The 62,978-nt window shown below is 36.6% G+C and overlaps 8 protein-coding genes and 1 non-coding gene across 10 annotated transcripts; 4 read left to right on the top strand and 5 right to left on the bottom strand.

The window, feature by feature from the left end:
- The first annotated feature begins 7,561 nt into the window (after nt 1-7,561).
- LOC141658184 (small nucleolar RNA R71) lies at nt 7,562-7,668 on the top strand. Its single transcript, XR_012549085.1, has one exon. It is a non-coding gene; the product is annotated as a small nucleolar RNA R71 (small nucleolar RNA).
- A 1,104-nt stretch (nt 7,669-8,772) lies between these two features.
- On the top strand, nt 8,773-10,221 carry LOC141655260 (uncharacterized). The gene is made up of 3 exons (XM_074462347.1): nt 8,773-9,524; nt 9,636-9,913; nt 10,202-10,221. Exons 1-3 carry the CDS (start codon nt 8,773-8,775, stop codon nt 10,219-10,221), a joined length of 1,050 nt encoding a protein of 349 aa, XP_074318448.1.
- Nucleotides 10,222-17,290: 7,069 nt separating this feature from the next.
- On the bottom strand, nt 17,291-19,396 carry LOC141657306 (uncharacterized). Its single transcript, XM_074464483.1, has one exon. It carries the CDS (start codon nt 18,854-18,856, stop codon nt 17,525-17,527), a length of 1,332 nt encoding a protein of 443 aa, XP_074320584.1. The 5' UTR covers nt 18,857-19,396; the 3' UTR covers nt 17,291-17,524.
- Nucleotides 19,397-20,114: 718 nt separating this feature from the next.
- LOC141657303 (uncharacterized) lies at nt 20,115-24,443 on the bottom strand. The gene is made up of 4 exons (XM_074464481.1): nt 24,307-24,443; nt 23,710-23,880; nt 21,059-21,311; nt 20,115-20,731 (listed from the first exon to the last, which is right to left on the bottom strand). Exons 2-4 carry the CDS (start codon nt 23,876-23,878, stop codon nt 20,449-20,451), a joined length of 705 nt encoding a protein of 234 aa, XP_074320582.1. The 5' UTR covers nt 23,879-23,880; nt 24,307-24,443; the 3' UTR covers nt 20,115-20,448.
- A 3,331-nt stretch (nt 24,444-27,774) lies between these two features.
- Nucleotides 27,775-27,946, bottom strand: LOC141657304 (uncharacterized). The gene has a single exon (XM_074464482.1). It carries the CDS (start codon nt 27,944-27,946, stop codon nt 27,800-27,802), a length of 147 nt encoding a protein of 48 aa, XP_074320583.1. The 3' UTR covers nt 27,775-27,799.
- A 3,149-nt stretch (nt 27,947-31,095) lies between these two features.
- On the bottom strand, nt 31,096-31,827 carry LOC141655259 (uncharacterized). The gene is made up of 2 exons (XM_074462346.1): nt 31,431-31,827; nt 31,096-31,319 (listed from the first exon to the last, which is right to left on the bottom strand). The coding sequence occupies exons 1-2, from the start codon at nt 31,825-31,827 to the stop codon at nt 31,096-31,098; spliced, it is 621 nt and encodes a 206-aa protein (XP_074318447.1).
- Nucleotides 31,828-35,822: 3,995 nt separating this feature from the next.
- Nucleotides 35,823-42,545, top strand: LOC141657302 (pyruvate kinase 2, cytosolic-like). Of its 2 annotated transcripts, none has more exons than XM_074464479.1 (17): nt 35,823-35,957; nt 36,144-36,239; nt 37,794-37,890; nt 37,985-38,082; nt 38,392-38,547; nt 39,034-39,111; nt 39,203-39,334; nt 39,523-39,603; nt 39,778-39,846; nt 40,070-40,159; nt 40,270-40,414; nt 40,498-40,586; nt 41,161-41,256; nt 41,341-41,408; nt 41,711-41,810; nt 41,914-41,970; nt 42,094-42,545. In XM_074464479.1, the coding sequence occupies exons 2-17, from the start codon at nt 36,171-36,173 to the stop codon at nt 42,244-42,246; spliced, it is 1,578 nt and encodes a 525-aa protein (XP_074320580.1). In that variant the 5' UTR covers nt 35,823-35,957; nt 36,144-36,170; the 3' UTR covers nt 42,247-42,545. The 2 variants fall into 2 exon arrangements, with proteins under 2 accessions (XP_074320580.1, XP_074320581.1); XM_074464480.1 differs by having other exon boundaries at nt 35,827-35,845.
- Nucleotides 42,546-42,960: 415 nt separating this feature from the next.
- On the top strand, nt 42,961-43,755 carry LOC141655258 (uncharacterized). The gene has a single exon (XM_074462345.1). It carries the CDS (start codon nt 42,961-42,963, stop codon nt 43,753-43,755), a length of 795 nt encoding a protein of 264 aa, XP_074318446.1.
- Nucleotides 43,756-44,380: 625 nt separating this feature from the next.
- On the bottom strand, nt 44,381-47,264 carry LOC141657301 (two-component response regulator ORR3). Its single transcript, XM_074464478.1, has 5 exons — nt 46,801-47,264; nt 46,576-46,664; nt 46,216-46,296; nt 45,057-45,127; nt 44,381-44,948 (listed from the first exon to the last, which is right to left on the bottom strand). The coding sequence occupies exons 1-5, from the start codon at nt 46,901-46,903 to the stop codon at nt 44,603-44,605; spliced, it is 690 nt and encodes a 229-aa protein (XP_074320579.1). The 5' UTR covers nt 46,904-47,264; the 3' UTR covers nt 44,381-44,602.
- Between the last annotated feature and the right edge of the window lie 15,714 nt (nt 47,265-62,978).

Below are 62,978 nucleotides of genomic sequence, written 5' to 3'. Positions count from 1 at the left end.
ATCCATCAATTCATTGTTAGAGGTGGAAGGAGGAGCATTATAGGATTGACCTCTTTCTTGTCTCACTAGAGTGGGTTCATTAGGTATCTTTACCTAAAGGTAATAGATAAGTGGGTCTTTCAAACAGGGCACCCCCGCAGTAAGGTTTAGTGTGGACAATAGCTTTTAATTTAAAATTTCACCCAGAAGACTAATTGAGTCATTCCTACCAATTTTCCAAAACATATTAGGGTGAGAATTTCTAAACCAATACAAAGATAGAAAATATTCATAATCGAGTCCATCACCCGCCTCCCCCGTTGAATCCAAAGGTCGCAAATGGGTAGTCTCTTGGTTAAACCAGCATACCTTTGTAGCAATCCTAATCACCAACCCACCCAATACAATAGAACTAGTGGATGGGTTACATTGTTTAGTCAAATAAAGAGAAAATTGTTGATTACAGCCTTTTATAAACCTCATTTTGAAAATTACAGCCTTATATAATTTTTTTTGAAAATTACATCCAAAATATTACTTTTCTTCTAAAATTGCACCAACTTGAGGTTTTTGGTGATTTTTGATGATGTTTTTTATGATGTACCCTTTATTATTTGAGAGCCTACTTACCCAAATTTCTTACCTCTCCTTAACACAAACCAATTAATCACCCCAAACATCATAAAAACATCATAAAAATTCACCGGAAAACTCAAGTTGGTGCAATTTTAGAAGAAAAGTAATATTTTGGATGTAATTTTCAAAAAAAATTATATAAGGCTGTAATTTTCAAAATGAGGTTTATAAAAGGCTGTAATCAACAATTTTCTCTCAAATAAACTACAAAGTAGTAGGGGAGATTGATTCCCATTTCTCATCACCATCAACATTTAGAAATGCACCCAATATTTCCGCCTCCAAAATCCTCACCGAGTGAGACTCATTCCTACCCAAAAAGGTCCAACCCATGAATCGTTGTCATATACGAATGGCGGGGTAGTGAATGTATTGGTGAGATACATGATTCCAATCTTTAAAAGGGAAGTGGGAAATAGCATTCCAGGTATTTCTTGGGTTATAATGTTCGGGTGACTCAATATGCAAGCCCTCATGTTTCAAGCTAAATATCTCCACAAAAGCACCAAGGGTCATCCTATAATCTTCATTAAATAGCCGGAAACTAACACCATAAACAAAGTCCTTCTATTTTTACTTATGAAATTTAAATAAGCTCAAGAACTCAAGGGTGAGTTCGGGGAAGGTCTTATAGTTTATTGTGTATGCAAGTTTCATGTCTAGGCCTACTAACAAAGATTTGACATGTTTATCTTGACCAATACTCTTTAAAGAAGCATGATTAACGAATTTAGTAGCTTTCATACCCTTGCTCCTTAGAGAAACCCAATTTTCCCATTGTCTCTTGGTAGTGAAGATCACTCTTGGGAAAGATGGATCATGCCATTCCGGTGTTTCTTGCATTTCGACATCCTCCGCAGCATGGGAGGCCTCCGCTTCAGTCCTCCTCCTCTTTGAAGAACCTTGCCTGCTTCCCTTCTTAGGTGCTATTGAATTTCTGAAATTTAAGACAAGAAATTCAACTCAAAACAAGCATATAATCATCCAAATCAAGCATAATAGAACAAATTAGTGAATTAATTCATTCTACAAACATTAATAGAACATAATAAAACCAATTTCTAGCATAAATAAGTGACAAATCAAAAAACCCCAAATTGAGTTAGGGTTTGAGAAATTGGAATTAAAGAGGATTAAATGGATGAAACCAAAGAGAAATGGAGTAGAAACTTACTTGTTGCTGATTACTGATGAACAAACCTTTAATTCTTGATGATGGAAGTGGTATTTGGTGTGATTTTAGCTGGAAAATGAAGAAAAATGAGAGAAGTAAAGGAGTACCATCAGGTGAAGAACAAATGATAGAACTTGAAGCACATTCCCATATTTTGACAAAAAGCCAAAAAAAAATAGAGAATCACGTCCCCGATCGGGGACGCCCCACCCCGATCGGGGTTGACCAACATTATGTGTGTTGACTTCCTCATTGGATATGTTTTATTCCTTTCTCGAAAATCAAAAGTTATGACCCCGAACGGGGTTCCTTTCATGGGGAAGCGTGCTAACTCACCAAAAGGCCTTCTTATCATCTTCAATCACCTATAAATCACATTTCAAAATACCAACTAGCCTAGAAATTATTCCTAAATCTATAAAAACATTAAATTGTTCGAAAATTAAAAACAAAAACAAATAAAAATACGGGTTACCTCCCGAGAAGCACTGATTTTACGTCCTGCACGACGTAAGAAGCTTGAATGAGTTAAGCTTCCAAAGGTAGAGGATTCATGGTGACCTCCTCTACAACTACAACGATCACATTCTAATAATAGACCCTCAAACGATGGCCATTAGCTTTGAATTTTTCTCCATTGGTAGTCATTAATGTAACACCCTACGGTAATTGAAAAGGTCCAGTTATAGGCTTAAATGACTAGTGCTTAAAAGGATTAAAAGTACTACTCATATCAACAAAGTGCACTTTCTTTTATGGTCATCCATGCGAAAGAACTCCAAAGTTAAGCGTGCTTGGCTGGGAGTAGTCTTAGGATGGGTGACCTCCTGGGAAGGTTCCCGGGATGCGTATGAGTGAGGACAAAATGCGCTATAAAGGACCCGTGTTGATCTGTGGGCCATGTACACAGCCTGGTGAGCTATCATAAGTAACCGCTCCCGACCCGGTTTGGGCCGGGGTGTTACAATTACTTCAACGGAACCAAACTTATTGACATTAGTGACGATAAATGGACCGGACCACCTTGATCGAAGCTTTCCCGGAAATAGCTTAAAACGGTAATTGAACAATAGTATCTTATCACCGATCTTGAATTATTTCTTTAAAATCTTCTTGGCATGCCACCTTTTTGTCTTCTCCTTATAAAGAGGGGAACTTTCATAGGCTTGTAAGCGGAATTCATCAAGCTTATTGAGTTTCAATAATCGTTTTCTCCGCTTAACTGGCATCCATATTAAGCTCCTTGACCGCTCAATATGCCTTATGCTTCATCTCAACCGGTATATGGCAAGCTTTTCCATAGACCAACCTATATGGTGAGGTACCAATAGGTGTCTTAAATGTAGTACGGTAGGCCCATAAGGTGTCATCTAGCTTTATGCTCTACTTGGCAACCACTTTCTCAAGTATGGACTTGAGCTCACGGTTTGAAACTTCTACTTGGCCACTTGTTTGTGGATGATAGGCCAAGCCACTTCTATGGGAAACCCCATACTTTGATAACAATGCATCAAGTTGTTTCTCACCAAAGTGAGTACCACGATCACTAATGACCGCTCTAGGCACACCAAATCTTAGGAAGATTATCTTTTTGAACAATTTAATCACGGCTTGGGCATCATTGGTGGGAGTAGCAATTGCCTCTACCCATTTAGAGACATAATCAACGACGACCAATATGTAACGATTATCTCTAGATGTAGGAAATGGCCCTTGGTAATCGATACCCCACACATCAAACACCTCCACTTCTAAGATACCATTCAAAGGCATCTCGTGCCTTCTTGAAATTGAGCCCGTTCTTTGTCAAGCATCGCATGCCCTCACAAAATCTTGGCATCTTGGAACATGGTAGGCCAATAGAAACCGGATGCAACACCTTTGAAATGGTCTTGGATGGTCCATGATGACCACCATAAGGAGAAGAGTGACATCCTTCAAGCACTCCTTTCACATCCCAATGCGGGACAAATCTCCGGAATAGCCCATCGGAGCAATGTTTGAACAAATAAGGATCATCCCAAAGGAAGAACTGGGCATCATGTAAGAATTTCTTCCGTTGTTGATATGAAAGGTCGGGTGGCAACTCTTTTCCAACTAGAAAGTTGGCTATGTCGGCATACCATGGAGTATTGGCTCCCAACATCATCAAGGAGCCATCGGCGAAAGAATCATCAATAGGTATATCAATACCTCCATCTTCATACTTGAAACGGAATAAGTGATCGGCAACACATTTTCGGGCCCCTTCTTGTCACAAATCTCTAGATCAAATTCTTGTAAGAACAAGATCCATCTTATAAGCCTTGGCTTGGCCTTTTGTTTGGCTAGGATATGCTTCAAAGCGGCATGATCGGTATGAACAATGACTTTGGACCCAATCAAATAAAAGCGAAATTTGTCTAAGGCATAGACAATGACAAGTAGCTCTTTCTCCGTGATGGCATAATTGATTTGAGCCGCATCCAAGGTTTTTCTAGCATAGTATATAGCATGGATCACCTTGTCTTTTCTTTGTCCTATCACAACACCTACCGCATAGTCACTTGCGTCACACATGAGTTCGAATGGCAACAAGTTCCAATACGGTGATTGGATGATAGGTGCAGAGATCAAAACCTTCTTGATCCTATGAAAAGACTCAAGATAATCATTAGTAAATACAAATAGAGCATCTTTTAAAAGAAGCTCCGTAAGGGGTTGGCAATCTTAGAAAAATCCTTAATGAAACGGCGGTAGAATCCCGCATGGCTTAAGAAACTCCTTACACTTTTGACATTTACTGGTGGGGGTAGTTATTCAATAACTTGGACCTTAGCACGGTCCACTTCAATTCCTCTTTCGGAAACAATATGCCCAAGCACCACTCCTTCATTGACCATGAAGTGGCACTTTTCCCAATTCAACACTAAGTCAACTTCTTCACAACGCTTAAAAACTTTAGTCAAGTTAGTTAAGCATGCATCAAATGAAGAACCATAAATGGTAAAGTCATCCATAAACACCTCCATGATAGATTCAATGAAATCAGAAAAGATGCTTATCATGCAACGTTGAAAAGTAGCGGGGGCATTATAAAGACCAAAAGGCATCCTAGGATAAGCAAAGGTACCATAGGGACATGTAAACGTGGTCTCATCTTGGTCATCTGGGTGAATGGATATTTGAAAGAAACTGGAATAACCATCTAAGTAGCAAAAGTACTTGTGACATGCCAACCTTTCCAACATTTGGTCAATAAAGGGTAATGGGTAATGGTCCTTCTTATTGGCCAAATTCAACCTCCTATAGTCAATACACATGCGCCATCCCGTCACAATTCTAGTGGGAATGAGTTTATTTATCATTTTTTACTACGGTGGTTCCTCCTTTCTTAGGAACCACTTGGACCGGACTAACCCATTTAGAGTGGGAAATTACATAAATAATTCTCACATCCAACAATTTAATGACCTCCTTTTTAACCACTTCTTGCATGTTCGGATTTAAACGCCGTTGACCTTGGACAAATGGTTTATGATCTTCTTCAAGGTAAATTCTATGCATGCAAAAATCCGGGCTTATGCCCTTCAAATCATCAAGATTATAACCAATGGCTTTCTTGTGAGTTCTTAACAGATTTAGCAATGAAGTCAATTGACTCTCACTCAAATGAGCACTAACTATGACTGGACACATTTCCGACTCATCTAGAAAAGCATACTTCAAATTAGAGGGGAGGGGTTTAAGTTCGAGTTTTTATACCTCGAGATCTTGAGGAGTAGAAACCAAATCTAAAAATTGTGAGCTTTCCTCCAATGATAGCTCTTCACCATCCAAATCAACCTCCAAAGCATCCACTTCCTCACTTCTAATCTCATCATCACCTGCAAATGATTCCAATAACAAGAGTGCCTCCAAGGGATCTTTAGCCAAAGATCGAGATATAGAGTCTTTTATAACAACATCGACGATATCCAAAACGTCAATAGATTAACAAGACTCTTCAAGCATTGGACTCTTCATGGCACTATTCAAGTTATATGTGACCTTATCGTCACCAGCTTCCAAGGTTAACTTACCGTACTTGACATCAATTACCGCACCCGCAGTATGTAAAAAGGGTCTACCCAAAATGATTGGGATTTGGGCATCTTCGACCATGTCAAGAACAATAAAATCAACCGGAATGAAAAATTTACCGGAACATCCTCCAAAACTCCGAAATGGCGTTTTATAGAACGATCCGCCATTTGAAAAGTGACACTAGTACATTTCAAGACTCTCATATTTATCTTATCACAAATAGAATATGGCATCACACTCACACTAGCACCTAAATCACATAAAGATTTGTCAATAATATAGGTGTTTATGGTGCATGGAATATAAAAGCTACCGTGATCTTTTAACTTAGGAGGGGACTTATTTTGCAAAAGAGCACTGCACTCAGCGGTGAATGCTATAGTTTCAACATCATCAAAAGTCCTCTTCTTAGTTAAAATGTCTTTCATGAACTCAATGTAAGATGGAATTTGAGTGATTAATTCGGTAAAAGGAACGGTTACCTGTAAATTATTCACCACTTCCATGAACTTACCGAATTGAGTCTCCTTTTGGTATTTAGCCAATCGATGAGGGAAAGGCACTTTGACTTTTTCCGGAATTTTGACTTCAACATCTTTCTTTGGAGGAGCATCCTCCACATCTTTCACTTTTTCAATAACAATAGGCTCAACAACCTTCTTTGGAATGGTATCAACTTTCTTTGAGATAGGAGAAACCTCCATTTCAATAAGTACCTTCTCACTTTCTTTGGGCATAAGGGGCTCATCATACTTGGTACCACTCCTCAAGTTAATAGCAATAACGGCATCATGTGGTGTCTCACCTTGAGGTGGTAGTTGACCTGTTTTCCTTTGAGAGCTAGAAGTGGCTAGTTGAGCCATTTGATTCTCTAGCATCTTGGTGGCGGCATTGTGAGCTTGATCGCTCTTTTGCATTTGAGCCAACAATTCGATTTAGGTATTAGCCATTTGCTTCACCAAAGCTTCAAGTTTTCTCCCTCCTTGGTCATTTTGTTGGGAATTTGAAGATTGACCTTGGGTTGGTTTGAAGTTTTGTTGAAAGTTTTGTTGTGGTGGCCTTTGATTTTGGTTTTGGCTTTGATTTTGATTTTGATATCCCGGTGGGTAATTGAACATTTGTTGTTGTGGAATGAAGGTATTTTGTTGTTGTTGTTGAGGCACAAAATTATTTTGTGGTGGTTGGGACACAAAAGTATTTTGGGGTTGAGGATTTAGCACATTTGCACTTTTGTAAGACGAATTCGGGTGGTATTTGGTATTAGGATTGTAAGTATTTTAAAAAGTACCTGATGGAAATGAACTTTGTCTAAAACTTTAAAAAGCAGTTACCTCCTCAATGGTAGCCTGACATAGGGCAGTGTAATGTCCCGCACCTCCGCAACCTTCACAAACAAGTATTTGGCCGGTAGTGGACATGGCATTGACTTGTTGAAGAGATGAAGCCGCACTTTGGGCCTCCAATTTTTGTTGAAGCTAGGCAATTTGAGTCTTCAAGACGGATGTATCGGACGACTCATCCTTTGTCTTTAGTGGTGTACTTCAGGAATTGACATATTGCGAATCATGAATCGCCATGGATTCAATTGTGGCATAAGCAATATCGGTGTCAATTTGATCAAACCTCCCATTGTTAGCGGAATCGAGAACACGGTGAGACTCGGCACAACATCCATTGCAGAATGTAATAGCGAGAAATCAAGGATCCAGCCCATGATGTGGGCATTGTCTTTGTAATTCCTTGTATCTCTCTGAAGCTTCATAAAGGCTCTCTAGCCCTTGCTGACGAAACCCCGTGATTTGACTCCTCAAAGTTTGTGTCTTCTCTGGTGGAAAATACTTTTGATAAAAAGCAAGAGCCAAAGTATTCCAATTGGTGATCTCCATGGTGGTTCTATCAAGGCTATTGATCCATAACTTAGCCTTGTACTTCAATGAGAAAGGGAAAAGTATCTCCCTTATTTGAGATTGTGTGACTCCCGTTTGCCTAATCATTGAGAAATAGTCACAAAAGTTTTGCACATGAAAATTGTGATCCTCCAAAGGACTTCCCCCAAATTGCTTTTTCTCCACAAGGCTAATGAAAGCCGGCTTGATCTTAAAATCCGCGGCTCCAATTTGGGTAGCAGTGATACCCCTAGGAAGCATAGCCGCGGTGGGCTTGGAATGATCAGAAAGTTTCACCATCTTCTTGATTGGTGATGGTGGTGGTGGTGGAGATGATGAACTAGAACCTTCTTCTTCGTCACGGAGTTGGTAATTGGCAAACCACCGGGACTAGAATATTCGAAAAGCTCCTTGAAATAATTGAGTCAGCTACGGAAAGTTCTCTCGGGCTCCGGATCAAAAGGAAGCAATTCTCCTGTGCGAGAGGACATGGGCATAAGATAACAATCTTCAAGTAACTTGTAAGTAACGGTCTCAAGGAACAAGTGTTCCTCAAGACAAAAGAAAATAAGATAGAAGTCAACAATTCAAAATGCAACAAAACCGGCTCCCTAGCAACGGCGCCAAAATTTGATAGGCTATAGCACACCTAACCAATGTTGTCAAAATCGCGATCCGGATCGTAGGATCGTACGATCCTACGATCCAAAATACGCCCAACGTTCCGGATCGGTACTCACTAGGATCGGTCCAGGATCGTTAGGATCGGTGGGATCGCGATTATTATACGATCCTTTGGAGGAGGTGTGTCAACAGATTGCTCGCTTTTTTTACACAAGTGCTATCCTATTTAATGTTGTCAACAATCCCGAATTTCCAATAATGATTGAAAGGATTGCTAAATTTGGTATTGGATTACAACCCCCATCTTATCATGAGATTAGAGTGAAATTTTTGGACAAAGAAGTATAAAATGTGATGAAAATACTTGATGAATACAAAGAGGAATGGAAGAAAACAGGGTGTACCATAATGTCTGATGGGTGGAGTGATAGACAAAGACGTTCCATTTGTAATTTCTTAGTAAATAGTCCTAAGGGGACTGTTTTTCTATCATCTATTGACACATCTAACATTTCTAAAACTGCCGACAAAGTATTAGAGATGCTAAATGTTGTTGTAGAGAAGGTTGGTGAAGAGAACGTTGTGCAGATTGTTACAGATAATGCTGCGAACTATAAAGCAGCTGGGGAACGCTTGATGGAGAAAAGACAAAAACTATTCTGGACACCTTGTGCAGCACATTGTATTGATCAAATGTTGGAGGATCTTGATAAAAAGATTAAGAGTCATGGTGTAGCAATAACTAAAGCAAGAAAGGTAACCACTTACGTTTACTCGAGGACATTGGTCCATACTTGGATGAAAGAGTTTACAAAAGGTAGGGAGCTGATTAGACCTGTAGTTACTCGATTCGCTACTTCATATTTGATGTTAAGGTGCTTAAATGAACAAAAGGCCCCTCTCCTCGCATTTTTTGCTTCTGCTAAATGGAGAAATAGCAAATTTGGTAAATCAATTGAAGGGAAGAAAGTACAAAGGATCATCTTAGATACTAGAGGATTTTGGCCCGGAGTTGTCACATGTTTGAAAGCTGCTTTGCCATTAGTTAAAGTTCTTCATATGGTAGACTCCGATGAGAACCCTGCTATGGGATTCATTTATGAGGCGATGTCAAGAGCAAAAAATCAAATCAAAGAGAATTTTAATAGTGTTGAAAAAAAGTATGTTAGCACTTTCTATACACTACACAAAGTACACATATCTATTTTAATATTTTAGTTTAACCTTATTTACTACCTCTAACTGTTTTTTGTCTTTCTTTTATTGATTAGTTATAAGCCGATATGGGACATAGTTGATGAACGCTGGGAGGCTCAAATGCACAAGCCTCTGCATGCTATTGGCTACTTCTTAAACCCGCAATTTCAATACAGTCCAGATTTTAAATCAACCCTAGAAGTGAAAATGGGCTTATATACTTGTTTGCAAAGAATGGTGTCAGACCCCGAAGAAAGGACGCGTATAGATGTTCAAATGGATGCTTTTAAGAATGCAAAAGGTCTTTTTGGCTTGCCTACTGTTGTGGCGACCAGAAACAAAAAGACACCTGGTAAGTTATTTTCTTTGAGCATCTTACACTATATTACAAGTCACTTGGTATATAAGTTTAGCAACATTGTTTTAAATCATGTACTTAGCTGATTGGTAGGATCCATACGGAGATGAGTGTCCGGAGTTAAAAAGGTTTGCCATACGGATTCTGAGCTTGACATGTAGTTCTTCTGGTTGTGAACGAAACTGGAGCGCTTTTGAGATGGTAAATGATTTTTTTCCATTAAATATTTAATACTGCCAGTAGCTGTATGTAAGATTTTAATTCTAATAAGTTTTTTCACAGGTGCATACAAAGAAGCGTAATCGTTTACATCAACGAAAGATGAATGATTTAGTCTTCATAATGTATAATCTTAAACTGAAGCCTAGACGATGAAGAAAGTCAGAATTCAAGAATTTACATTAGAGGATTTACCTTCGGATGATGAGTGGATTACGAGAGGGAAGAACACATTCTTTCTTCTAGTGAAACATGGTTAAATGTTATTGATAGAGCACCAACAAGATATGCACGAGAAGCATCATCACACACCGAGAATGAGAACATAGATGAAGATATGAATAAAGATCAATGTACGTACGCCTCTATTTGTGCTTATTTCATTGTTAGTTGTCTCATAGAAACATCTGATTTTGTTTATGTCAATCTTCCTTTATGCAAGATAACGAAGTTGAATATCTTGAAATAAGCGATGATGAAGTTGGAGCTCTTTGTTGTTGGCTCAAATGAAACAAGTCATGTTCATGATGCTGGTGATCATGAGTCCGATCTTTGATGATGAAGACGAAAATATCGAAACCGCATGTGTATTAGTGTCAATGGTTTGGAGATGAAGACGTGCAAGGTGGCAGCTTTGGATATGTTGACTAATGACTAGAATTTTATGATTTTAGTGGTATTGTAATCTAATAGGAGCCTAATACAAAACTTTGGCTATTGAAATTTAAAAGCCCTTTTGTTTTTGGTACCATTGTACTTATATAACCCATGTGTTGCACGATTGACTGTTTTATATGGTAACTATTGGATTTTAGGCCCTTTTTGGTGTTACTTTGAACAATATTGACTTAAATTCAAGAGATTTGGCCTAAGTTAACTTAATTGTGCATTAATTGTAGGATCTTACGATCCTATGATCCGATCCCACGATTCAATCCTGAGTCCCTCGATCGATCCAAAGTAGGATCTCGATCCTGACAACATTGCTAGCACCTAACAAATATACCCTAGACTTGGCTAACAAATGAATGTAGTAAAGTAGGGGTCGAATACAAGGAGATGGGAGTTGCGTAGTGAATTGCTATGAGTAGAATTCACACATGAAAATATGTAAATGTTCATGCTAAATTAGGAGTTGATAATACCGTTAATTATTTAGGTCTAATGAAAACCACCTCTCGGCCTTATTGTCAACCATAGAACGGATTCTAGTGAGCTCTCGCTATGACTAGATCGGTCTACTAAAATATGTTTAGTCTAATTCAATTTCGTGCCTCTCGACTTATAAAAGTGAATTAACAAATTTAATCAAAGATAATGATCAATTACCAAAGATTAGCAAACGATACAAGCATGTGATAGAAACGATTAGACGATATCATAACATCCTATTTCAACAATTGCAATTACTAATTATGCATGGCTTCCCTATTCCCTAGACAAAGTAAACTACTCACTCATATTAGAAACTAAACTAATAAGAAATGATATGAATAAAATGATGATAAAAGAATTATAACTAAATGAATAATTGAGAAATGAGATAATGCTAAATGATAATGACATAGAAATTAGAAACAATACTTAGCAAATTAACTATGATGAAATACGAATATGAAAATGCTATGAATAAACTTATGATAATAGTAACTTGACAATGAAAAGTAATAACAAAAACAATAAGGAAATGCTAATAATTATAAGGAAATGCTAATAACAATGGAATTAACGAATCAAAACTAGAAATGAAATTACCGTAACAAGGAAATAGAACTTGAACAAGAAAGAACACAAATGAGAAACCCAAACTTGAATGGAAAGATTGATTATAACTTGAAATGCTTAAGTAAATTGTTTATAACATAAAGGAAATGCTTAAGGAAATGTAAACTATTCTAAAAACTAAGAGTATTTGTGTGCTTAAGAGTATGAAAAGTGTAAGAAAAGATATCCCCTAATGACGGATTAAGCACCCTTTATATAGGAATAGATGGTGAAACGTAAAATTCGAAGGGGAAGGTCACCCCGATCGGGGACGCAGTAATCACGCTTAAATGCTTTTAATCCTTGATTAATTATCAAATGGCATCCAATGTTCCGTGTTAATGCTCCTAAATTCCTCGAGTTAGAGCATCATTTGGAATCCTAAGCTTGCAAGTCCACTTGATCATTTGGACTTTATTTTGGGCCTTATCTTCATTTCTTTACTTGTGCATCAACCCATGCTAATTTCTTCATGCTCGGGATTTCGTTGCTCGGAATTTTCCAAAATGCCCTTCAATGCTCAAGTCTTATTTATTTTAGCCTCGTGAACTTTAGTGCTTGCAAATTTGACGGGAAAAAGCTACCGAATGCTTTATTTCCTACAAAATACAATGAATACAAGCAAAGACACCTAGAACACGGAATTAGCTCAAAAATACACTAATAAAAGTTCAATAATCAAATGAAACCGAGCTAAAATAGGGGGTAAAATCGTTTATAAATTAGACACATCAACTGTGGTGATCCATTTGGGGATGGTGAGCAGTTGGTTTAGCAGGTAATGGTTGTGGATGTAGCTCGCGGATTATGGATGGGGTCGTGTCATCACCGTTCGTTTAGCTAGCTTCCGGTGTCACTTATATCTTAGTTCTTTTTGTTGTTTTGGATTTGTAATCGTTTTGATTTAACTTTGAGTTGTATTTCGATTAAACAGTTTTGTACTCTTAATAATTGTTCTTTGATGGTCTATTTGATATACTTTACCTCGGACAACCGAGATGGTAGCACTATGATATGCTAAGGTGGTCTTGGTAAGACACCTTGGTGTATGAGGGTGTTACAAAGTCGGTGTTCTCCAGGTAGAATTGTTCCTTAAAGAGTCGTTTAAAGTCGTCCCATGACTCCAACACCACGGTCCCTGCCTAAATCTCGGCGTATTTGGAGCGCCACCATTGTTTGGCATCATCGATCAGGTACATACTCGTTGTAGTGACTTTCAGCGTTTCGTCGAGTGCACTCACTCGGAAGAATTGTTCCATGTCGAAGAGGAAGTTATCCATTTCTTTTGAGTCTCTCGCCCCACTATACTTATGAGGTGCAAGCGGCTTCACCTTGGGAGTCCCAGCAAAATTTCCGTCTGCAGCCATTTTCATCAATGTATTACACATGTTCTCGAGCTATCCGAGTCTCTCGTGGACGTAGCCCATCTCTTCCGCGAACTCAGGTGGGATCAATGCCTCTACGGTTTCAAAGCGAGCCTAATTCCGCTTTACAGGCTCGTTTACGGCTTCAAAGCGAGCCTCGTGCCCCTTTAACGTCTCGTGTACGGCTTGGTCAGTGCTCTCCAGACTCACCACGAGTCCTTCCAAATATGAAATTTTCTCATCAAACAACTTCTCTAAGGCCGCCTCCTTGGCCCTAGTTTCTCCTTTGTTCCCTCTCGGTTCTGCGGTCTTTCCCGTCATCGTATGCAGCAGTCCGTCGTGAAGAGCGGGCTTTGATACCAAATGTCACGGTTCGGTACTTTGAGCTGGCACGTGGCGCGCACCCTTGTCTAATCTCGCGACAAGAATGCTAGCCCAGTAGTGCATTCGTAATCGGTCTCGGTTTGCATGTGTCGGGACCCTAGTCTCGATCATCAACGGTCGACACACACATGCTCGTTAGTAAGAATGAAGGCAACAGTTCATAAGAATGTAAGCAACGAGTAAATAAGAAAGCATTTAGTGGGAAGCAGATTGATTGACTAGTACCTCCCACAGAGGCAAATTTGATATTACATATCTGGTAGCATGAAACATGAATTGTGCAGAATAGCAATATGTTTTCTAAACGCATAAAAACATATCTTAAACTAAAGAGTTAACTCCAAGATTTGACACACAGGAAGTAATCTTGGAGTATTACTAGAATATAAAAACAGAAACGAAAATATATAAGTGCATACTAAATAAAAATCTAAGGGTTAGAAATGAACCGGATTGCGCGCGCAATTTCAGGGATTACGATGCTGAATTGCGAGTAAAATGCGGCTCCTTACACTCTCCCCCACCTAATATGTTAAGCTACAATATCCTCCAATGTTACACTCTCCCCACCTAATATGTTAAGCTACAATATCCTCCAATGTTACACTCTCCCCCACCTAGCTTGGAGTTGTCACATCATATTTACAAACCAATATTTGTTAAGCTATAATATCTTCCAATGTTAAGCTAATATTCGGCCAATTATTTATTCCTCACATTTAAAGTTGTAGATTCCATATTTTTCTTCGAAGCTAAATAAATAGCTTGAACAAGCCAATTTTCAATTTGAATCCTCTCCATTTCTTTCTCTCTATTTCCTCTTTAATATACTCATATTACATTAGATATCTCATTCTTATTCAATTACATTTTCCTACTCAAGTGTATTTACAGCCACCCGATCTATTTTAAATTAGATCCGGACCATTAAAAGATAATAAACCGAGTAAACCATAGTATAAGGACCTCAATTATTACATTTTGGAGGTTTAAGGACCTCAATATTATTTAGGGAGCTTTGAGGACCTATGGTAAACGTCGGTTACTCTCCGTCTGTTGTCCAAGATAGTGACATGCACACTCACACATGCTATGCCTACGTGAAACAATTCAGAAAAATAGGAAAATTACCATTGTTAATCTTAAACTTAAGCGGATTAAGTAGTATGAATAAATTACCATTGTTAAGAAAACGGATATATCCGTTTGATCTCAAGGGAAACTAACTCAATTTATATAAACTATCATACTCCATTGATTTATATTACTGTTTGTCTGTTTATTAAAATACTCTCTCCCATTTGATGAGTTCAACGAGACTCGACTTGATAGCTGATTTGACCTGAAAGTTGGCTGAGCCAAAAGATAACCCGATATTAACTCGAAAAATATCAACGATAGAAATGAAAAGTCAAAGGCGATAAAAAACAAAAATAAACCGACATTATGAACAACTTTTCTAAGGTATTTAATATTAACTAACCTTATAAGCTATAACTATTCTAAATAATGATCATAACTCAGCTTAAACTTATAAAATTATTGGAAAAAATGACCGAATAATAAATTGATGAGCCAACCAATAAGTAAAACCCGACCCAAGTCCGTCTAGATCGAACAAATTATCATAATTACCCGACCCAGAAATGAGCTTGATTATGACCCGGAGACCTGTACTCGGGCCGGGCCGGGCGGGCCGGTCTCTCCTGGTCAAACCCGGGCCAGGACAGGGGGCTTGGCCGGGCCGAGCTGGGATGTGCTTGACCCGGGTCAGGGCCCAAGGTGGGTCAATGGCGGGCCGCGCTAGCGGGCCTTGCCAATTTATTTATTTGTTTTTTTTTATTTTTGCTAAAATGGCGGACCAAGGGCGAGCTGGGCTGGAATTTTAGGACCCAAACCAGGCCCGGGCCTACGGCGGGCCAAAGCCGGACCGCGCTGGGTCAGGCTAAGTTGCATAAAATAACGGGCCAAGGCCGGCCGGGTCAGCCCGTGCTAATGGCCAATTCTAACTCGGACCGACAATGACCCCGACCCAACCAAAACTCGAACCACCTGACAAATCTATCTGAATGACCCGGCTCAATAATGACCTGAATCCAACCAAAACCCGAGCTAAAAAATGACCCAACTTACCTGACCCGTACGCAACCCGAACTGGACCCAAACGTACTCATGACCAGAGTTTGGCCCCGACAAACGAGAGTACAAACGAGGTCCTTATATATAGCTACGCATTAGTATTTTAGGTCCTCATTTCTATTTTTCTCCATATTTCAGGTCTTTAAAAAACACTTAACTCCAGTTATATACGTTAATTCATTTTATCGGAACTAATCAAAGGCCTAAATTGTGTGATTATCGGTTTCCGACTCATTTAATAAGAGGTATATTTTTGCACAAATTCTTACTTAAGGCGGGCACTATCCGTCTTAAGTTGTAGACGGATACCATTTTGTGAGACAAAATGTCCAAATAGAGGATAGTGGGAGGCACATGGGGGTGCCCCCACCTTGTCCCCCATATTCGTTTTGTGAGTGTAACTACCCGGCTTAAGATTCGACCCGTCTTAAGCAAGGCCAACTCATATTTTTGAAGTGTACGTACAAATTCATGGAATTAAATCAAGTAATATATAATATACATATATTAAGATTGGATGAAGCAAAGTTAACAGAAATGTTAACTCTGTTAGAGATAGGTCCTCAAAGCCACGCAATAATATATTAGGTCCTTAAAGCTTCATAACATGTTAGTTTGGGTCCTTCAAGTGTTGTTTACTCATAATAAACCTCCATTTTTTTTGAGGAAATGTAGAGAATCCTTGTGATCTCTAGTGAGGCGCCATAAGCATATGACGAGTTAAAATTGCGAATTTGTATAAAAATAAATGATAAAAAGGACATTAAATCTAATCACAATTCAGGCAATGCATCACAATCATAGTAACAGCAGCCAGCAAGAGCAGAATGTGACAATACAATCACAAATTCACAACCACCACCTAAACAATCCACATGAACAATGATGCTTCTTTTCTGTTTTCCTGCCAAACTACAAAAACAAAATGATAAACAAGGTACCCCCATGCATCTAAAAATACGTTCTTTATCCTGTTAAACTAACATGTCTTGCACATAAAAATATGTTAACAAAAGGACTGAAAACTGAAATAACAAAAACATTTGTACTCTTTCTAGTGGGAACCAGTTAATATCACTTTTCACTATTGATATGCATTTCTGACAATCAATCTTCAAGCTACATGCTCCACTTTTTCAGCATGCTCCCTTAGTTTAAGTCAATTTACCTACGCGTCTATTCAAATCCAAATGACTCGGTGTCCCCGTCCCTATGTTTTCACGAGAGATTTTTAAAATATGATAAATTTAGATTTAAAGGGAAGGATTACATTTTAACTTTTTAGCGAGTAGTTTAAGTAAAATGTGGCAGATTGACCGAAATGGAGGGATTACATTTTTTTTGTTAATCGTAGTGTGATCTGGATCGTACAAAGAGAAAAACACAACATTGTAGCCAATTTGCAATGATATGAACTAATCATAATACACCACCAGAAATCGTCGAGAATGAATGATAAAAGATCAAGTTCTCTTATACTTAAGTTAGTAGTCAAGAATGATCAACCTTTACAGCTTTTATGTAGTATAAGATACATTGCGAGTAACATAAAAATGCAATTTTATTTTTTCAATTAAGTTCAAAGAGATAATGAACCATAACTCGATCCATCTAATGCCAAACAGATGGTAGATACTAGATACATAAGAACAAGTAATGTGATTGACCTTGGCATCAGAAAATCGAAAGAAATAATTACTGAATCTCTATGAATTAACTGAGAATGACTAAAGAATCAGGAGCAACAACCAGGGCAGCGAACCAATCCATTCTCATTGCAATCAGGGCACCTCTTCGTTCGTCCTTCCTCTTCCTGGAATACCTTCCGGCTACCATTACAATATGAACACGGAACAAACCTCGCATCACCACAACTATGACAAACAGACCCACAGTCCTTTGTCGGACATCCTTCTAAAATCTTCTCCAATTCCCCGGTTTCATGCAACAGTTTGACATCATCAACACCTCCTATATGCTTCCCTCTTACAAAGAGCTGCGGCAAACTCATAGCCTTTCCACCAAGTGCACTCTGCAATTCCTTCCTATAGCTTGAATCCATCGAAATGTCCTTCTCATCTACCACCACCCGAAACCCTCTAAGTATCATCCTAACAGAAGAACAGTCTTCAAATGTCTTCCTAATACCCCTCAAACTAGTAAAATACAACACAATCTTATTCTCACATTCGCGTATCATGCCATCATCCTCACTACCCAATTTCGACACAACTGGAGCATTAGTCCCCATACTCTTACTCTTTGAAACAAACAGATTCGGACTCGAACCCACAGATTTAATTACCTTCCCAGATTGACTACACCCCAATTTCTTAGCTAACAATGCTCTATCATAAGCATTACACACATTCGGGTCCATTTTCGACAGAAGCGATTCCTCAGACAAATGTTTCCACAGAGGCTTAGAATTAGGGTTTGCTCCAAAACCCACTTCCTTTTCCTCAACTATTTCATCAGGAACTTCCACAAACACATATGAATCACTCAGTTTCATCATAGAATCACTCAAATTTACCCCAAATTTTTCACTGGGTACTTTTTTTGCATCATTAAAATCACGACTAGAATCAATCAAATTTAACCCTAATTTTGAAGCAGGAAGTTTCACCTTAAAATCACTACCAAAATCAACAAATTTAGAAGTGGGTAATTTATGGGTATTCTTAAAATCATTATTATTACGATAATTAATCACATTTTCTTCATCTTCTAACCCTTCCATTAATTCCCAAGTGTTAATCACAGAATCAGGAGAAGATTTCCCAGAAAAATCACCATTTTCAACACCAGTAACATTAAGTGAACCATAAGTTGAAGAAGTTAGACAAACAAGATGATGCGTATCCCCTTTTTCTATAGCCGGGTGATGAACAAGCGGAGTCGAAAAAGAACGAGTTTTTGGAACAATTGATGAAGATGATGATGAAGAAACACATAAAGATGAGTTATTTGATGAAGATTGTGATGAAGATGATGTTGTTGAAGATGAAGGATCTTCAATTGCTTTCGCAATTAGTGTATCAAGACGAGATGCTGAACACCCCATTGAAGTCAATCCAAGTAAAAAGTTTTGATCTTTTTGGTCAACTTTTCAGCTTTTTAAATTGTGCTTTGCAATTTTAGTCTTTAGAAATGAAACCAAGAAAAAATTTCTCACAATATTACTTCATTTAAATAAATAAAATCAAGAAAAAAGTTGCAATTTTTTTGCCAAAGATTTGAGCTTTTTAATGAGTTTTGGATGAAGAAATTGAACAAGTAGTACAATATTACACCATTGGAATGAAAACAATGAAAATTTTGCAAATTTCTTGGCAAAGTTTCAGCTTTTTAATGGTGTTTCATGAAAAAATGGTGGCAATAGTGAAAAATTACAACATTGAAATAAAACAAAGAAAAAAGTTGCAATTTTTTTGACAAAATTTTGAGCTTTTTGATAGTGTTTTACGAAAAGAAATTGGTATAAGTAGTGGAAGATAACAATTAGATTATGTGGGAGTTAGTTTGAAGGTTGCTTGAGAAAGTGAGAGACGGAAGGTGAGAAGGAGTTGTCAAATAGAAGAGAAAAAAGGGAAATTAGAAAGTGAAGGGAGTATAATGTGACAATGGTGTATTATCTTTTAATAAAAAGTGATTATTATGGAAGTTTAGAGTAAAGACAAAATGGAGTATTAATGGAGGTGGGTTAATTAATTGGGAATGGAGTTTGTTTTTAATGCTTTGTTTGAACGGAAACTTTAATCAATGTGTAATTATTGTGTGTGTTTCGGTTATGTGCGTCATTTGGTGGGATTTTCCTTGTTTTAGAAGCTTTGGATGACTAATTACGACCAGCTGTGTTAGACAATACAATTACTTATGTGGTTTTCTTGGTGGAAGACAAGTCATGAGGACGGTTGAATTTCAAATTCATAACACGAATTGAATATCATTACTTGTGCTTTGAACTCAAGACGACAAACTGCAAATGTCGGTTAACTTAGTTGGTAATGTTATAAAGAGTGATGCTTAAGACTTGAGTTTAAAACCCGTTAGATACTTCGATGGCAGTATCAAATTCGCCCTTGTACCTCAATTCACATCTAATCTAACATCTAAAACGAACAAAAAATAAAATAAAAATGAAGGCAAGCCTTTGAGATACACATAATACCAAACTCAATCACTACAGCAACAAATAACAAAAGACCTGCTGCATGATATAGTTTGATAGCAGAGCAGCAATAAATGAAGTCCATGGTACCACAGGTCCACAGCCATGCCAATGAGCCTATATTAAAACATATTGGAAGTGGTTGCTTTAATTGCACAATAAAGTTTACTATCCAATCTTACAAGAGCCTTGTTTAAGAGGTTGGATCACATGGAATTCAATTGCAGGAATGAATATTAATACAAGTTGTTTCCATCATTGACAGGTATTGACAACTGACACCCAAACCTATTGAGTATTCACCTTGCTGGAGGTTGCCAACTTGGCTTGTCAAATAAATAATTTCACAGGTATACAACACAACTCGAATGTAGAATCACAATGTCTATTAACATCATAAACCAGGATCGTATGTTACATTGCTAAGTATTTCTATACCTTGGGCTGCCTTAGTGCTTACGTCGTTTCTCCTTTTTCTTCTTCTTTTAATACAGATCTCTCGACTTGTGCTTCTTTGAGAGTCTCTCTCTGGACCCTCCTGAACTACCCTTCTTTGATCTCTTTTGCTCTTCTTCAGACTCATCACCGGAAAATTTACAACGTTTCAAGGAGGAAGGCCTTTCAGGACCCAAAAGAACCCGCTGGGGAATCTCATTGTCAAAGTGATTAGAATTTGTACATAATTGATCATCTGATTCTGGTAAAGCGGGGAGATAGGGACCAGTTTCATCCATCCTTGACCCTACAGAGCCCCTTCCACGTTTCACCCTGAAAAAGGGTAAATAATCCGAGTCCGAGTTAATTGTCAAAAACCCACCAAGACTATAAATGAAGAAAGCAAGTAATATTGAAGGAGATACAAAAACTTGTGGTTCCTCTAAGCCTAAATTATGCTAAAACATTTATATAATGTAATATTTCGAAGCTTTGTATTTTCATTCAGATGAAGTAAAATGAGTATGAGACAGTCACACATAAAACCAGCTCATTGACTCTTCAATCAAATGAGTATGTATATACATAAGATTTTGGGTTGGTAGAACATGTGAGACTGTCTCATGTCAAACTCGCTAGGAGGTAAGGTGTTTATAAGACCTCGACTGAAGAAACTCCTCGAGCTCTTCATCCTTCAAGCCGCTATCTTCCCCAACATGATGATTATCATATGATCTTTTGCTTGATGAGCAAGTGGGACCATGCCTCTTGCTTCTGTTTCTGGGTGAGTCAGAACTTATGTCCCTGCTACTGTTACTACCCTCATCTCTCCGCCTACTTTTAGACCTACGGTCCATCTCTAGCTCTTTCTTCCGAGCCCGCCACATTTCATTCACCTCTACAACTCGATTAGCTGCTAACATGGAAAAAAGCTTCTTAGACAATTGCAACTGAAAAACAAATCAAGATGGTGATTGGTGACACATGGTTAATCAGAACAACTCAGAAGTCAGCAAATAGCATTGATTTTCTGGACTTCTACAGCTACTATGGTCTGTAAAAAGGTATTTCATTTTGAACTTTAAAACGCATTACAGGGATGAAATACCGCCGAATCATATTCCTAGATTAGTACTAAGTTTTCTCCCATCATCTAAACAAGTGTATAGACAGAGCCTTCTGCCTTGTCTCCTTGTATTTATTTGCAGGAATTGAGCTCCAGCCTCCAACTCAACAAAATTCAAGATTGGTTAGATACTTTTGGCAGAGTTAAGTGCCAGTCTAAGGGTAAATTTCTTTGGATATTAAAGACTGATTTTAATGACATATTGAATATTGATAGTTTGACATCTCCTCGTCAAGGTACAACAATATCACTGGGTAACTTAGTACTATAAAGCACATATCCACGAATTTAAATTTTTTCTGACGAAACCACGGAATCGAAGTACATGTTTCCATCTCTATGTGGCTAAAACAATATTTTTCAACTCCCATTTGTTCATGTTGTCAGCTTGTTTCACAGTTTACCCAAAAGAATACTGAAGTATTTTGTGCCTAAATACATAAAAGCATAATCAATTCAGCTAGTATACTATGAGGAAACCAGAGTCGCTTCGTAATAAAAAGGGACACCATTTACTCCAATGTCTGCACGATGTTTAAACTACATTACTACAGTAAACAATAAGAAGAATGGCACAGAGTACATATTAAAAAATACTTAACACACTGCAAAATTTCCAATTTAAGTGTGCCTGTATTGGAACTTTTACACGAGCTACGAACCATGTGTCCCACTGTCCCTGCAACCCTTAGTCCCTTAGATGATCCAATTACACAAAATAGGTCGTGCATAATGAGTTAATGACCCACACCCTACACCTACATTTTTCATAACCCAACCCGACAGGGCTAACCTATTTATATGAAAATGGATGAATTTTGACCTTTTGAGCCATTCAACTCACATGACTTACTAAACCCATTAACCAACTAGCAAATATAACACACTTAACACATGTCACGGTATGTCAAATTGTCACGGTAAAAAATTACACAAAAGAATTAATCAAATTTATTTTACATGATTTACACAAAAGAACTAATCAAAATCAGAATGTTAAAGACCAAACTGTAACACCTGTTATTTGTGCTAGGACACCATTGAAATAGTGTCACTAGCAGCTCACATTTCACTAAGTTATAATACGTAATTACGTATCAAATTTTGAAGAACTAAAAGAAAACTTATGGACCATTATATCCTGTTATCCTTCATCCTTCATCCTTACGTTAGTCATTCACACAATCACACAGCCAGGAGATTCAGGGCAAGATATTACCGCAGCAAAGTGCTTTAATATTCTCGCACATGTTTATGACCTGCTAGAGCTTTTCTTAAAAAGCATGTAATGTTAGTAAGTGAATGATGGGGTACAGCTATCACATGGAAGCGTGGTGAAACTGAAATGATAAAAGAGACATTGTGGCAAGAGCTAGGAGGATTTGACCTCATTGCTTATCTGGTAAGTTTAGGAAACAAAACTTTGTGGAACATTTCAATTTTTCACGAGAATATCTTAAAAGCGATTTACTATGTACCATGTTATTCGCTTACCTAGAGGAGAGAAAGTGAGATGCCTAATCCATTTTGCAGGGAATGAGAATTCTTACAGAGTTTTAAATGCCACATGTTAACTCTCATTATCTGAATTTTACAAGAATTTCTACACCATCTGGTTTCCAATGGCAAGTTGGCAACCAAACAGCGCACTCAACTAGGGATCTAAAAAACCTCATTCGTAACAAAAAATTAACAGTCACGATAAAATAAAAAGTCAAAATAGAAGAGAAAGAATGAAAATCACTACATTCATCAAAGGAATGTATGTAAAACTAACACACGCATGACACAACATTAATCCCATTTTACTCCAAAAAACTTTTACTGTAGACAAACTAAATGTTGGATCTTTCTAAATCACGCTACATGTGTCAATCTAACATTAAACAAGAAATTATTACTCCCATGGAAGGGTAATGCATCAACCTTGGGTACTTATTAGGTAGTTATTAGCCTATCTTCATCTCATTCCTTCATACACCATGATCACCCCCACCATCCCCTACTTTCCTTTGTCTTTCCCTCCATTACCCCCTAACAATAACCGCAATCCAAGCGGCCACTTACAAGTACTAGAGCTAACCCAAATGGCTCAAACCTCGCAAATAAAACGAGGGACCATTATCAATAATCAAAGACAACAAATAGACAAGCAGACAATAGATTACTTAAAGATCAAAATTACCTTGCTCAATCCCACGAATTGTCGCACTAAGAAAACGAGAATTAGGACGCCCACGAACAGTGGGCTTGTGTAGATAAGCAAGCACGCCCTCCTGTTGAGCTTGACGTCGCAATTCTGCAGCCTCTTTCAATAGAATTGACGCAATTCTATTCTCAGTATCCAGATCCATTTCTATGAAGAAATAAAACAACACAATATAAGTATTGAAATGTCAAAATTATAAAACAACAAAAACTTATTCTAAAAGTAACAACACAAAATCCTAAATTAAAAGTAACAACACAAAATCCTAAATTGAAAGAAACAAGTGCTCAGATCAAGATACGCTAGCCGTTAGGTAATGGAGATTATGAAGAGCAGAAAATGGTACAATGATAACAATTAAAGCAATTAGAGGAATATAATTGGTGGATTTCAGGGGAATGTTTGATTAGGGGAAGAACACCGAATTGGGGTGAAAATAAAATAAAGGAATAGTACATGTAATCAAATGAAATCACAAGATTGACTTCCGAATTTGCGTTTGAAATAAGCCGTGAATTGTTGTTTCGTTTGATGATTCGATCTAATACAAAGAAATCAAAACAACCTTCTCACCTTAGTTTGAAGAGGCGCCAAGGGGCCGAGGTAACAAGGTCAAGGCGCAAGGCAAAGGCATGCGTAGTTTGGACGCGAGGCGCCTTATTTCTGGTAGCAAAAAGTATACGGAATAAATTTTGGCGATAATACCCTTTTTAGGAGTTTTTAAGTTGGCTGCATGTAAAGGAGTAAAATTTAGGAATAATGGTGAAAAGGAATGGCATAGTAAAAGATCGAACTATTGAGCCTCGTGAGGTGAGCCTTATCTAAAAGGCGCACCTAAAATGAACCAAGGCGCTCTAGCTAGTGCACCATCCAGGGCGCAACTTATGCGCACAGGAGGTGCGCTTCTTTAAACTACGCTCCCAACCTACTCACTCTTCAATAGAACAGAATAATACCTAGATTCCACGGCAGTAATATAAGAGGATGTAAGAATGATGCCCGATGGTCTATCAACGTCTAGTAAGTAAAACGGCAACTTAGAGTTTGAAATGAATCAAATGATACTAATGATATTAAAACTAAAATGACTTATAGTTTTGAAATGATCACTAATGATATTCAATGGGTCACTAAGCAAAATAGAAATGGGTACCTTAAGCTCAAGTAGAACGTAATTAAGAGGCCAAAAATCACTTGAAAGTTTTACCCAAAAGATTCTCAAACAACGAATCAACATACCCATAGGCGGTAGGCCAAGTAAGTAAGAGTGTAAAAGTGAGAGAAAAACAACCATTCAACTCCACATTTCAGCTGTGCAAAACGTGAAAAACCAAACTCCAAGTGAAAAATCAGGATAAAACAAGAAATAAAGTGCTCTATGCCCCCTTCCTTGTAGGCGTGTGGTTTGAGCTCCCAAAACTCAAACATTCATCTTTAATTTCTCCTTTGTTCAAAGTTCAAACTTAGACAACACTTGGTTTACTTATGAATATACACTAATACATCTAATCTTATTAATAAGACTTAGAAGAGGAGGATTAAATTATCTTTTAAGAGGATTTAATTTATCTTCTAAGAGGGTTTGATTTTGTACTAGCATATTCTCAACAAGGTAACTAATTGCGCCCTTAAGCTTTAACTTTGATGTTTCATGTCTAACCATGGATGGTTAATCTAACAATCTATGAAACTTAACATTTCTATGATTAATGAGGACACGCAAGGATTTAAATATGACTAAATTGGCTTAACAATGACTTGAGTGAAACATGGCACAAAAAAGGACTAAACTTGGACAAAGATCAGCATTTACAGTTTGCATGCATGTGTTTGTAAGACTTGTTCAAGGATCAATATGACATTTCAGGAAAAACTTTGTTCATACAAATTGTAGCTCTTTTGTCTAGTTTCCAACCATATATGTCCCGTTTAAGGTGAATTATGGTTTGGGAGATATGTCTGTTTAAGTTTGCTACTGCCACTCTCTTTGCATGCTCCGTATTTGTTCTATTTCATTTGCGGATGAATCAACCAAAACTCTAATTTGAGAATAAGTATATTTTACTAGTGTCAAATAAACTAGACTATTTGCATTTTAAAAAACGACAAGCTACACATTCTGTTGATGTCAAAAGCCCCGATATATGACAAATGATACAAACATACATAATCAACCCCACTAATACTCTCTCTCACCAAAAATAAAGTTCAATACTTCCTTTCTCCGCTGACCAAGTACAAGCCATCTACTCGTAACCTTTTCCTTTTTCGTCCATTTTTATTTGTGATCTCACATAATTATGAAGTGAATCCTCTAGGACTCGAGAATTTTAGACAAGACTCGGATTTGAACAGTGCAGCGGACTGTCTGAAGATGAAACAAGGACTGAAATTGTGGACGGACAAAGGGGAATTAAACGGTCGAGAGGACTGTTCAATTCAGAGAACCTTAAAAGAAAAACAATTTACTTGAGTCCGGTTTTGCATTCAACAAATACCTTTGATGGACGTAAATTGAGCAAGATATGTTTTAACCCGAACACACAGCAATAGGTTAAAACTAAGACTAATCCCAACACTAAGTAAAGGACTCGTCCAAACCTCAAGCACTAAGCAAAGAGGGCTATTCAAGCACTAAGCAATGAATATGGTTAGATGAAAACTTGGTTTCAATCTTGGGTTTTTTTATCATTCTAAATCTGAATTTTCCATGTCCAAACCTTGGCTTTTGTACTACAAGCCATACAATCTTGACCCTCAAAAGTTAACTAAGATCTAAGGCTCACAATTGAGCTGAAAAAACAACAAAGAAAACGGCCCTCTAGGCCTTACATGACTTACACAATCTTACACATGAAAATGACATAAAGTAAAAGCATAAAAATACAACCTTCCTTTGGCTTGTTCTATTGACTTATTTATGACTACAATGGACCTCTTAGAAGCTCACAAAACCCGCACATGTTCTTTGTAGCCTTCCAAAGGTGTTTTAGAACTTGCTTGTCCAAAAGAGAAAAGGTTGAAAGTGACCCCTTGTTAAGCCTCTCAAACCGTGTAGATGTCTCCATCACTCGGTTTTGTTGCATTTTGTTTCATTATTGGTGGCTCTATTAGGCAAGGTTCCCAGACAAAAATACTCCAGATTCTCCATAGAATTGAGTAGTAACGTTTTTCGACATGAGTTCTTAGACGGATTTTTGGTTGGACCTCGTTTTGTGTGAGGGGGTCAAAACCGTGGCTTGCTTCTCTTCAAATTACTTAGCTTATATTTTCCCAATGCATTTGTTAGTTTTCAACAATTCTTGTGCTTAAGCAAGGAGGAACTTTATACATAATCAAAGAGAGTATACAACATGACTACTCAATACCTTATGTGTCACAAAATGTTGTTTTGTAATGGTGTTCATAACTTCTAGTCTCTATCTGCTAAAAGAGGAGGTCTTTATAACCATCCAAGTAAAAACATCATCCCAAAACCTTAAAATCGCAAGTGCAAAAATCCCATGCTATCCTACCAGTAGTATTGACCAAAAACAGTAGTCAAATTCAGGTCTCGCTCTTTTAGGCTGAAACTATTTGAACTGATTGATCTGAAGAACGAAACTAAATTGAAGTGAAATTAAATCCAAAAGAACACACCCTTAGTACACACATAAGCGGAAAAATAGCAAATTTTGATTACCTACAAATTTTCCATGATTTTTCTACAACAAATCCTAGTAGTATACACATAATCAGACCCTAAAGAATCTTAATAACACAAAATTTAAACGAACAAGCTAAATCTGAAAAATCAATCATAGGCATCATTCTTTGAATGGAAACTATCTGAACTCAACTGATTTGAAGAACTCAACTGAATTGAACTGAAATTAAGTCGAAAAGAACACGGCTTTAGTACACACAAAAGCAAAAACCTAACAAATCTGGATAAACAGCAACCAATCCTAGTACACACATAATCAAAACCCTAACAAATCTAAATAACACAAAATTTAGAATAATTGAAACAAAAGAGAGAGAATAAAAGGAGAAACTGACGAGTAAGAAGAAAGGGAGAGAGAAATCAAGCAAGATGAAAGACGGCGATATCGGCAGAGCGAAGAGAATTGGCGATCTCATCGGCGATGATGAAGCAAGAAGAAACCCAACCAATTAACGCCAACCAAACCATTTCAGACATCCATAGTGTTACACTCCATGGCATCGCCATTGTTGCTCACATTACAGGTTTATTTAACCTGTTTATTATTGGTGATTTAATATCAAGTGAGATTGAATTTTGGATGTGTATGTGAGTGTTGTTGGTTAGTTTTTGAAGAACTTGGGATGGTTGTTGATGGGGTTTGTCGGTGCTAAACAATGAGTTTTGGACTTTTGGCTGTCAACGCCGTTTAAACAATGTCCCAAGAGGCCAAGATAAGGGTGGTAACCTAACTCGTCTAGCCGAGCACTAGCTTAACCTTTTTATGTTCGATAAACATCGAGCTTGTGCCAATCTCAAACCCACTCAAAGTTGAAAAGAATAAAGCAGCACCTTGTTTAAACTAGCAAGGTCAATTTTGCTCGAGCCTATATATAACTAAATTTATATTTTTTTTTTCTTTCAATATTTATTTGAAGGTTGTATTAATTGATAAACTTAAGAACGAACAGAAGAAGTAGAGGCAATGTGCCTTATGTATTTGAATGAATAATCAACGATGTACAAGGGGGTGCATATATACAATCCTAAGATATGGAAAAGGTAAAACCCTAGTCAAAACCGTATCCTACAAACATGGTAACAACCACCATACAAGATGCGAATAATATCTAATAATATACATTGAGATAATATGAAATATATAGTTAATATATTTTCATACTCCCCCTTAAGTTGGTGCATCGGGCAAACGAATGCCCAACTTACGCTGCAAATAGTCGAATGCTTCCCCACCAAGAGCTTTAGTGAAAAGATCCGCTATTTGTTCCTTACTACGAACATAACCCGTCACAATGTTTTTATTAACGAGATGTTGCCGGATGAAATGGCAATCAATTTCGATATGCTTTGTTCGATCATGAAAAACAGGATTCTTGGCAATATGCATAGCTGTCTGATTATCACAGAAAACACGCATGGGCTGAGTGTGGTTAATCCCGAGTGAAGTCAAGAAACTCTTGACCCAAAGTAACTCACTGATAACAGCCACCATTGCCCTATACTCAGCCTCAGCAGACGACTTTGAGACCGTTTGTTGTCGCTTTGCTCGCCAAGAAATGGGCGTGTGTCCCAGGGATACAAAATACCCCGTAAGTGACCTTCTCGTCATTGGGCAACGACCCCAATCAGAATCGCAGTACCCGTGTAGTTGGAATGTCGATTTTTTACTCATCACGATTCTTTTTCCGGGACTGCCTTTGATATAGCGAATGACACGAAGTGCAGCATCCCAATGCTCCTTCCTTGGCTCGTGCACGAATTGAGACAAGGTGTGAACCACATAGACTAAATCCGGTCGTGTGATAGTTAAGTACACTAACCGACCGACTAGCCTTCTATAAACAGTAGGGTCTCGCAATACATGGCCCTTTGCAAGTGCCAGCTCGTGATTTTGAGGAATGGGGGTGTTAATGGGTTTAGCTCCTTCCATTTTCGCCTCTTTAACAATTTCCATGGCATACTTGCGTTGGCTAAGAAATAGACCCGTTTTTCCGTGTGCAACCTCGATCCCTAAGAAGTATTTAAGTCGACCAAGATCCTTAATGCCAAATTTTATGTCGAGAAAGTGCTTTAAGTCGTCACTAGCCTTTGTGTCATCACTAACAATGATCATATCATCGACATAGATTAGAATGCCAAGAAAAACGTCTCCTTTGTTCATAGTAAATAGTGAATAATCGGCCAACGACTGCGTGAACCCATATCCCTTTAATGCATCCGTCAACTTCGCGAACCAGTTTCTCGAAGCTTGTTTTAGACCATATAAGGATTTCATAAGTCGACATACCTTATTTGTTCCGGTTGCTTCAAAACCTTGCGGCAGCTTCATATAAACTTCCTCTTCTAAATCTCCGTGAAGAAAAGCATTATTCACGTCTAATTGGGCAATATTCCAGTTTCGTGCCACTGCTACAACTAACGAACATCGCACACTAGTCATTTTGGCAACGGGTGCAAAAGTCTCATGATAATCAATTCCTTCAATTTGAGTATAGCCCTGGGCTACCAAATGCGCTTTGTAACGCTCGATGGTACCGTCTGCTTTATATTTAATTTTATAGACCCATTTGCATCCAATTGGTCTCTTTCCTTTTGGCAATTCCACAACTCTCCAGGTGCCATTCTTTTCGAGTGCTTCAACCTCGTTTGCTATTGCGATTTTCCACGCATCATGCTGGACTGCTTCACGGTAGTTCCGTGGTTCTTTGACGGCATCGATAGCTGCTATGAAGTTCCTGTGACACAGCGAAAAACAACTACTTGTGATGTAATTAATTATTGGATAACGAGTACCTTTCGTTGAAGACGAAGATTGTGGGACGTGAGCTGCATTTGTGGTCATGACACGGGTTGACTTGCATAAATAGTCCTTTTTCCAGGCAGGTTCGAACTTTTGCCGTTCTCCCCTGCCTAGTTTCGGTTATTCTACCTCGTTCACGTTCTCCACTTCGGCTGCTGCATCTATTTCGTCCTTCATGATTTCACTCTCCCCCTCAACATTGGCACTCTCTCCCTCGACAAGATTGTCACCACTGTCAGCTTGTTCTTCTTGTGCAACTCGCTCAGTGGTATGTAATTCCATCTCCTCATATGGACCAGCTAGCAAGTCTACATTCTCTTCTACATTGGGCTGGTTATCGTGCTTCAGATCAGAAGGATCACCCAACTCGTTGTATGGGAATACATGTTCATAAAAAATGACATCTCGTGATTCGAAAAACTTTCGGGTCTTTAAATTATACAAACGCCACCCTTTTTGATGTTTCGGGTATCCTATGAATAAGCATCGAGTTCCTCTTTCGTTAAATTTATCCTTCGGCCTTAGCATGTAGGAGAGATCTGAGTTGGTCAATCTCATCTCCTATGAGGTCTTTCTTGGACGATTCTGCAGCTTCACCAGCGGTTGTAGCATTGGCTACTTGGTTCGTGCTACCTGCTCCTCTTCCACCACGGCCAGCACCTCGTCCACCACGCCTCCCTTTACCACGTCCTCTCCCATTGATGCAAAGTTTGTCCCAACATGACTCTTCAGTATGATACCATTTGTTGCAATAGGAGCATTTTGGCGGTTCATACTCTTTCTGGTCAGTTGTCACAGTGCTACCACGTCCACGGCTTCCGCCTGTTTTGGCTGTCATTGCAACTTCGGTCTGCTCTTATCTAATGCGAGTAACGGCCTTGTGACGTTCTTCTCGCAAAACCAGAGCATAGGCTCTACTCAAAGAAGTGAGAGTGTCATCCATCAACAAGTTCGATCGAAGATGGTCATACAATGACGTGTTGAGACCCATGATGAACTGGTGCACCTTTTCCTCCTCCTTTTCTTTGATGAACGCTGCTCGAGCTCCACAAGTGCAGTCGGGTACACTGCTATATTTGGCTAATTCATCCCAAATGGATTTCAAATGGGTGTAATATTCAACAACTGACCGAGTCCCTTGTTTGCACTCAGTCAATTCACTCTTGAGTTAATGAACACGCGGTGCGTTGCCTGCCGAGTAACGTTCCTTCAACTCTTTCCAAATTTCGAGAACCGTGGCTGAGAAGGTGATGCTTGGGTGCAATTTCTCGTCAATAACATTACGCAACCAAGATTTTACCATAGCGTTTGACTGACGCCATGCCACGACCTCATAAGAGTCGTCTTCAGCGCCTGCTGGTTTCGTGACGGTGTCATCGACAAAACCTAATTTGTTCTTGGCGTCTAGCTCATTACGAACCGCATCAGCCCAGAGATCGTAATTTTCACCATTGAACACTGTCTGAGTCAATTTGAGACTCGGACTGTCGGAGGGGTGGAGAAAAAGGGGTGATGATGGTGGTATAAACGACTTGTCATGGCCACTATCTGAACCTATCCCTTTCCCGTTGTCTCCGATTTTTGTCATAGCTTCGATGTAATTGTTCTGTGTTTATTTTAAGAAAAACGAAATGAAAAGAAGACGGATGCGAGGATCAAACCTGCTCCGATGATACCATGATAAACTTAAGAACGAACAGAAGAAGTAGAGGCAATGTGCCTTATGTATTTGAATGAATAATCAACGATGTACAAGGGGGTGCATATATACAATCCTAAGATATGAAAAAGGTAAAACCCTAGTCAAAACCGTATCCTACAAACATGGTAACAACCGCCATACAAGATGTGAATAATATCTAATAATATACATTGAGATAATATGAAATATATAGTTAATATATTTCCATATTAATATTGTGCAAATCAATGTGAACAATTGATAAATTGATACAAACATATAATCACGATATCCAAAATTATAAAATAAGAGAAAAATATCATTTAATCACACAAGTTCGAGATAAGTTAACATTTATCCACTTAACTAGTTAAGTTCTCAAACCAAAGCCAAACTTTAACCGAGACGAGTTCAAACTATTTGGTCAGCATCACCTCTTGTCTGATGACAAATCATCTAACATCGTGTTGGTGTATGATTTAATTATCTTGACTCCAACGGTGATTAAGTGGGTATACCTTCTAATTTATTGGCTAGCCTACAGAATAGTACAGCATAATTAGGGACGAGGGAGACGGAGTAATTATTTGTGTCAAAATTTTCAATATTAGTCTACAACTAGTTTGAATGCCCGTGCGTTGCAACGGGGTAATTAGCTTATTTATAATGAAAAAAAAACGTTATAAGCGTTTAATGTTTACATTATATGTCTAATGATTTGTTTACGTATTATTAAAATATCTCTTATTTACAATCATATGATCATCCCACCTTATACTAATCTTTCGATGTAGGACAATTCTACTATTTATATGTAATATATTCACAAAAATTGGATTTTTTTTCTGATGTGGGATAATTCTAATATTTATACGTAATATATACTTATCAAACCTGTATTATTTTTCATTGCACTTAGTTCGACATCCAATCAGATCTCGAATACCGAATACAGACAATTGCTACTCATTATATCTAATAGTTATATTTAAATTTAATAATATGATCAAGTACTTTCCATTAATATTTGTACGTTGTTTTTCTTCGAAAAAAAATTTAACATAATTGAGATACGGAAATTTCCCGTGGTACCCCTTAATTTTGTTAGATTTTCTATGTTACCCCTACTTTTAAAAATCTGCCTATGGTACACTTGAAGTTCCATTTTTTTGCCCATGGTACCTCCTAATGTAAAGTCTGTTAAATGGACGTTAAGTTTGATGGCGTGACAATAAAATAACAATTAAAAAATAATACCCCCTTTATTATTTTATTAGTACGGATATCTCTCTTCTAAATGCAAATTTAATTTACTATATCATTATAATATTGGAAATTTCTCATGGTAACTTTGAACTTTGATAGATTACACATGCTACCATGGACGTTTGTTTTCTATTTTTTTTTTTTATCATAATTAAAATATGTGCAAAATGATAAGAACCTATACTCTAATGATAGAATATTTTTTAACACAATTCTAATTATATTATTTAAACATAGTATATTTACCACACCTACATTATTTTTCAATATGAGACATATAAAATCTATAGGTAGAAAATATAATGATATAAACTTTTAAGAGCTCTCCAAAACAATACTTAAGTGAGTCAAAAGATTTTGGGTTGATGCCTAAGTTCCAAGGATGCTCATAGAATCACCCACCTTATGCTATATTTCGATGTGGGAAAATTCTATTTTTTTATATGTAGTATATTTATCACACCTATATTATTTTTCAATGTGGAAGATATAACATATTATGAAATACACATCTTTAATATGTGCAAATTATATGAAATCTATATATACTCTAATGATAACATTTTTTACCATGAATCTAATAATATTATTTTCATAATTTTTTTACCGACATTATTTTGTCAAATGAAATTTAGAAGTTTTTATATAAAAATTAGAAACATCACTTGAATATAAAATAAGAAATACATAGTATAGGAGTATTATAATAACTAAAAGATTTTCCAAACATAACTTAGGTTAGAAATCATTATTGTAGAAACAGTAATACAAACTCTTTTAAGAGTTATCTCTGTCAATACTTAAGGGAATCAAAAGATTTTGGGTTATGACTTCTATTTATAATCATAAGATCACCATGTCTTACGGTAATCTTCCGATGTGGGAATTCTAATATTTATACATAGTATATTCACCACACTTACGTTACTTTTCAATGTAGGACAAATAACATACTAAGTACACCATTTTTTTTTTTTTTGCACCTACTTTGACATCAACCCGATTTAATAATGAGAAAATACAATACAATACAATATACACTCTAATGATAGCATTTTTTTTTGTCACAATCTAATTATATAATTTTCATAAGATACTTTTTTTTCAAATGAAATATAGTTTTTATATCAAAATTATAAACATCACTTTAATATAATATAGAAAATGTATATATATGGGACATTTCTATTATTTATACATAATATATTCACAACACCTACATTATTTTTCAATGTGGGATATATAACATACTAAAAACTCTATATCTTTTATATCAAAAAATTTTGGATTAATACCCTAAGTTTCAAGGATGCCTCCTATTTATATTTTTAGAATCACCCTACCGTATACTATTATTTCAATGTGAGATACATAATTTAATTATTTAGACCTAGTATGTTCATAATGCCTACATTATTTTTCAATGTGAAAGATATAACATACCAAGAAATACATGTCTCTTCTTAAAAAATCACTATTGTATACATATTATTTTTCTTTGAAGGTAAAACCACTTAGTCTTGATCATTAGATATAGATCTCTATATCGTACATATAACAACTCATTAACGCTCTATTACAGCATTCAGAAGACAAACATTAGTAAAATCTTTAGTTTTTTTATTGTGTCAGGAGACTACCAAAACCTTTAGTTATTTTTTTATTTTTGATTTTCTTGTTCATGTTCTTAACTCTTTTCCGGGTAGTTCCCAACGATTTCCACTTTATTTTTTACATCATATCGTAGATAATGATAGAAAATTTTAAGAGCTCTTTAAAACAATATTTATGAGACTCAAAAAATTTTGGGTGGATGCATAAGTTCCAAATATGCATCCTATTTATAATCATAGGATCACATCACCTTATACTAATCTTTCGATGTGGGACAATTCTACTATTTATATGTAGTATATTCATCACACCTACTTATTTTCCAATGTGGGACAAAACATACTAAAAAGTACACAATTTTACGTATTAAGAAGTACACCATCTTTAATATGTGCAAATAATATGAAATTTATACTCTAATGATAGCATTTTTTAACACAAAGCTAATTATATTATTTTCATAATTTTTTTAGTGATATTTTTTTGCCAAATGAAATGTAAAAGTTTGATATAAAAATTGGAAATATCACTTGAATATAATTTAGGAAATATACATATTATAATAATTAAAAGATTTCCCACTTTATTTTTTACATCAAAAATTATACTTTCCTAAATTGATTTTTGATGATGTGGACGCTCTCAGATCGCTCGAAAAAACTCTCTTTTATATATATATATAGATTGTGTAACATGTCACTCTAATATAGGCAAAGTGAAAATTGAATACGCCAAAACGCATTATTGTTCCCATTTTTAGTTTTTAGTTGTGGTACAAACATTATTGTTTCCATGAATACACAACTGTACTCTGACTGAAATGAAAATCACAAAATATGAACTAATAAATAAAGCACAGTAGGAAACTTTTTCAAGACCACCAAATTGGACCACCACAGTACAGTAGTGTATTATTTTTACTGCACAGTGACAGTGTCTCTTAGTTTACACCGACAGCCATGGCACTATTTCCACGTGCTCTTCTCTTGTATAGCAAGCGTGATGCATGGGGGCAATGAAACAGGGGCATTTACGTCATTTTCATGTAACTTCCTTACCTCCACCTACCTCATCTATCATTGGCTATACCTTCTTTATATATACTGTACAATTTTACATTCTTGGGATCTGAGCAACTGTAATTTCTTCTAGTTAAAGTGAGTTGGTATTATATCAACTTTGTATGCATTTTACTTACTAAATTTACTGTTTAATTACCCCCATTAAATATTAATCATAGTTTCTTACTGTAGTAAAATTAAGTACTATGTGGTAGTATAATGTATATGAGCCTTTATGGGTTATTGTTGCCACATTAATCATATTTAGTTTTTGTTGGTTAGATTGTTTGTTAGCAGAAGAAAAACAAAATGCAAGGAGGTCAGATGGTTGTTGATGAGCCTATTCGCCTTTCTTCTGTGCTTACTCCTTCTAAATCGGTACTACTCATCTCTTAATACCTACCTTCAATCCCTTTGTTATCTTCTCAAGTGTACCCCGTCATTGTACATCCGAAACCACACTGAAATGTATCCATTTTTGTGTTACCTGGATTTTACTTTGTGTAGTTGCTTAAATTGGTTACTAAAGAAGATAAAATTCAGATTTATCATTGATCTTGTACTATATGATAGGATATACATACAAAGATTTGCTGGTTATATAAGATTTAGGTTAGCCTATGGATGAGGAGTAATTGTTAGGTACAGTACTATTTTTAGTTCAAGGACAACATTGCCTCATTGCCTAGAGTCCTGCCTTTAGGTTGTGGCAAAGAAAAGGGCCGTATGAACGCGATCAACCCTGTGTTGTGTTTTAAACACCTGGTATGATTTACATTTTGGACATGAAGAGACTATTTTCATTTCCTGATGACCTCGTGACCCATAATGAAAATTGACCCCTGAGGTTGGGGAGCTTTAAAGACAATTAGACCGTGAATAACTGGAATTGGATACTTCAAAAGGATTGGTTTTTTTTGGATGTAGTTAAGAAAGGTACTCTCTTGAATAACCAAAGGAAACGTACTGGGAGAGGTACTGGATTTGAAAGTGTTGAGGGATGTTGGGATGATTGGGTTGCAAGTTGCCTTGTTTTAGTGGGACAATTTGCGCTTAATTTCTCACTGCCAAATTTAGGGAAAGTAGAAAACTAACGAATTTATTTGAATGGTTCAAGAATGGCATTTCTACTAAATGAACATGAATGGATGGTGTCATGGTGGAATCTGTTGATTAATGAGCTGGAAGAGGTTGCTACTAAGAAATTCTCAAAATAAGACTTGAGTTGATCGAGATTTTACTTATTTTGTATTTGCCGGGAGTTGTATGGATCATGGCTAATTCGAAAGGAGAAGCTTGGTTAGGCAGTTAGCTACTAGTTCTATAGGAAAGGGACAATTTTCAGTAATAGGAATATTTATAATAGTTGGGCTTGGCCTCAACCACCACCTTAAGGTTTTGGTTGAGTTGGTTCATCTATCATGGTATCACAGCCAGTGTGACCGAAGGTCACGGGTTCGAATCCTAGCAACCTCAAAACCCCTCAAAAACTCCGGGAAGTGGAATACCAAAGACACGGCACGGGGAGCGGTGCACAACCAACCACTCTTCAAGCCCAATGGGCATTTGAGTGAGGGAGAGTTACGGGGGAGCCGGTGCACAACCAACCACTCTTCAAGCCCAATGGGCATTTGAGTTAGGGAGCGTAATAGGAATATTTATAATAGTTGGGCCTCAACCATCACCTATAATCAGTACTGGTTAGGACACTTAGTTTTTCCCCCGCCAGATTGGAAGCATCGCCTTTGATTTGCCTTTTATGGTCTGTTACTCATAGTTATTGTGACGATGAGAACAAATTCAGGTTTTTTATGGACTGATTAATTCACTATATACAAGGTCTACCTAAACCGGAGATTGTAGTTCACCAAATATTGACCTCCGTGTGAGTCACTGATGCAGTATTTTGACATTTTTGTATAATGCATGCAGGATGGCTCTCCGTCCCTTACCAAAGTCATGGCAACTCTTGGACCCAAATCGCACTCTGTTGAAACTATTGAGGCTTGTTTAAAAGCAGGAATGTCAGGTATATTTGTCTTTCTATCTAATTCTATTAGTTGGTATACCAAGTACTCTTTTTTTTTTTTTAATACTTCTCTTCTCCTAAAACATTGCCGCAGTTGCAAGATTTGACTTTTCTTGCTTGGACGTTGATTACCATCAGGAGACGATTGATAACTTGAGGATTGCTGTGAAAAGTGCTAACAAACTATGTGCTGTAAGTTATAAGTATAGCTTCATTGATGAAGTTTTGCATACATTTTTCATCAACTTGAGAATGCAATAATTAATAATAAATGTATCTTGTGAGAGTTGAAATAGTGGCAAGTGATACAATTTTCGCGTAGTTTTCACTGCTAAGTATGAATAGAGCTCATAACTAGATATGCTAATAGTCGGAACACACGCTTTGCTTCTGTTTCATCTGATCGGTTGTAGTTCACTTTGCTCATGGATGGGATTTCCAGAGTGTTTCTTATTAAGTGGTTTTTAACAAGAATATAATTGATCAAGTGCTGACTTTCAGGTAATGTTAGATACTGTGGGTCCAGAAATCCAAATTCATAATAAATCTGGAAACCCAATTGAATTAAAAGCTGAAGATCTTGTAACAATCACTCCAGATATCACTAAAGAGCCATCAGCACAAGTTTTGCCTATCAAGTACGCTGGACTTGCGAAGGTATGAAGACTGATATTTCTTCGCCTGGGAGGCGATTTCTCTTAACTAACATCCTTCAAACATTTTTCTCCTAAATGCAAAGTTGTTCTGTTTTTGAGTAATGTCACCCAGTTCCGATTATGTTCTTCACATGTGCCTCTTGTATCCAAGTTATGCCTTATATTCCCATCTTTCTTGAAATGATTTTATTTTTACGAAACTGAGGGGAGGGGATACCTGTCCATATATTCAGCTGCATCAAGGTTTTTTAAGCGTCTTTTAAACTCATCACCTCGTGATTGTGATTCTTGTAGCCACATTAAGTGCTTCATTATGTGGTTTTCCCACATTAGTAAAAGTAAGATTAATGCGATTATAAGTTAGTGGGATCTCGCAGTATTACCAGTTTGTTTTAGGATGGGACCATTCTTGACTTGTGATGCGCCTGCTTAAAAATGATTTTTAATATCTAAACAAGCAAGTAACCTTTTGTTTTGCACACTGCAGAAAGTTAAGAAAGGAGATACTGTTTTTCTTGGGCAATATCTCTTCACGGGAAGTGAAACCACATCCGTATGGCTTGAGGTGAGATAGAGTGTCTTTTCTGAAGCTCCTTCTCAGTTCACTTATACTTGTTTCTGTTTAATGTTTCTTATCAGCTTATGTTTAATATCAGGTGTCAGAGACAAATGGTGCAGATATCATCTGTCAGGTGAAAAACAATGCCAAATTAACAGGCTTCATGTTTAACTTGCATGTTTCGAGAGTCCAAGTCGATCTGCCAACTCTTACTGATACCGATAAACAGGTACTACTACTTAGTCTCGGCAAGTACTTTAAACTTTATACAATAATCAATGTAAAGTCTGTATGACTCTAGATGTGCTGGAGTAATTATTATTGCATTACATCTGTCAGCTCATTTTCTGTTTTTGAGTGGATTTGGTGGTTTTTAATGGGAATGCCTGATTGCAAATGTTAATTTTGGAACAACAGATCATTTCAACTTGGGGTACTCGCAACAATATTGATATCGTTTCTCTGCACTATACCAGGCATGCTGATGATGTCCGAGAAGTATGTTTAACTTTTTCACTTGACCAGTTCTTTGCCTAAATATATATATTACGTTCCTGCCTTTGTGGCCACACTCAGTAGACCGGTACACTTGACAGAAAATGGAAGCACTTCACTGTGTCACTGGATTATTAATGTCTTTTTCTTTTTTGCATGATGCCTTGCTTTATTCAGGTCAGAGCTTTCCTTGCATCTCAAAATCTTCAAGAAACCCAAGTGTTTGCTAAAGTTGAAACACTGGCAGTAAGTTACTTATTATGTTACTTCTACTCTTCATTTTTGGATTCTATGTGTGTCTAACACAACACTCAAGGATATGGATGTGGAATCCATAACCGACCCTTGCTATTCGAATACGTCTCCTATAAGAGCCAGAAGAGCAGGTCTATATGACAATAGTTGAGAAAGAGACTCTATATGAAACCTTTAGTATGATATCTTATGATGATTTCCTTGCTCTTTTCAGGGATTACATCACTTTGATGAAATCTTAAAAGAAGCAGATGGTGTGATCTTATCACGAGGCAGTTTAGGCATTGACCTTCCACCAGAGAAGGTCAGACCTGTTTTTCTTTAGCATTAATAAAATGAGGAATTCTTATACTAAAAAAAGTACATAAAATATACTCTCATAAATACTAATCAGTGCATTGTCGTCTTTTTTAGGTCTTTTTGTTTCAGAAATCTGCGGCATATCGGTGTAATATGGCCGGGAAACCTGTCATTATCACCAGAGTAGTGGATAGCATGGCTGGCAATCTCAGGCCTACACGTGCCGAAGCAACAGATGTTGCAAACGCTGTTCTCGATGGTCTGTGGAGTGTGGAGTCTTCATGTTTGTGCTGTAGTTAGCTGTAACTGTTTGGCCACTGATTGTTTGAGTTGTATTTGCAGGAGCTGATGGGATATTATTAGGTGGAGAGACTTTTGGAGGAATGTACCCTGTTGAAGCCATCAAAATCGTCAGAAAAATTTGTGCTGAAGTGAGCGTTTTGTTTCATATCTTCCCTCTACAAAATAGCTTGTATGGGACGGTCAAATTACGAAGCCAGAAAATGTCATTTATGGAGTAAAAAACTAGTGGGAGAAATGGATAAATTTCATGATTTTCTGAATAAATTTTGAAGAAGATTTAGCAATTTTCAAGCTTTATACACTGTCTAATGGCAACAGCAATCGTTCAAGGTGCAGTTCATCACACAATAGCGCCCTATCATGCATTAATTGGTTTAAATTTGTAAAGCCTTGCTGTTATTTATGTTACAGTGTTACTTCGACTCAAGTTTAAGTGTCGGGCGTGGGTGTATTTTGAAGTTTCGGCCATGAGGGCCCATGACAGTTTTAATGAAATTTTTTCAAGTGATTGGCCTAAATCCAAAGTGAAGTGTCAAAGTAACACAGATTGTTACCATATTTTAAATAGTTTTCTCAGACTCTCTTTGAAACCTCAAGCTTTTGATTGAATAATACTTCCATAAGAATCGAAGCGATTCCCGGAGCTATTAAATATAGTCCAAGATTAGAAATTTGCCTGCTAACTTAACATGCTTCTTGCAGGCTGAACTTGTATACAACCAAGCATTAAATTTCAAGCGGATTGTTAGACATGTCGGAGAACCCATGTCGGAGGCAGAATCTGTTGCTTCATCTGCGGTACTAGAGATTACCACTAATGTTATTTACTCATCAATGTTATTTACTATACTAGTTTGACATAATAGAGCTCATTTTCCATAGGTGCGTGTTGCTGCCAAAGTCAATGCCGCTATGATCGCTGTGTTCACATCGTCGGGAGCTGCAGCAAGGTATTCGGAACCATTGCATTGAGCACTACCTTCAACCAAAATTTATAGTCCACTCTAACTTCAATTGTCAACTGATATCAACTTTGTCATATTTGGTTTTGTCAAAACAACCCTTTTACATATTTCCATGTTTGAAAAGTTATTGGTAGTAAATACAGTGAAACAAATTCGTAAAGTCAAATGGGTACAATAGAAATGGAATGGAGAAAATGGGTTACTGTATTTTGTAATTGGAAGCCTGGTTTGGGTATATGCAACTTGTTTTGCTCAATTTGATTGGTGTTTTTTTGGTTCTTTGATAGGTTGATTGCCAAGTATAGGCCATCTGTGCCTGTTTTAGCTATTGTTACCCCTTTCCTGAGGTCTAATTCAGTCAAATGGACTCTCAGTGGGATTATGCAGGTTTCATTCTCTTTTATAAATTTATTCTTCGTAATATTTTTATTCTACTTTCAATGAGTTAATTAATTACATTGCAAGGACTTTGTTATTGGCTGATTTTCAGGCACGGCAGTTGCTAGGTGTGCGAGGAGTTATTCCTATGTTGGCCAGCTCCGATGAAGTAAGGAGCTACTGACCTCTGTGAGAGTTTATAAGTTTGATTTCAAGGGAAACGACAGAGCGCAGTTGTTTCTTTGCACAGGCCACAAGACTTAAAAATGTTATTGTCAACTGTAAAATGCAGGTTTCATTAGGAGTTATCAATGAAGACTCTGTATTGAAGCTTGCTTTAGACCATGGGAAAAGGATGGGATTGCTTAAAGATAATGACATGGTAGTCGTCTTTCAGAAGATTGGGGATTCGTCAGTTGCCAAAATCGTGCAGTTTCAGGAGTAATAGCTGTGATGCTCACCGTGTATGTGATTTGACTCGCTTATCTATTTCACGGGTTTTCCTTTGTTTCAGTTTCAAGTTAGCCGACCCCAAATGATGGATCATATCCATTTAATGCAGCAGCTTATTCCATCAGAGCTTCACATTTAAGTATGTGAGAGTTTAGAATGATCCCGGCCATTCCTAATCAGTTTGTGATTAAGGCTGTTTGTTTGTGTTAATTGGTGGCTTACTATTATGTTGATTTGTAATTCAAGCAGACATCAATAATTAATCCTATTTTTCCCACAAGTTCATTCAAACGCACTGCATTCTTTAAAGTTAAACGAGAAAGTCCCGCATTAAACCGCGTTACACGTAAAAACCACTAATAAACGATAACTAGATTATATATGACGATTACATAATTTCATGTATAATAAATTGAATAGATAGTAGATTTCGGCCCGTATATTTTCACAATATGTCATTTACTATTTAGGCCGGATCTACTATTTTCATCTAACGGACGACCGTTTACCGAACAGGGCCAGACTTGACAGAAATCATATCAGCCGCGCTACAAATATTCTTTCCAAAACAAATTTGACTAGTTTTTACCAGGGTTAGGGTTTCTGTTGGCTTAATCAAAATCTCCAAGAGTATCACTGCAATTTTTGTTCACTCATCAAGGATCAACTACGTACGGGCGGCGAATAATATCGAATAAATAACAGAATGCTGCGTAAATCACATGGTGCATTCATGGCCGGAGATGAAGTAATTGAATGGAACAGTCAATCGAACGAAAACGAACAAAAGAGAACTAGCCTTCTCCTCGTCGGAAAGCTATGGTCTTCAAAACGCGTAAATGTTAAGGCGGCCATCAATACAATGTGCGGGTTATGGAGTACGAAAGACAGTGTAGTGGGTAAAGTTGTGGATGTTCAGGCGAAGATTTTTGTGTTTCAATTCGAGGAAAAATGCGATAAGGAGAGAGTTCTTGAGGGTCAACCATGGCATTTTGACGGGTTTGTTTGGTGTTTTAACGAACCAAATCCTAATGGGAAGGTGTCTGAGGTTTCACTTGTACACGTTCCTCACTGGGTACGTATCTTCGACCTTCCTTTGCAGGGACGCTCCAACATTGAAAATGCTAGGCAAATTGGGAATGTTCTCGGTGGGTTTTTGGAATTGGACTCGTCTTTATATCCGGAACTAGCAATGAGGATTCGAGTTTTACATGATGTTCGGGTGCCTTTGAAAAAAGACATTGCTATTAGGATGAATGGAGAGTGTGTATCAAAATTTCCTGTCAAATACGAGAGATTACCGACCTTTTGTTATGGTTGCGGGGTGCTAGGACACGGAGTAAGGAACTGTGAAAAGGGTCCCTTTGAGGAGGGTACATATGAATTTGGTCCTTGGAATGCGGTTTCCTCACGTAAAACCGTGAAAAAGCAAGAAAAGCCAAAGAAAGAGGAAGAGGACATCCAAAGCATGGTAGAAAAACTAAGAATCGGAAGCTTGTAACTCGTAAGGTTTACATACATGTCAAGTTTCGCTTAGATATTATCTAGTCAAGGTAACGATTCTTATTTTGTATCGTAAATGGGGTCGCGACCCCAACTTTCTTATTCCCTTTGCCTGTCAACTTGATTGTTAAAACACTATTATGACGAATCCGTCAGCATTAAAACTGTGTCAGAAGATTGCCTTGCTCCCCTGTTAGATAATAACATGGAGACACGACTCTTGCGGTACGGTAATCATACATTTCCATTATTATCCAGGTTGTTAAGATGCTAAACTATTTTGTTTGTTTGTTTGTTTAACACTACACTGTTTTGGCCGGTTTTCAGCCAACTCATATACGGTGTCACAGATTAACTCTACTGTATTATTCAAGAAATCCTCATCAAGATTAGCTAATTGTCCACACTCGAATAAAATCTATTTTAATCGGATTTTAATGGAAGAAATTACCAAGAACCAACACAATACCTCAACAACTTCCGCCTATACCCTTTAGCAGAATACGAGATCCAATGTAGCTATATAGTCTCATAAACTGTCGTGCGACTCTTCTCAATATCGTCCTTAGAAAGATCAAAATTGGAAATTAGATTTATGTTGGAATGTAAGACATACAGAATTATGGATATTGCATCAGAGTGATGAACACTTTTTTTCCATGCCCTAAAAACAAGGCCCCTCCATAATTTACATTGTTTCTTGACCTCTCTACATTCCCTCTAAAAGGGTATATTCTTCATGTAAATACAAAAGTGAAGGGTTAATAATAAGACACAAAAGTAGCCATGATCTTATTTACCTAACTACCCCCCAAAAAATTAAAAAAGTAAAAAAAATGCAGTAATCAAATTACAGTGGTGAGACCATTATATCTAGGTCTTGTTCTATCTGGTGATAGCCCTTCTTCCATGGACTTTCTTTTGTTATTGCTCTGTTGTTCTAATATTAGCTCGGGTTTCCGAGATTCTTCAGCCAAATTTTGCTCTTCTAACCTTATCTGTGGTGGTTGCGGTGGTGGTGGTGGTGGTGGTGGTGGTTGTTGTTTTAGGTCGGGTTTATGACATTCTTCGAGTACGTTTTGCTGATGTTGTTGCCCACCAAAGGCTCTCAACATATGAGGCCGAAGCCTATGTACATCTGATAGCCGCACTGGTTTAAGGAAGAATTCTTCTGCTCCTTCCTCCAAACATCTGATACACATTATAATTGACAGTTGATTAAACTAGCTAATTAGCTTTTGCAGGAAAATATGATGTTGGAATTTCTTCAAATATAAAATTAGCTAATTGGCTTTGTACCTGTTAATCCTCGAAGGGACATTCTCGGACGACATGATAACTACAGGTATGTTCCTGAACAAAGACGATTCCTGCACGAAATTGAATACTTCATCTTAGTTCCCTAGAATACATATACTTTTCGAGTTTGTACTAGAATTATTCAAAAAATCATTAATCAATACAACTATTAGGTAATGTCGTTAGAATACATCTATTACATGCAAACAATGATCACAATACTCTTAGCTATTAAGTGATCCAAAAGGTTGAAGACACCATTTATGGATGCAACTATACGAGACAATGTTGCCAACGACAATCTATCAGGGGATAGGAAACTTTCAAGTTTAGAACACAATAATAAAACGCAGTCAATTCGAAAGACCCTCATTAATCCCTCTAATTAGTCGAAACCACAAGAAACCTACCACAGCAAGAAATATAAGAATAATACAAGATGAGTTTTCATGTAGTTTCATAGCTATGTTACTCCGACTCTTCTAAATACCTCACGTACCCGTGTCCGACACTCAGACAAGGGTATGTAACTTCGACACCTCATTTTAATCCAAAATATGCATATATTTCTGTGTCCAACACTTAGACACCCACCCATCTCAGATACTTCTAAACGAGTCTGAGTAATATAGTTTAATAGAACGGTTCATGTTAGTTGACCCAAATTATTTCGCAATTAGGGCTAGTTAGTGCTATGGTAGTGGATTATTCCTATTCATGTGACAAATCACTAAGAATCTCCTACAGTATTAGGCAACACATTGACAACAAATTCTATAATTGAATTTGTGGATCCAATCAACAAATTCTATAATATTCATGCTCACACCCAACTAAGGGAGCAGATCAAAGTTTCTTAATCTAGTGGTAAGTCGAGTGCCGCGGACCATAGGTCACATGTTTAAAGCCCAATCCCTTGTACTGAAGGGCCTCCTCTTAGTATTGTTCTTTTGGACCGAAACTTTCTAAACTAAACTCGCTCAGAAGAACAAAGTGATCCCAAAAAAAAAAAATACAATAAAAAACATAATAGCTTTTTACTGGCATGGGAGAGGAATAAAGATTTGAGTGGGAGACAGAGTTAAGAAAGCAGGATAAAGGAATGCAATACAATGGAGGGAAAAATGAAGGGCTTAAAAAAAAGGTGAAAGCAAAATACCTTGACTTTTTTCAGCAAATCATAACCAGTCATTCCAGGCATACAGTAGTCTGTAATTATTAGATTCACTTCTACTACTTCCTGAAATTACCAAAAACAACATCACAATTAGTCTCTTTTAAGACGGTTATGCGTAAAAGTTGGTCTCTCTGAAGATGACACGTCTCTTATAGAATTAAAACGGATCAAATAACACCCTACTTGTTCAAATGGCATTCTACTTTTGTCTTATGTATACTATTTGACCCGTTTCAAAGTCAAGATAGTTACGAAGTATGTGTTTTGTGTAAAACCGTCTAATACAAGTATTTGCGATATTAATGAATATGAATACCAAGTTATGAGGAGAAAAAAGGGAACCTGGTGATTATTATCAGGAGAAACAGAAGGTTGATCATCTTGCAAACCCAGAAATTCCAGTGCTTTATTACCAGAATCAACTGTAGTAACTGCCCAAAACAAGGAAAAGACACAAACTTTCTTTACCATATTGTACTGTAAATAATACCCAAGTTACATAAACAATAAAAAATGACTTTTTTCACAAAAATGTGAAGAAAAATTACAACTTTATAGTAAAATTACCTTGGTAAGAAGAAGTTTTGAGAAGTCTTTCAATAAGTTTTCTATCTATCAAACTATCATCAACTGCTAATACATGAAATTGTGGTTCAGCTGCCATTCCCATTTTAGAAACAAAATTCCAAAAATTATATGAATTTGATTAATGCAAATTTCGTTGTTAAATAGTTGGTAATTACAGTAATAAATGATGGTTTTGTTTGATTTGTTGGTGTTGTAAATGTGATGGGAATTTGAGGTTGAGATTATTAGAAAATGTAGAGAGGAGAAAAGTGGAGGAAATAGGAGGAGAAGAAAAAGGAGAGTGTTGGTGTTGATATAAGAGACCCACCAAAAAACACAAATCCCACAAAGTAAGATCTGACCAGATTTGCCCAAGCAATCAGGATTTCAGGATTCTTTCACCCAAGTTTTCTTCATTTTTGAATTACTGGTTAAGCAATGCCCAATAGGGTATGTTATGTACTACACCAATCACAAATTTAAAAAACTTTTTATAATACTCTAGGATTGTACAAATTATAAATGAGTAGGTCTGTTAGGAGACGGTCTCTCACTAAGTTTATTAAGAGACTATTTTACAATTTTAAGAATAAGTGGTACTAAAGGTAATAAAATAAGTACAAATCATGATTAAAGATAAAATGAGTACATTTATTATGTAAATAGGTACGAAATTACTATGTCACGATCAACAACAAAAGGTCACGAAATACAAACAAAAAGATTTAAAGATCGATCTCTCAATAACTTATTGAAAGACCACCTCTCCTAAGTTTTAGTGATTATAAAGTAAGTCGGCTTTACTGTGTAAGACGATTATTTGATTAGTTACTGATGCACAATTTAGACCGTAAATATCTTTAGTTTTACATTATAAAAAAAAATACAAAAGTTTGATCTTTTTATTGTTCTTTTAAAAGCGAATCAACCAAGATCTCGCATGACTATATTTTTTTTCTTATAGATCACAAGGTATCGCGGAAATTCTCTTCGCTTAATAGTGTCAAAAAAGCAAATGGTGTGTTTGAATATGAATGGAGAAAGCACAACGGTCTTACAAAATAATTATTTAAGTCCTCAATATCGCGATTGACATTGGTTGAACATGGACTTAAACAAAAGTTTGTTGAGCTAAAATTAAGTGAAAAAATCGACTTTATTAAAATTATTTTTAATGCGGAAGTAAATAAAGAAAATTTCTAGAGTACACGAGATGTACAAGGTTATCGTACGCTTAAACCAATGAGAAACCTTAATTTTTACGCTATTAAGATTTTGCTTTATTATTTATGGAGAATGTGGTCACATTAATATTCTCATTGGGTAGAGTATACGATGATGTAGACACGTGGTGACTTAATTTCTCGTAATTTTTTTTGTGTAATTTTCCACATTATATGAAATGTAAAGACTTGTTTTTGTTGCATATAAGAAATATAATTTAGGTACGAATTCTCACTAACTTCGTAAGAGATACAAGTAAGAAAACAGTTCATCTTAAATAAATTTGGAATTCCTATTTTTTTTATATACAATTCACTTGTCGATAAAATCACAAATGGTATCTACATTTTTTATGAATATTATTTACCGGTCTTATATTATTACAGAAAGTACACAATTATAAAATTATTAATAATCCTTTTCAATTAAAAACTTGATCACTTTTGATCTCATATTATCCTTTCAATAAGTAATTAATATTAGTACATCTATTTTCATTACAAGTCAAGAAAAAAGAGAGGAAAAGGGGAGGTGGGGGAGAAGACCAATAGAAACATAGTAGAAGGATTAATTATTTAATTTTAAGGAAGAAAAAAAATAAAAGGGAGATGGTGGGAAAAGGGGCCCGCCAAAATCCTTGAAAAGATACAGTTGATGTCACACAAATGGTGTGGTTTATGAAATGAGATGGCTCTTTTGTGAAATAATGAGCAGGTGGATGGAGTGGTGCAAAGAGAGAGGCCAATTTCTTTTGATTCCCTTTAAAGATTTGCTTCCCATGGCCATCCCAAAGGTCACTATTGTTTGTCCATTGCTATCCATCTCATGTCATGCATTACATTCATCATCCTAATTTTCAAGACTTATTTCCATCCTTATTGCTTACTAGCAACTTAACATGCCTTGTGATTTGTTACACCAATAAATATAATATAAATAATTGGTGGTCAACTTGTTTATTATTTGAAGAATTGAGTCATTAGGTTAGCTTAACTTTTCTATTTTCTACATTGATTTTTAATTGTATAATATATAATCAAAATGTGTGTCATTATAATATGGCAATCCGATAATATTTAAACTAATGTGATGTTAGTTATTTATTAGACTAGGTCGCTAATTTTTATTTTTAAATATTTAATTGCTAAAATATAGAATGACTGGTTTGAAAAAAAAATTATGTAAGGTGCAGTAATTCATTTACTGGTTCATTGATTTAAGTCAAACATGGCTTTTAATTTTAAATTAGGTCTATCAAATAGTTTAAGTTATACTCCCTGTATCTTTAGGTAACTCTCATGAGTTTATATTCAAGCTAGTTTATATTAAACCAATCAAGCATCCGAAATGTTTTCAAATATATTAGTTTACAAATAGTGTAAACTATTTCATTCATTTCATATGCTTGTAGCATTTTTAGAAATATGTGACGAAGTATCTTGTTTAAAATTTTGTAAAAAAAAGGTTAAATCTACAAGTTTATAACATTCAAATTTATTTTGAACTATATTTTTCTCTATTCCAATTATTTTTGTACGGTGTAATTTGTACTTATTTAGGTGTCACGGAATTCTTTTTATTAAACTTCCACTTTAAGTATGTGTAAATAGTTGCAACAAGTCTTGCTTGTGACGGTCTTTTCAAAAAGACTTCTAACAAAGTCACAAGTCACAACACTCTCTCGAGAAATAGGAACATACATCGGATGTACTACCTCAGACATCATTAGTTTTTGAGTTTATGTGTATTTTTTCTGAGTTTTTTAAAGTTTATAAGTTACATTTAAATTTGTTGCCGTCAAAACTCAAATTTAACTGAGCTTATATATAATGTTTTTGAGTTATATTGTAATTGTTTGAGCTTAATGTTTAATTAAATGAACTCAGAAATTTTATAGTAAAACTCAGAAACTTTAAAACAAAACTCGAAAACTTTATTGTAATGCTCAAAAACTAAGCAATTGGTGGTAATACATCGGATGTATAATCCACTTACTGCTCTCGATCCCACTTACTCTTATTTTAATCGGTTTTTGAAAAGGTTTTTTTTTCAAAAAATCGTTCATAATGAGAATTTGTGAAATAATTATTACTTTTATTGAGCAACTTACTTTCCTTAATCTTTGTGACAAAGTAAACGCACGAAAAATAATTGAGCTAAACGGAGTAATCAAATAGTGAGCTAAATAGTTAGTTATATACTCCCTTCTATTCTCTAACATCTTCCACATTTCCTAAAATGACAAATTTACTAAAATCTTCCACTTTTCTTATTAATACTTAGGATTTGTGACCCCCACATTTCCTCTCTTACTTTCCATTTTCTCCATTTTCCACCACAAATTTCATTCTTGTTACAAATTACTCAAAAATAATGTGGAATATAATAGTGAATAGGAGGGGTAGTTGATTTATGACATTCGTGTAAGTTTTTGTGATCGATCAGTTGCCGCCTCAAATCTTCTGTTCACCTGTGTGCATTATGATGATGCAGTGAACCTAAGCTAACAATTTTTAAAAAAAATAAATCATTTGAGATAGGTGACCTATGTGAAACAATGCCTGAATTTCTGTATTTTAAGGTGTAATATACAAGAATTTGAGTTAGTTTCATGTGAGATTAACTCATTAGACATATCATGTGTTTATTGAGTCAATATTATGATGTCACTTGATTTTGGCGAAAAGGAACCTAATTTCCATCTTATCATATGATTCTACCTCTCCAATAGTTTGCTTATACTAAGATTTCTCCTTATGATGAATACTATAATTATACAAAGTCTTAATCTATTTTTATTTTTGGTTTGGTGTAACTTGGATTTGAGCTAGGTGGGACCATTCGGACGATAAAATTCTCCTTCTTGAGTCTTATCACTGCTATATTCTCAGTATTTAAATTGATAAATTAAAAGGAACCCCTTATCAATTAACCTAAGTGCTCATGATCAGTACAAAGTCGTAATCAATCCCTGTTCTTTCCGGTTGAAACGAACTAAACTGAATTAAGTGGAGTTGAGCTGAACTGAATGGAACCAAGGTGAACTGAATGCATCAACTGAAGTAAGAATTGATTTTGTGACAAGATAAATTGAACAAAACTTACCGAATCTGAATAAAACTAAACAGAATAGAGTTGAACTAAAATAAGCTGAAATTAAACCAGAAACAACAGAGTCTTAAGGTATCAATTATCGGACGGACTCACTCACATGTCAAACGCTTGAGACTCGCAACTTGTGCTTCTTGCAAGCTATGGGTGATAAGTACAAGATTAACATTTGTTTAGTGATACAATTATTTGATTACTAATCGTATTATTTTGATAACTGATTCTGTAATCTGTATGTACGAATATTGTTGAGAATTGAGATGTACAAACAAACGCCGAAACGTACATGTTAAAGAACTAGTAATCTAACATCTTAAATGATATGTACACGTTTGGTTTGGTTATGTTCATTGTATTTGGTTGTCATTAACACATCATGTTCTAAAGTTTGGAGGAATCTAAATCTCAATTATATAAGTTAATCTTCTTTTAGAGAGCTACAATTAACCAACTTGCTTTACATTATTATTTAATTTAAATAAACTCTTTATGACACACTTAAAAATTAAAATAGTTCATCTTGTGTAACATCATTATATGATCAAAGCATTTAGCATCGTTATTAATAAATATTAACAAATATAGTAGGTCTTGCTTAAGACGGTCTTAAGTTAAGACCTCTCACAAGATTATTTTCATTCTAAGATTATTTTAATTGATTGTGGATATGTTTAACTTTAAGACCTTATGAAACAAGAATTTGTGTAATAAATGAGGTTTATAACATAAATACAATAGTTTTATTTGATTTATTTTGTTTTATTGATGGGAAAGTAAGAAAAAATAGTTTGTACAAAGTTGCTAGTTCATACACAACTTTATCTAATCATATATAAATGGGAGGTTGATGTGGCTAGGTTTGGGTAGCACATAGGCTATATAAAGTCATCTTAACGTTGCCCTAAAGTCGTATTTGCCCAGTACATATTACAAGAATTAGTTAATTAGACAAATGATATTTATCGATGGCGGCTAACAAATCGATCGTTAAATTCAATTACCAAATGCAATTATAGATTGTAGAAAGGAAAAGTATTTCATAAATGTAATTTTATTATTGATAGTTTTTGTATATCAATGGCCAATATGATGCATCATTATCTTTGAATGAAATTGGAAGAATTCCGTATGAAGTATACGTCTATAGTACATTGTTTTATACTAAAATTAGTTGAAAATCGATTTTTACAGAACAGACTCTATTGTATTAGGATCCAACATAAAAATTTATGCTTTAATATATTTAAAGATACAACTAAACTTCCTTAAAACAATCTTAACTTAAAGACTATAAAAATGTCATCACTTTAAAAACAAAAAAACCCTAATTTATTTTGAGCCGCCGCCTCCACTTCCCACACACTGCCCCTCCGTCTTCCCCTACTCTATCACCGGAGATGGGATCATCCCGCCTGTCTCCGGTGATCCAAGGTATCATCTCGTTCTTGGTTGTCTCATTTTAGCCTGACCTCACTCCTTCCTGGTTTGTCGGCGGCTCACGGTGTGCTCTCGGGTGTGTCTCCGGCCGTCTCTTTGGTGTTCAATGTCTTGTCTCTGATCCCGTCCAACCGATTCCCTGTCCTGTCACCGGTGGTCTCGCATGCTTCCCAGGGGTGTTCCCCCTTTCCCTCGCCCCTTCCCCCACCCCTGGTATGGCTTCTTCCTCTTTCGGGTCTGATCGTGTCGATGAGCATAGCTCATCCTGTTTTGTTTCGCTGTGTTCTTAGTGGTGTGTGGTTTTGGACCGATATGGTGTTCCCCTTCCCCTCGCCCCTTTCCCCACTTATCGGTTCCTTTTCCCGTGTCACTAGTGTCTGTTTTCGTTGTTCTCTTGGTCGGTCTGTTTGCATGTGTGCTGGTGGTCCTGGGGGGTCTCGTTTGGATTAAAGGGTGTCTTTGTTGGTGTCTTGGTATCTTGCTGAATTGGCTGGGCCTTTTGCGTAGTGTCCGTTGTGTCAGTCGCTTTCTTCGGTCGGAGTGCGGTCATGGTTGTTGGGGCTTTTGTTTGAGATGTTCCTGGTAGGGTGGTGTCGGAATTCGGGCAGTGTTTGTGGGTTGGCTAGGATGCGGTGGTCTCCAGTTTGTTTAATGCTTCGTCCTTGTTTATTGTTTTTCTTGTTTTTCCGAATAATAGCCTTCTCTAGATTGCTGGCTTCTTCATGGATATCTGGGGTGTCCTGTCCTCATCTCCATGTGGCTCCTTCGTCCTTGTTTATTGTTCTTCTGTTTTTTATTTAATAAATTCCCGGTGGTTTGGGGTGTCCTGTCCTCTTACCCACGGGTTAATTAGGACGACTGGTACTTTGTATTGGGTATGTGTTGAGCTTAACTCTCTGCGGTCTGCAGAGATGGTTTTGATTAGGGGGAATTTCAAGCGGTTTCCTTCTTTAGTTACCACCTATTTACTCGCTTTTCTTAGCTATGCGGTTCTGGTCAGCGGGGTTTGTGTTACAAAGTGTAGGAGATTACTCTCCTTTGGAGACAGATTTTTGTGGTCTGCTTTCTGCCTTTTCTTTCTACGTCCTTGTGGCGTAAGTACACTTTGTTTTCTCTCGTTGGGTCAAGGGGCTTGTTGGTTTTCAGATAAGGTGTATCACAGCCAAGGAGATGAATCTCCGAGACGCTTTCTTGGGTCTTGTTGTAGGTATTTCTCTGAAGCTGATTTGATTAAGACGAGTAAAAATGAGTATGTGGAAGCTCGTTGGTTTTCTGAGGAAGATTTTCAAAGCCAAGGAGATGAATCTCCGAGACTCTCTTTTGGGTCTTGTTGCAGGTATTTCTCTGAAGCTACATCAATCCAAACAAGTAAAGATGAGTGTTTTCCTTGGGCTAGCGTTGCTCATCCATTAGAGATTGAGGTGGATTTTGAGTTTGAAGAACGTGTTCCGACTTCCGTCGCACGCCAACAACACGAAGTTTACCGATGCAATTGTTACCATCCTTTAGTTTATGTTATTAGTAGTTCTATGGTGTTTTATGTTGTAGTTTATAGGTATGGTTTAGTTAGCCGTACCACTATAATGTAAAACTCTTTTTTCACAGCTGCCAAAAAAAAAAAAAAAAAAAAACTTTATAATAAAAAGTGATCATGTAATGATTTTTTTTTTATTTATTTTTTTTATTTTTTTTGCAGCCATGTAATAATTAAATGACTAAAATTACCACTTTCTAACCAAAAAAAAACCATGATTACTTTTTATCAAGAAACGTCAACATTTATCCTAAATTGATCACATTTTATCTGACTTAATTTTAAACGGATATCTCCCGTCTAAAATGAGAAATTACTGTATTTAAATTGAATGATGTTTTACTCACTTTTGGTAGACTATCCCCAATGCATTCATAACCATTTATAACCACCATTCATTACATTCATAGCCAATTAACCATCTTATCTATATAAATACAGAAACATTTCCTGTAATTCTGTGAAGCCACGTCACCAAATTCAATTTTTTTTCCAAATAGCAATTGTGGGCCCCCATCCATTACTTTACATCTGAATTAATTTTTTTGTAGTTTATGTTTTTTTTTTTTTTTTTGCATACCTCAGTTTTTATAAACAAAATATTGTATGTAAATAATACGATTCTGAAATTATGCAGTACAAAATAATATACAGTCAGAAGTTTAATTACAATAATTGGCAAAAGTAAATATAATTACAACAAATTACAATAATTGGTCAAAGTAAATAATATTACAACAATTGATAAAAATCACATTTTTTAATAAACATTACTAATAAATAAAAGTATTAAAGATAAAAAATTCAGTTTAACAAAAATATATCAAAATTGGACGTATCACTAATTATTTAATTCCAAAAATAGGGGCAAATAATTTTTGCATGGGTTTAAAACTACTATCATTATATTATAAAATAAATTGAGTATAAAATATTCATGTGTATTATCAATATTTCTTTTCATATTAAACATTATACTCCCTCCAATTCACAATAAACCTCTCATTTTATTTTGGCACAAAAATTAAGGAAACATACTACCTCATCATATAATTAAATTTGGAGCACACAAATACACTACCCTACCATACAATTAAATTTGGACCACACAACCACTTACCAAAATAGGAAATAGGGAGGTTATTGTAAATAATCGAAAAAAGAAATAGGGAAATTTATTGTGAATTAGAGGGAGTATAATATTCCTAAAAACATACCCGTGCAAAATTGCACGGGTTAAAACTAGTGCATTAACATTAACCATGCATGGGATTTGGGAAGTCCGTGGTATTTGAAGAGGGGCCACCACTCAAAATTCCTTATACATTCAGTCAAAACGTAATCTAGGGCAGATTTGAAATAAACATAAGTGATCCTGATTTCATACTTGGAGACTCCTTTTCCTTCATTAATGATGTTCAATTCTTCATCAAGTGATCTGCCAAATTTTTTGGTCATGTTTTGATTGCAACTTCATTCTCGTGCCCCGGTTGGTATACGATAACTAGTTGCCTTCAAATGAAGGTATTAACACTTATAACTATGTACCAATAACCGTGACAAAATTGATTGAGTATTTCAGCGCGCATGAACAGTGGTCGTGTTCTTTTCAGTTGAAAGAAGTTTAAAATAAAAAATAAATTAAATGTTTAAACCAACTAATCTGAATGGAGTCGGTTGATTGTATGGAGTTAATTTGTGAATAGATAACCTAAACTAAAATGAGTTGAAATTAAGTAAGAAAACAATGGCTAATTCGAGTGTTCTTTTCCTTATAAATAAATGAACAACGGTAGACTGTAGGGCGTCGTTGGATGGTAACGAGTCTTGGTAATCAATACTCGATACTATGCTCTCGCTTGTTTTACGCAGGGGTTTATTATTTTTATGGACCATATATGGTGAATGTGAGCTAGAGAGGTTGGAACCGAGACTTATGACTACAGTAACATGCTATCAATCTGAATTTTACATCCAAATTTTTTTCTCTTTTATATGAAACGAGTATAGACCACAATGTTATTTAATTTAGCATCTATGTAGAGGAATCTTGCATCGGTGTGCATCGTATTGACAACAACCACACACGCTTCTTTACTTGTGATTTTGTGAAATTAATCATCATCATTCGACCCTACCATTCCTTTGAGACTACTTATTATGATGGTCTGTCCATGGACTATGGACCAAACAAATCCTCCTCAAGATCTTGTTTCCATAATTATAAATACGACTTATTCAAAGTTTATCACTAGTTTTATCTAACATATCCATTTTCTTTATTTTGTTAACACATCGTTTTATGGAAATCAATTATAAAGGTCGTCTCATTTTTTCAAGCAATCAATGTCTAACACGTTCGAGGTCGTCCCATCACCAATAATAAGCACAAAATCTCATTATAGACAGCACATATCCGTCTATAACTAAAGACGGGCCAAATAGAATACTACATTTTTAATAGGACAAGCAACAAGTGGGGTGGTGGAGGCAAAAAAATGTCGCCACTTTCACGCTATTTGACCCGTCTTTAGTTATACACGGATATATCCGTTTATAGCAAGACTAGCTGAATAATAAGTAAATATTTCTACGAGTTTAAATTAGCTAAAACAGTATTAACATGGGTTGGTTCCAATGGTAAAGAGTTTACCTTCTGATCATGAAGTTAGGGGTTCAATTTCCATTGAGTTAAAATATAGCCTTGTTGGTAGGTGATCTGTAAACACCACTTTAAACCCTCATATAAGCCGGTGGTCTACCCTGGCCTTGAAATGGTTAAAGCTTACCCTTAATCTAAACTTTTACCCAAAAAAAACATAGCTAAAACGGTGGTAGATTTTAGTTTTAATTTGGAAGAATTATGAGTTTTGTCGACTTTTATTTCAAGTTATATTGTATTTTGTGTTAGTAATTTCTTTTGAAAAACGTTACTTTATGTAATTGATAATTTGAAAGGATGACTCATATTTGTCTGTTTAAGTTGGTTATGTATTTAACTATGAAGCATTATTTCTCTCTTTATCTTAATAGCTAAGTAGTAAATATTTGAAACTCGATGTCAAAAGTTCAAATGAGGTAAGGGGATGTTTGGTTCAAACATGTAAGGTTTTATAAACAGATTGAATGTATTGATAAATTTACAAGGGTTACAACCTAACATATATACTATTACAAAGATTGAAGAAGAAGAAAGCTATGCACATATTTACCTAAAAGCAAGAGACTAAAATACGGAAATAACGAGAATTAGGAAATTGAAAATATTAACAAAAATATACACAATACAATTAGGAATTATTCTTAACACGCTCCCGCAAGATGGACGATCCGAAGGCGAGACCAATCTTGGAAAGCAAAGAAATGAACCGAGAGCTATAAAGAGGCTTGGTGAGAGCATCAGCGAGTTGATCGTCACCAGAAATGTGTTGAACTCGAAGCAACCCCTGTTGAACTTGTTCATGAACAAAATGAAAGGCAAGAGCAAGATGCTTCATACGGGAATGAAAGACCGGGTTGGCAACATAATGAGTGGCACTAAGGTTATCACAATAGATAACCGATGGAAGAGACAATGGAACACGAAGTTCAGTTAACAATGACTGAAGCCAAATTAATTCAGCAGAAGTTGTAGCAACACCACGGAACTCGGCCTCAGTGGACGATGTAGCCAAAACACGTTGTTTCTTAGAACCCCAACATAAGGCATTGAGACCCAAGTAAGTGACAAAGTCGGTGGTGGAAACGTACGAGTCACGGTCACCAGCCTAGTCGGCATCACAGTAGGCGTGAAGACGAAGGGAGAATAACGATACAATTGTAAACCAACAGTAGAAGTGCCATTAAGATAGCGAAGTAAGCACTTAAGGGCACACCAATAAATATCAGTACGATGTTGCATAAATTGAGCCAATTTGTTGACAGCAAAAGAAATGTACGTACGCGTAAAAGAAAGGTACTGAAGACTACCCAAAATAGCACGATAGTCGGTGATATTGGAAATTACGGGACTCCCATCGTGATGAAGGGGAGGGTGAGCAGCCAAAGGCATTTTAGCCGGTTTAGCTTTATTTGTGCATCTTGTGATTGTGCAATAAGTCGTGGATATATTTTTATTGTGTCAAGAGAAGACCATGGGGGTTGGGGGTGACTTCAACTCCTAGAAAATAAGACAAAGTGCCTAGATCCTTAAGTGAGAAGCGTGTGGCTAGTGAGGCAATAAAGGCAGACACAATGGTCGGGCCAGAGCCGGTGACAATGATGTCATCGACATAAACAAGCAAATAAATGGTGTGCGACGGTGTCGTGAAAATAAATAAAGACGGGACGGCATGTGAGCCCGTGAAGCCGGTGGCAATAAGGTGAAGCTTCAATGTCGTGTACCAGGCGCGTGGGGCCTGTTTAAGTCCGTAGATAGTCTTGGTGAGCTTACAGACATACCTGGGGTGATCGGAGTTAATGAACCCCAATGTTTAGACATATAAACTTCATCAGTCAGGGCGCCTTGCAAAAAGGCATTATTTATATCAAGTTGGCGAAGGCACCAGCCATTAACAAGAGCGAGAGAAATTAGAGTACGAACCATAGCGGGCTTAACCACGGGACTAAAAGTGCCATAAAAATCAATCCCGGGACGTTGAAGAAATCCCTTAGCAACAAGTCGAGCTTTGTATTTGTCAATGGAGTTGTCGGGTCTGTATTTAATACGGTAAATCCATTTATATCCAATAACATTGTAAGACGGGTAGGGCGGGACAAGAGTTTAAGTTTTGTTGTTTTGTAAAGCATCATACTCGGCAATCATAGCCGCTTGCCATTTAAGATCAATCAAGGCTTGTTTGGTGGTGTGAGGGAGGTTAGATGGTGGTAAAACAGTGGCTAATTTGGCGTACTTTGGATTTGGTTTTCGAATATTATTTACTAGTCGAGTAACGACACGAGAGGGTGGGGGTGGGGGTGGGGGTGGAGGTGGAGGAGGTGGGGATAGGGACGGTTGAGTGATGGGCAAGCTGGTCGAAGAGAAGGACGATGCAGAGGTGTCGAGTGTGGAAAAAGGGGAACTAGTGTTGGGAGAAACAGGGGAACTCGTGGTAGTAGAGCCAGGTCGTCGAGGTGATGTTGGAGGTGTTGAAGCGGGAGACATGACCGGTGGAGTGGTGAGGGCAGCGGAGGGAGGTGGCCGAGTTTCTTGGAGCCAATGGGAAGGAACAGTGGTGGTAGTGGTTGACGTAGGGGAAACAGGCTGTGGGTACGGGAAACTGGACTCGACAAATTTTACATGTCGAGAAACATACACTTTGTGGGTGGTTGGGTCTAGACAATAAAAGGAAGATTGGGTAGGTCATTAACCGACAAACACACAAGGTTTGGAGCGGGGTTCGAGCTTGTGAGCGGTGTAAGGACGAAGCCACGGATAGCAAAGACATCCGAAGCTACGTAGTTTATCGTAGTTTGGGTGATTTCCGAACAATTTAAATTAAGGTGTAGAGTTTTGTAAGGTGGAGGTAGGAAGTCGATTAATGAGGTAAGTAGCGGTAGAAAAACCATGGGTCCAGAATGTGTAAGGTAAGCGAGCATGACTAAGTAGGGCTATGCCGGTTTCGACTATATGGCGGTGACAACGCTCAACAAACCCGTTTAATTCGGGGGGTGTGTGGAAGAGTTGTAAGATGACTAATGTCGTGATCACTGAGTGTATGTGTCATCTTAATGTATTCGCCTCCATTGTCAGAAAATAATTGTTTTATGGGTCGATTAAAAAAAATTCGACAAGCTTTTGAAAACGAATGAACACAGTAGTAGCATCGAACTTTAATTTTAGAGGATATAACCAAATGTAATACGTAAAATGATCAACGAGAATTATATAATATTTGAAATTATCATAAGAGATAATTGGTGAAGACCATACATCGGTAAAAATTAAATCTAGCGGTTCTTGAGAAAATAATGTTGAATTAGAAAAATTTAACTTATGACTCTTGTGTATAGAACAAGAGTTACAAAAATCAATAGGACTAGGAATTTTTATTGAAAACTTAGAAAGCAAATAGCTAAGTATTTTTGCCGATTGATGTCCAAGACGATGATGCCACCCATAGTCTTTGGAGAGATGGCTAGTATAGGCGGTAGGTTGAGGAGGATGTCATTCATAGACTCCACCATTAGACGTTCCGCGCAAAAGAGTCCGATGTGTTTGAAGATCTTTTATAGAAAACGAAGTTTGTGAGAATTCAAAATAAGCGTTGTTATCAAGACAAAATTGGGAGACGGATAAAATATTATGCGAAATAAGAGGAACAAATAGAACGTTGTTAAACAAAAGAGGCGAATTGGATGGTAAATTAACAGTGAACGAACCTTGTTGAGCAATAGGGAGGGTATAGCCATCACCGATGACAAGTTCATCACTTCCATCATATGGTGAGTGAAGAGCGAGGTTTTCAAGGTCGTTAGTTATGTGGTGGGTGGCTCTACTGTTGACTAGCCAAGGGCGAGGGAGCAGAGGAAGATGGGACTTGGGTGGTAGCAGTATTGGCCTGGGGTTGAGCACGGTTTTGACGGGCAGGAGGAAAGGCATTCGAGGGTGGAAAGATGACATTGGGATAATCACGTTTGAACTTATAGCAACTCGGGATGACATGTCCGATTGCGCGACAATACTGACATTTACCTTTGAATGGGGCAGGGGTAAAGGGTTCGGTCGAGGATGATGGTGGTGGCGAGGCATATGTTGAAGGGCGATAGTTGTTGGGTGTGTAGGGACGGGTGGTGGCATGATTTGCCTGGGCAGTGTGAAAGCAGAGAACGGGGCAGGTTGAGTTCGTTGTTTTTGAGCGAGGTCAAAGTTGATGAGTTTCTCATGAAGCATCAAAAGAAATTGGGTCGTCACGGGCATTAATAGCATCGATGATAGGTTTATAGGGTGCATAGTCGAGACCACGAATTACTTCAGCAATAATATCATCGTTGTCCATTGGTTTTCCTAATTAGACGGCTAGTTTGTCGGTGAAAGATTTGATGGAGTGCATAAAGTCGGTGACGGTTTGGGTAGTCTCCTTGGTTATGGATTTGAGACGGTATTTAACTTGTAAGATATGGCCACGAGTGGATTTGGCATAGGTATTAGTTAAGACGGTCCACACGTCATGCGAAGTTGGGGCGCACATAACGAGGGCATGAGTTTCCGGACTGAGGGTGCCTAGCAAGGCGCTTTTGATTAATTGATCCTGGCGTATCCAGGTGTGGTACACAGGGTTAGTTGTGGTGGCAGTTTTGGCGTTGTCTGTGGAAGTTGTTAGGGTGTCGGGTGGGCATGGGTGAGAGCCATCAAGGTATTTGAGTAGATCATAACCAACGAGGAACGAGGCGACTTGGTCTTGCCATTGTATAAACGTCAATGGAGTAAGTTTGTCAACCATGGAGAGGTTAACAAGATAGAGTGGACACTCGGTTCATGGATGTTGGCGATGGTGTTGCTCGACATGGCGAAAGGTTGAAAGGAACGATTTTGTTTTATGAAGATCGGAAGACGATTGATACCATGTAAGGTTTTATAAAAAGATTGAATGTATACAATTACAAAGATTGAAGAAGAAGAAAGCTATGAATATATCATATATTTCTCTAATACAGTTGCCAATTCGCTGACATGGCATCTCAATTTTCTCTCTCGATATGACGTGTCATGATATTAGAGTAGTTAGACTATTGAAAAAAAAGTCAATTAACTAATTGGAAAAAGAAAACAGAATATGGCATATGGCATATGGAATTGGAATAGAATATAGAATATTCCATGTTCGAAATGAAACAGAATAAAATCATGACGATTCCTTCCAAAATTGCTGTTACATGCTCAAATCATGGAAAATTATGCTAAATCCCAATTAATTCTCTTAACCAAAAACGCTCCTCAAATACCAATATAAATTCCTTATACGAGTGAATCACTCTCTTCACTTTTGTTATGTTCAATGTATGTTCCATCCATTGTGTGCTTCTTCCTTTTTTATGTGTGGGTTTCTTTTCTTTGCTAATAAATATTTACTTATATGTTTTCATATATGTAAATTTCCTATGTCTCCGTCAATAATTTACACCTGATTTATTTCCCTCTCATAAAATAAAATAAGTGTAAACTATTTACTTGGAATGAGAGATATCTCTTGATAAATTAAATCAAATTTAAATTTTTAGCTCAACTTTAGGACTTTTTGAATAGTAACTTAATATTTATTGGTTGTTTATTATGTTTTTGAATTTATAAAAGAGTACAATATTTGATGGCCCTTATTAATTTCCTTTCAAAACTTATACCGAAAATGCTTTACAGTAGGTATAAAATATCAATTTATCCTAAACTAAATCATTATATATGTTAGTTATAATTAACTATATAAATTTAAAAGGTTAAAAGCAGACCCGTGAATTTCACGGGTTAAAAACTAGTTTACCTAAAAGCAAGAAACTAAAATACGGAAATAACGAGAATTAGGAAATTGGAAATATTAACAAAAATATACACAATACAATTAGGAATTATTCTTAACAGAACAAAGGTATCGGTATAGAATCAAAAATCGACTCAGGGTAGTACGGGTTTGGAACTCGATTCCTGACGCCTTGTGTTTGGTTCAATTCTAGAATGAGAATCAAACCTTGTTGTATATCTATATTATTGGTTATTGATTTTGTACCATTTATTTATGTAATATTAATTTCCTCCTTTAAAAAAAATGTACTCGTATTAATTAGTTAAAACTTTATTATAGCTTTTTTTTATATTTATATTTTTAATATTTTTTAATATCATAATAGTTTTATTCTTAATTGTATTAAAAACGTCAAGAAAATCAATAATTTTTTTTAA

Source organism: Silene latifolia, chromosome 5 (genome assembly GCF_048544455.1).
Source record: "Silene latifolia isolate original U9 population chromosome 5, ASM4854445v1, whole genome shotgun sequence".
Classification (NCBI taxonomy): domain Eukaryota; kingdom Viridiplantae; phylum Streptophyta; class Magnoliopsida; order Caryophyllales; family Caryophyllaceae; genus Silene; species Silene latifolia.
The sequence above is the reverse complement of the archived record's forward strand: the minus strand, read 5'-3'. Positions and strand labels throughout refer to the sequence as shown.

Bases quoted from the DNA above. Each gene is read 5' to 3' on its own strand.
- LOC141657306 (XM_074464483.1), bottom strand. From the start codon at position 18,856: ATGGGGTGTTCAGCATCTCGTCTTGATACACTAATTGCGAAAGCAATT.
- LOC141657302 (XM_074464479.1), top strand. From the start codon at position 36,171: ATGCAAGGAGGTCAGATGGTTGTTGATGAGCCTATTCGCCTTTCTTCT. The intron at 39,604-39,777 runs GTATGTTTAACT...TGCTTTATTCAG, and splicing joins ATGCTGATGATGTCCGAGAA to GTCAGAGCTTTCCTTGCATC. The intron at 40,160-40,269 runs GTCAGACCTGTT...CGTCTTTTTTAG, and splicing joins TTGACCTTCCACCAGAGAAG to GTCTTTTTGTTTCAGAAATC.
- LOC141657301 (XM_074464478.1), bottom strand. From the start codon at position 46,903: ATGGGAATGGCAGCTGAACCACAATTTCATGTATTAGCAGTTGATGAT. The intron at 46,665-46,800 runs GTAATTTTACTA...TGTTTTGGGCAG, and splicing joins CAAAACTTCTTCTTACCAAG to TTACTACAGTTGATTCTGGT. The intron at 45,128-46,215 runs GTATTTTGCTTT...AATTTCGTGCAG, and splicing joins ATTTGCTGAAAAAAGTCAAG to GAATCGTCTTTGTTCAGGAA.
- LOC141655258 (XM_074462345.1), top strand. From the start codon at position 42,961: ATGCTGCGTAAATCACATGGTGCATTCATGGCCGGAGATGAAGTAATT.
- LOC141655260 (XM_074462347.1), top strand. From the start codon at position 8,773: ATGTCTGATGGGTGGAGTGATAGACAAAGACGTTCCATTTGTAATTTC. The intron at 9,525-9,635 runs GTATGTTAGCAC...TTTATTGATTAG, and splicing joins TTTAATAGTGTTGAAAAAAA to TTATAAGCCGATATGGGACA. The intron at 9,914-10,201 runs GTAAGTTATTTT...GTTTTTTCACAG, and splicing joins CAGAAACAAAAAGACACCTG to GTGCATACAAAGAAGCGTAA.
- LOC141655259 (XM_074462346.1), bottom strand. From the start codon at position 31,827: ATGACAAAAATCGGAGACAACGGGAAAGGGATAGGTTCAGATAGTGGC. The intron at 31,320-31,430 runs GCAACGCACCGC...GGGATGAATTAG, and splicing joins GAAGGAACGTTACTCGGCAG to CCAAATATAGCAGTGTACCC.
- LOC141657304 (XM_074464482.1), bottom strand. From the start codon at position 27,946: ATGGCGATGCCATGGAGTGTAACACTATGGATGTCTGAAATGGTTTGG.
- LOC141657303 (XM_074464481.1), bottom strand. From the start codon at position 23,878: ATGGATCTGGATACTGAGAATAGAATTGCGTCAATTCTATTGAAAGAG. The intron at 21,312-23,709 runs GTAATTTTGATC...CCATGTTAGCAG, and splicing joins AATTCGTGGGATTGAGCAAG to CTAATCGAGTTGTAGAGGTG. The intron at 20,732-21,058 runs GTCTTATAAACA...ACCCTTTTTCAG, and splicing joins GAGGAGTTTCTTCAGTCGAG to GGTGAAACGTGGAAGGGGCT.